This window comes from Dipodomys merriami, unplaced genomic scaffold (assembly GCF_024711535.1).
Source record: "Dipodomys merriami isolate MVZ:Mamm:240054 unplaced genomic scaffold, mDipMer1.0.p SCAF_123, whole genome shotgun sequence".
NCBI classification, from domain to species: Eukaryota; Metazoa; Chordata; class Mammalia; order Rodentia; family Heteromyidae; genus Dipodomys; species Dipodomys merriami.
This window is the reverse complement of record NW_027202527.1, coordinates 2424662-2496750: the sequence shown is the minus strand read 5'-3', so window position 1 is coordinate 2496750 and position 72089 is coordinate 2424662. Positions and strand designations below refer to the sequence as shown.

At 37.5% G+C, this 72089-nt stretch overlaps 1 protein-coding gene across 1 annotated transcript; it reads right to left on the bottom strand.

Moving 5' to 3' along the window:
- Positions 1-29332: 29332 nt before the first annotated feature.
- Positions 29333-53826, bottom strand: LOC138823781 (ubiquitin-like modifier-activating enzyme 1). The gene is made up of 26 exons (XM_070017344.1): positions 53796-53826; positions 51651-51704; positions 51425-51480; positions 51177-51345; positions 50956-51090; positions 49873-49979; positions 49538-49628; positions 49097-49229; positions 46203-46300; positions 45958-46104; positions 45647-45823; positions 45445-45549; positions 45281-45361; positions 44799-44954; positions 41512-41677; positions 41184-41380; positions 38456-38520; positions 34216-34411; positions 33519-33593; positions 33211-33400; positions 31287-31375; positions 31009-31101; positions 30704-30895; positions 29867-29968; positions 29663-29763; positions 29333-29521 (listed from the first exon to the last, which is right to left on the bottom strand). Exons 2-26 carry the CDS (start codon positions 51702-51704, stop codon positions 29386-29388), a joined length of 3111 nt encoding a protein of 1036 aa, XP_069873445.1. The 5' UTR covers positions 53796-53826; the 3' UTR covers positions 29333-29385.
- Positions 53827-72089: the final 18263 nt, after the last annotated feature.

Sequence of the window (72089 nt, the reverse complement as noted above, 5' to 3'; positions counted from 1 at the left end):
GAGATGGTGGGAGCCACCCTGGGAAGGGAGTGGAGGAATGGGAGGGTCTGGAAGCCACCTTGAGTCAGTAGGATTGGGGTGGAGAGGGAGAGGTTAGGATCCACCCCGAGAAAGGAGGGGAGGAGAGGGGAACGGAAAGGCACTCTAGAAAGGTAGGGGAAGAGAGGAGAGGCTGGGAGCCATACCAGGTCTAGTGGGGAGAGGAGGAGAGAGGAGGGAAAGACACAGAGCCCCCCTAGATCTGAAGGGAAAGAAGTGAAGGCAGGAAAGGGGAAAAGTTGGGGGGGGGAGCCACGTGGAGGGGTTAAAGGTCAGAGTGCAGTGGAGGCAGGGCTGGGATGACTGTGGCCCACGTCTCTGGTGCAGGCGATGATTTTTTTTCAATTGAGATAAAACATTACATATCCTTTTAGGTATTTTCCAGCTGGCTATAGAAATCTACTTCATTTTCCCTTCTACCTATTATGACATGCTTCCCACCTGTAATGCTCACAAGTCTTTTCCTCCTTTGTTCCGTGCAGTTTCCTGAAGATATGCCACTCTGCTGCTTCCAAAACCAATTAGCAGATCATAAATATACACTTTACCATAGTAATATTCTCATTTAATATCACTAATCAGGTAAAGGAGGGAAAAACAGGTGCAGAGGTAAGGATGGACAATGGACAAGGTAAGTATCAATTTCCTAGGTACTGATTTTAAACTTGGATTTTATTCTAAAAGGATATTCTTGAGATTTGAACTGAGGGATCTGTGCTTGACGAGGAGCACTGCACTATCTGAATCACATCCCTAGCCCTTTTTTCAGACAGGCAGGATCTTTTTTCTTTCTTTTTTTTTTTTTTTTTTTTTTTTTACTAATGATCCCCTGCTTCCTCTCTAAATTGATCATAAGGAGCAGGAGACATTTTTCTTGAGATGGAAGGAAACTTTTGTTTTATTTCTTTATTATTATTAATTTTTTTTTTACCAGTGATCCCTTCTATTGCCTCCTGTGTAATGGAGTTATAATGAGAGGCAAGCGTTTTCTTAAGATGGAAGAAGACTTGCTAATGTCTTGTCCTGGGTGGTCTCAAAACTGTAAATCTGTGAGCCTCCTGATCTCCACTTCCACCTCTTGGGTAGCTGGTTTATGGGAAAATTCCAACCACAATTAGGCATGAAACAGATATTAATCACAATTCTCAGATGTGGCCTGTTTCTGTTTTGCATTTCTTCAGTTTTCATCATCTGTAATTTTCAATATACAATGGAATTCTATGCTTTCATTAGAATGAAAGTGTCACAGAATGACACTTGCCTATATGTAAGGAAATAGAAAGAATTGAAAAAAATCATATTAAGTGCAATAAGCCTGTCCCAAACTAACATAGGTCCTGTGGTTTCCCATATTTGCAGTAATTAGTATGTGTCTAGGAAAATCTTACCAGATAAACAGAATAACTCAATAGCTATCTATATATGACCACAGAAATTTTATATAAAACTTCCTTGCTCTATTCTTCTCTCTTTCTCTGTCTCTTGATTCCTCTCTAACATTTTTCTCCTCCCTTTGTATTTTGGTAGGGCAAGCATTTGAACTCAGGGCCTATGTCTTTTTTCTGTGCATTTTTGCTCAAGACTACAACTACCATTTAAGCTACAGCTCTACTGCTGAGTTTTTGGCAGAAAATTGGAGATAAGAGTCTCAGAGATTTTTTCCTGCCAAATCTGGCTTCAAACTATGTCCTCAGCTATCATACTTCTGAGTAGCACTATCAGCTTTCTGAGTAGTTAGGATTACACGCATGAGCCACCTGCTAATTTCTTTGTAACACTGAAGTCTAGAGGATTTGTTGGTGGCATTTTAGTTTATTGCTTTGTATAGAAGAAAATGATGGATGAACATGATATAAAAGGAAATTTAGTATCAAATGCTCTGGTTTCATATCCTGTATTTAACTATTTAGTAATACTCAGTGAGCAATGTTACAGTCAGTAATCATTCAGCTTTATTTAGGAGGATTCAACCTTACTTGCTTATCAGGTGTAATGCCACATCTGAAATTCCAACAATCTGAAGGTTAAGGCAGGAGGGTTTAAAGTTCCACATCAGACTTGGTTACACTGAGATGCTATTTAAAAATTGCCAAATAAGCCAGGTGCCAGGGACTCATGCCTGTAATCTTAGCCACTCAGAACGCTGAGATCGGAGGATCACGGTTCAAAACCAGTCTAGGCAGGAATGTCAGTGAGACTCTTATCTCCAATAAACACACACACACACACACACACACACACACACACACACACACACACACACACACACACACACACACACACACACACACACACACACACACACACACACACACACACACACACACACACACACACACACACACACACACAAGCAAGCCCAGAGTTCAAGCCCTACAACTGACAAAAAAAAATAATGCCAAATAGCCGGGTGCTGGTGGCTCATGCCTGTAATCCTAGCTACTCAGGAGGCTGAGATCTGAGGATCACTGTTCAAAGCCAGCCTGGGGAGGAAAGGCCATGAAACTCTTATCTCTAATTAAAAAAGAAAACCAGAAGTTGCACTGTAGCTCAAGTGGTAGAACACTAGACTTGAGCTGAAGAGTTGAGGGACAGTGCTCGGGGCCAGAATTCAAGTCCCATGACCAACAAAAAAAATAGAAAAGGCCAAATAGGGGCTGGGAAGGTGGCGCAGTGGTAGAGTGCTTGCCTTGCATTCATGAGGCCCTGGGTTCTATTCCTCAGCACCACATAAGCAGAAAAAAGCCAGAATTGGTGCTGTGGCTCCAGTGATAGCTCATTAGCAATGAGCTGAAGAGCTGAAGGACTGAGCCCAGGCCCAGAGTTCAGGCCCCATGATCAGAAAAAAAAACAAACAAAAAAGGCCACATATATTAACTATAACAAGTGTGTTGTTTCTATGTATTTGTATGTATTCCTATTCATTTTACCTTGTTTTAAGTCTATATGATTATTTTAAATAATCTGTATTTTAAATAGTCTGTATGATTATTTTAAATTCTTATACAAATGTTAGCTCCAAATACTTTAAAAAGTGTTTCCTCGCTTATCCTAATATCACAGTGTTTCCTTTTAATAACTAAAATAGGACTATTGTAATTTAACGTTTACTATGATATCATTGTAGTAATGCTTCTATTATATATTATTATTCTTCCAAATAGGTAGTCACCTCACCCATGTATCTCTCACTAGGAGAGTTGAAATTAAACTCTTTGATTACATTTAATGTTGTAGATTATTAATACATATAATACTGACATCCACATAAGAGTTTAATTGAATTACACTAGAACAGAAGTATAACTCATAATTAAATGAAATAATTTAATGAAATATATACTCAAATTTCCTTTGGTCTTAGAACAAATTCTAATATTTATTGCAAAACTATTTACATTTCTTTGCACATTTTTTGGTAATAATGGCATATAGGAGACAATAAAATGTCCTCCATTTTTAATCATATGAATTACGTCTCTGTATCACTGAAGATTCTACTTAGCCTTTGTCTTTCTTGTTTGCATAAGATGTTGAATTTAATAGCATATTTTCTTAATTTTCTTATTTTTCCATGTTGCAAACCCTTGAATGCATGTTTGTTCACAACCTATTATAAAAGAAATTCATTGGCATGAAGCCAACCTTGTTATGTATCATTTCAGAATGACCTCTTGGTTAACTATCAAATCTTCTCTTATGATAAGTTCTGCTATTTAGTGCTACATAGGCTCTGTAACTTTCTTATTTCCCTTTCCTACTCCACTTTTATTCTTATCATTTACTTCTACCCCAGGATGGCCACGGTTTGATTTTTAACAGTATTCTTGTTAAAATTCTTGTTAAAAATGGTTATCTTGCCCATGTAATTGTAACCCCTCTGTACAGTATTTTCACAATAAAAAATAAAAATAAAAATAAATGGTTTGGGGAATATTTGAAATCAACATCAGACATTTTACATAGCAACAGTGTTACTGTTTTTGAAGAACTTCAGAGTAGTTGATAAAGTAAACAAAGGAATTATTGATAGTTAAGCTATTTGCTCTAGCTTTCTCTGAAGCAAGGGAGATCTATATGTCATAGACTGAGAGTAGTATATGTTGTATGAATGTATGTACCTGTGTATGTATTTCACTAGTCCTTGGTCTTGAAATCAGGTTGTTATACCTGTCTAGGAGCTTTCATGCTCACATTTGCATTCTACCACTTGAGCCACAGCTCCCATTTTGGCTTTTTGGTAGTTAATTGGCAGTAAGAGTCTTATGCATTTTCCTGTGAGGGCTGGCTTTGATCCTCAGATCTTAGTACACTGGGTACTTAGTATTAAATGTCTGAGCTACCAGAACCCAATAGTGTTTATTTTTAAATGAAACACTTCACTGTTTTAATGGTAAGCATAAATGTAAAGTCAGTTTATTCTCAATAAATAATTAAAATATTCATTGTAACAGGGATAGCTTGTCATAAAAAAAAGTATTTGTTCTGGGATATTACCTGACTTTGTGTTTAAATCAATGTGCTTTGATAGTGTTTCTTATATTTATACCCATGTTGTATAAACCTCTTTTTCTTCCCTCAGTATTTACACGTAGGTAACCTGACTCTTAGGAACTGAACAATTAGAAGCATTTTGACTTCTTTTTTACAATTAAAATAATGTTGAATTTTTTCCGTTCTTCAGAGTATGCACAAGTACTCAAAATGTTGGGAAATGGATGATTAGAAGCAGTATGTTTTGATGGTGTAAGGAAGTTATGCCGTATCAGAGGAAAGATTAGGAAAAAGATAAATGTATAGATTGTCTTTATTTTTGTTGATGTTATTAGTACTGGTTTTTGAACTCAGGTCCTTTAGCCCTTTGTTTTACTTTCATATAGGGATTGCTATAAAAATTTATAATTTATTTTAAAAGCTAAGTGAGGAATTACATTGTCCAAAAAGAGAAATATATTCAATACCTCACTTATGAAATGATAACCCCCTGACCTGACCTGCCAGATTCAGCTCCACCCAGGGAAAAGTCACCCAGCTCCAGCGCCAGCACCAGGAGTGGCTTTCTTCACTGTGTAATCAGAGCCAGAGGCTGCCCCTCCCTCTAGCAGCCTTGAAAATCAATTGAAATTCAATAAACATAAACCCTGAGAGTGGCTCCAGACAAAACAAGAAAGCCAAACTCCACAACCAAGTCCTACATTCCTCATAATCATAGGGTTTCTCTTTCTGTGGGTGTTTGTGGTTGAAATGTGAGGTCTGACTTCTGAAAGACAAATTTGGACATTGGCTATACTCATCAGACTTATCCTCTGGATATTTGCTATAAGGTACTGTAAGGTGTATTTCCTTAATAAAAGATTCCTCACATTCACTAAATGTACATTTTCTGATGTGTATTAAGTAGAATGGTTTTCCACATACAGTACTTTCAGGTGTTTTCCTTTCTCCCTGTAGTATATCTTAGGTAAGGAAAGCTGATGTATCATAGTCTTCTCTATGTTCATTATGACTATAGGAGGGCTCTCCCATAGAACCAAAATTATGTGTAATGTATATGGCTTCTGAGTTTAATACCTTCCTTTCTCTATCATATTCATATCATATTCTCGTACCATATTTATATCATATTCTCATATCATATTCATTTGGACTCTCATAATTTGCACTAAAATGCTCTGAATATATGGGGGATTGCTCAACTACAGACACACCAGGCTTACATGCAGCATGCATCTCATAAGGCTCACTAGAGAGAAGCATGTTCTGACACTCAATGAACTCCTCAGTCCTAAACCCTAAGAAACTCTAATTATTGCTAATTAGCTCTAGCTTACATGTTGAGCTCAAATTAAAACTCATCTCACTCTGTCCTCCACTGTGTTACTATTTGTGACTACTACTTCACACAGACATCCATGTAGATTCTCCTGGCAAGCCTTAATCACATCCTCCACTTCTTGGGCATCTAAAATGAGATTCAGAAAAAAAGACAAAAAGACAAATCCAAAGATTCCTTAATGTAAAGGTAAAGACATTTTCTCCCATCTTAACTGTTAAGATATTAAAATATCACAGTAATAATTGATTTATGAGAAAGATAAGCTTTTCTTCCTATGGAATTAAGAAAGTAATAATGGTATTTTAGCTGGGAAAACAATAGGTTTTTCTGTTTCAGCTTTTTTCTTCTTTGTATATCAGGGAAAATATTTACTCAAATTACTCAACTCCATAATAGTAGAGTTTTCAGATGTGTACGTACCCTCTACCTTTAGAATTCTTGGGGTTGTTTTTCTCAAATATTGTTTTGTTTGGTCATATACGGGAATAGCTGCTTTATTTTCTTGAAATAATTTATATATTATGCTTTGCTTCTCAACCACTAGGTGAGGAATGTGAGTGTTTTGTAGACTTGGAGACCAGAAGAATGTTTTATACATTCTTTTACTTTTCATATAGGCAGGAATGGTTCCTGACAGGATTTATACTTATATCTCTTCAATTCTATCTTCTATGAATTAAGTATCAGTGGGAATTTAAAATTTGTTACTCTTCATCTTAGACAAGTCATAAAAATTCCGTTTCTGACAGTACTGCCACTCAGAACCATTGTAGACCAAAGATTCTTCAACTCACCACCTATTCATCCTCTCTAGATTAAAATCTTTGGTTCTGAATCCCAGTCTCTGCTCACACTAATAAACTATTTTCCTTATCAGATTATGGCAAATCTGTATTTCTTATTTTCTTATACCTTCATAGTCCTAGTTTCACAGAAAATGAAATCTCATTTTCTGTATTTCTCTTTTTTTAGTTCAGAATAATTTCCATAAAGAGAATTGCTAATGTTAACTCTACTGCCACACAAAAATCAAGATGTCTCCATATGAATTCTAGATTGATAAGTCTTTGAGACAAAGGATCAACTACTTCTCTGTCATACACTACATAGGGGAACATTATTGCTTAGTGAAGCACAAGATGAACTTATCATCTTGGCTCTGGCTCCAACATTATCATGCAATATGTATTAACTCACCTGTGAAATTCTTGTCCGAAGTTCTTTTAACCATGGTCTGTACTTCACTCCAGCTTAATGATCAATTTAGGGTTAAGAACACAGTCCCCTATTAATAAGAAATAGTGGTGAAGTATTGTTCCTGCTGGGCCATCATTGCTGTAAGATCTTAGACATTTTGTTGACAAGGTTGCTCCTAAATTTTGTTTCTTAATTCTCACCAGCTCCATGGTTGACTTTCCTTGGTTGGGATTTATTTTGTGGGTTGCGTGGCCTGAACTAAGCTCTTTTGCTGAAGGTTCTCATACTACCAGTTTGAGTGCCAGTTTTATTTGAGTGACTAATTGGAGATAAGTGTCTCATGGGGACCTCCCTTCCTTTGCTGGCTTCAAATCCAAATCCTCAGATTTCAGTCACCTGAGAAGTTAGGATAACAGGCATGAACCCCTGCATCCAGTGCCAGGTTTGGATTATAAATACCAACTTTAAATTAGTGATTTCCACATCTTGTTTGCAATAGTGATATACATTCTATGCTAGATTACATATCCACCTACAATTACAATGAAATAACTACTTTATACCTGTTAGTATGGACATACCTTTAAGCAACAAAACCCCTTCCAACATCTGGTAACTTCTAGAAAGGATATGAAAACATTGTGAACCATGGTACATTTCTAGCACGAATGCAAAACAATAAAAGATGGTATGGAGAGACCTAAAAAGAACTAAAAACAGAATTACATAGGAATATGGTCTGGCACTTCTATTTCTAAACTTGAACCCAATAGAAGAGAAAGCAGTAACTAGAACAAATATTTAGAGAATGACTTCACAAGTTATTCTCACAAGAACCAAACAACAAACATAAATGTATTGAAAAGGAAGAAAATTTTACATTTTACAGCAGTAATGAACCTTGAATACAATAAGCTAAATAAAATATACAACAGTACTAAAAGAACAGCTTCTAAGGATCAACAAATTCAAAGAGCCAAAAAGTAGGAAGGCTTCAGAGACTGCGGTAGAGAGGAGCAGGAGCTTCATATTTTATGATTATATAGCTTCATACATGAAAGATGAAAAATTCCTTAGGTGGAAGAAAGGGAAAACCACACAACAATGTAGTCATATGTAATATCAGTGAACTGTACATTTAAGAATGGTTAAATTACAGGATGGAACACACGTTTACTCCCTGAACATGGGAAACTCCAGGAAATACTAACCAGCTGAGGCTATATAACAGGTTCAAGAGACTCATGGACTATATAGTAAGACCTGTCTTCAAAAGGAATATGGAAAAATAGATTGGATTTTGTGGATTTTTATCAGAGATATGGAGGTATGTTCTATTTTCCCTATTGAAATAACAAAAACAGGTTAAAATAGTTTTTAGCTGGAAACACACTACAAATAGCATTAAGAACAAATGATGGAAAAGAGATAAAATTATTGTAATTTATGCATCTTGCTTTTAGTTTTTGTGTATCTTTTCACTGACCACTTTTCAAATGTCTGACATATTCCTGAATCATTTCTCCCAGTAGATACCTAAGGATATTTTGCCAGACATATTATTTGTAAGGAAGTTCCTGAGAGATGGAAGTCTATTATTGGACCAATGTCCATTTGTGATATTTCAAATACAAAACTCCAATTCACTATATTGTTTATCAAAACGTGTTCCTATCTTGTTCTGACAGTGCAATAAAATACTCAAATGTAGCAAGAAGAATAAACAAAGCTGCAGTAGTTTGTCAAATGAGATTAGATTGAACAAAAACAATAGAATCAGGAGAAATCAATTTTTCTGTCTGTGTCTCCAGGGGAGGAAGGTGGTAGTTCTCTGTTGGGAATTCTGAAGTTAAGCTGAAGCTTGAAAAGCTTTGCAAGGTTGGAACTCCACTCCAATAGCATTCAGAACGCCAACAGTTGACCAAGGAAGGGCTAAAATACAATCCTGGAGAAGGTTAAGAGAGTCCCACACTCCTTAATGCAGAAAAGGCTGGAAACTGAACTTTGGGTGCTGTTGTCCTTGAAGGATAGGTAGGTGGTCTTCATGTCTGGACTTTCTCTGGGCTGCAGTCTCCTGTCACCAAAGAATAAGGGAACAAGTGTCTCTCACAAATTCTGTTTTGTCTCTGATTGTAATATTAATATGCATGTTTCATTTTTTGCATATAGCCATGATAACCTTCCCTTTATGAACTCAAACAAATATGCTTGCTCCTTGGGAATTGGGACCCATTATTTCCTCCTTATCTCTCTGTTTATGGCTGTGCTTTTCTAATTTCCTTGGCTTTGGAATCCCATAGAACTGCCTTGATTTAGTTAGCAACCATTTTCCTATGTAATGGGAAAAAAAAGGTCAATACTAATAGGCACATTAGCAAAGAAAATTGATCATAAAGAAATACTAGTTCCCATATAAGATGATGCTAAGCAAAATCAACCCCAAGATAAGGACACAAGAAGTTTCATCTTTTTTGCTGTTGTTTTTAATGTATGTATAATGTATGGCGTGATTCTTTTATTTCTTTTTTATGTTCTTTCCCCATGATACAACTCCTATTTTCACTGTATTTGTTTCTAATGCCCTACCTCTTATATATACATTTTTCTAATTTGGGGAGGAAAGGGGAAATAACAAAATGCTGAAATAAGGATAGAAGTTGACCCATTGTAACAATGAGATGTACAAGACAATATGTTGAAATGAACTTTACAGCTTTGGGGTTTGGGGGGAAGGATAACTTGTGGAGGTGGAGAGTGAAGGGATAGTAAGGGAAAAACAAAGGAGGTGTTATAACAATCCTCAAAAGGAAATGTACTCATTACCATACTCATATACCCCTATGTACAGTATCTTTACAATAAATATAGATATTTAAAAAAGGAAAAATGAGATCCCAGAATATTTGAAGAAAAGAAAAAAATGAGAGTGGAGTGAAGAGGGACTGAAAGAGAAAAAGAGACAGAAAAATAGATGGGAGAGAGGGAGGTGGGAATAAAGAAAGCTAATGATCAGGAAACAGAGATTGAAGAGAGAAAATTAAAAAATCTTGAGTACACCATAGGGTGAAAAAGAGGCATTTTTAGACTATGTCATCTTTAGACTACTTCATCAAATATAACCTAAGTTTCAAGTAAGACAAAGACTATGAGGCAGTCAAAGAAGTATGTATAGAGAGTAATTTAAGTACATATACTAAAATCTGTCCTCTAGACCATAAAAAGATATGAGTAACCACACTATTTCATCAACTTCAGTAAAACTTCATTTAGATACTTCACTCTTGAGGTTGTGATTGCTGACCAGTTGCTAGCAAAACTTCACCTTGCGTGTGATAGCACTGCCTTGATGTTACTGAATTACAAACTGATTGTGACTACTTTTGCTCCGTCAGAGAAACTAGAAACAAACTGAAGCAAATCTGCACTCAATTTAGAATATAAGGCTTTATAATCTGCTAAATCTACAAACCATCTTTATCTGATTTATGAACATGTTCCTGAAATTGAATCTGTTTTGCTGATTTTAAATCTTGGATACTATTAGGTTTATAAAATCAAATGTGAATTAAGTAAGAAATAAACAGCAACCCAGCTGAGATCCTTTCATTGTTTCTTGCTTTTGACAATAAACAGAAGATTCTGGAAGCATGGCTGGGAGGGAAGGCAAATGAGATAGGAAAGAATCTGTGTGATTTTGCCTCAGATATTCCTGCTCAAAACACTATACATGGGCTGGAAAAGCATAAAGCCTTTTTATGGGAGAAGAATCTTTTATGTTTCAAGTAGAGCACTCAACTCTCCACTAAAGACAAATCCACAGTTCATTAGTAGGTAGATAGTATAAAAGCAATCAATTTCTAGGCTAATATACATTCAGAATTCATAAAAAACTTTCCACAAAAACCAATAGAATAACGGAAACAAAACACATATCACTTGTTCACCAAAACTAGCTATTACTGAAATGCCCATAAGGATGTATGAACTTTTTTTTCCATTAATGCAAAAGTATACTAGGACTCAACTGAGCATTTTTTCTCTACCTCATTCATTTACATGATTAAACACCATGGAATGTATGTATACTATAGCTATATTTTACCCAAATACAGGAAAAACGTATACAATACATATTTCTTGTGTCATAATGTTTCAATAATAGTTCTAAAATGGCACATTTCCCTATATCCAAATATTCAAAGCAGCCTTGGGCAATGATTTGCAATTTGCCATTTAGCCTACTTTGGCCAAAGAGACATCAGTAAAGATGATGTAAATACAGATTTGAGAAGTCTCTAATGTTCAATTTCCTAAACAGTCATATGGTGAACTTTGACTATCCTGCTGGAGAGAAAGGGCCTAATAAAAATGCAACATTAAATACTGGTCATAGGAACAACACAATCCCAATAAACCATCCTAAGCCAAGGATTGAGAAGATTAAAATCTTACATGTCCCTTACACAATATCAACACAAAATACTAAGCCAAGGTCACCCCAAAATTTAGATCCATAAAACTTAAAACAAATAAATTACATAGTTATATGTTTATGCTTGTACTTACTAATTGGTTTATTACACAAGAAATGCTATGATCCACAGTTCTGGGGTTTTATTGTTTAACACACATACATAGAATGTAACCTCTTAAAATAAAATAATATGAACTTTATATTGACATACAAAAATGAAAATCTACTCTGTAGACTTCAGTGAGGTTGTTTTTGCTAGGGAAAACCATATGAATCATGTAAAAGTGCTTTTCACATTAGTATTGGGTTTTTCTACATCACAAGAAAATGTTCTTACTTTAATAACCATAAAATATTTTATTGTAGGGTAAATGGCCATATTAACAATGCTTGAGACTAGGAGTATTATAAATTTCAGTGCGGGGTATTTTCTTTTGGCTTTGGCATTTGGACTATCCTTATACATTAGTGACTGAACATTCTTCCTTAAAATTTAAAAATTTCTATCACAGATTATTTTATTAGGAATATAATCTGTATTCAAAAGCGGGTGTTTTAAGTGATCTCTGTAGATTCATGCCTGAATCCTATCTATTCAGAACTATGAGACCTGAGGATTGCAGATTGAAGCCAGCTGGGTTAGGAAAGTCTGAGAGACTCTGATCTCCAATAAACTACGAAAATAACTGGAGGTAGAGATGTGGCTTAAGTGGTAGGATATTATCTTGACCAATAGAAGCTCATCCTGCGTCTAGGCCTTAAGCTCAAGAACCAGAACTAACACACAAAAAGAGAGCATTTTACTATATTTAAATTAATCTTTACCAATTGTTTTGGAATAAATATTTAGATAGTCTCTCTCATTTAAAGTGATGTAAACAAGCTCATTGTTATAGGGAATAAATTTTAATTTGTAAATCACAGATAAATGAATTTGAGAATATCCATGTTAGTAACATTTTAAAGTTGCAAAAGCCATGGGAAGTGCAGAGGATAAAAATAGGATCAACAAGTTTATATAAGATATTTTAAATGAATGTTTATATTGATTAATTTCAATTCTCAAAAAGAATTTCCTAAGGTAAATAATACTTCTTTGAGCGGATTGTGACAAAATGGATAACACTAGTTAAATCTTCAGGATTTAGTTCATTACCTCAATAGTGTTTCAGGAGGAAAAGTGATTTTCAAGAAGAAACTCACTTTAGTTCTTGCAGCCAGGATAGAAATGTACCCATTTCCATTATCTCAATTTTCTTTTTGTAATTTTTCTTAGTATCCCAGCACTTCCTTCACCAACACTTCCTGAATGGCCAGGAAGAACCAACTTGTTAGAGCAAGCATCATCCAATCCATAGGATTAGTTTGAGAGACTGCATACTAGAAATGATATTGGGAAAAGTCTGAATAAATTAGTGAATAATTTTAGGGATTAGTGCATAGGCAGATACTTTCAGTTGTGTCCTATGAGAGCCCCCAAAAGCCAACCTGTGAGACCTGAAGGCTTAGGAAGTTGGAATGCATCCTCCCAACATAATCCTTCAGAGATTTAGGATTTCCTGAAAAAAAATCAATCAGCCCTGGCTTGATAGGAATTCAGATTTCTATCCTGAGAGTATGCTAATTCTACTCCAAACTTGCTGAGAGCTTGTGAATAGACAAAACCCTATGTAAATTGTAAGCCATTTACTGCTTACCTATGCTTTTTAAGGTAAAGAAGTAACATCACTTGAATAAGATTATATCACAAGCTGGGTGATTGAGATATGGAGGATATGAATTAAGATGATTGGTGCTTGTGACTTCAAGGATATTATGACCTTACCTTCTGTATATCCATCCCTGGATTTAGGGCATCTGAAGCACCCAGAAGGTTTTAGACCTCAGGTATCCCAAAATTCAATTCGATGGTACAGTTTCCCTGACTGCCTTGTCCCTAGTCACAATGGATTGACACTGTGACTGTTATCCCTCCACCTCAAACCACAGCCTTATGTCCCCTCTGATAAATAGGCAATGCCTTATTCCTCAATCCAGCTCACCTGTCTTCCGGAAATTTGGTTTAAATCTTCCAACAGCACAATGGAGTACAAATGCACGGCTCCCCGGCTCTGCTACTGTGGAGAACAACCCTACTTTCTATCAAGGCCTCAAGAGCCAGTTTCTGACACCTGGAGGAACACGTGGAGGGTAAGCTCTTGTCATCCATTCCATAGCCAGAGATTCCTTCAAGTAACAGCTCCCCAGGGTCCACCGAAAAGAGGCTGGGCGCCTGCCACAGAACTCCCACCTACAGAATGCAGAGTTCTACCTCTGAGCACTTCTATCAGAATGAAACAGAATTTGCAGACTTAGAACACTACAGTGGGTGGAGAGGCGCATGGGCAAAAGCATCTACTCTCTACCCTCCCCTCAAAAACCTGCAATTTTGAAGGATCTGTGCTCCAATGGAAACTACCATTCCCACCTGTGTTGTGCCCCCTGGAGGAAGTGGGCTTGTTACGAGAGTTAGAAGCCTTCATAGACTCTAAGTCTGAGGAGTGCTTGTATGTATGGGTATATTTCTATTCTGGCTGCAGGAACTAAAGTGAGTGTCTTCTTGAAAATCACTTTTCCTCCCAAAACACTACAATTCCAACCAGAAAATGTAAATGTATTGGGAGCATTAGATGATTAGCTTTTAAATTCTTAGTTCTAATAATGTAACGGAGGTTCTGAGACATAGTTTTTGTTGTTTTTTTTGTTTTCTTTAATATATACATTCTGCTGAATGTAAGTTATGTCTCTGTTTTGCCTCAAATTTTTGAATATCCCCCATCTCACTTTAAAAAGGTTTTATGAGCCACACAAAATTGATTTTTGGATCATTATATATATGTATTATTATATATGTATAATATATATTATATATATCATTATATATATGTATGTATATATATATATATATATATATATATATATATATTGGAATGAAATAGCAGGATTATTAGGCAGATACACAATTTCTCAAAATCTAACGATTAATTTCCCAGAAACTCCCAAATAACATCTATGAAATCTTGAGGAGTTTTGGTTGTTTCTGAATTTGCCTTTCCTTTAAGTTTTTTTTTTCTTCCTTTTACTGTGGGTCCTGTGGCTTGAACTCAGAGTTCTGGCACTGGCTGTGAGCATTTGTTGTACCCTAGTTGCCTTTCCTTTAATACTTCCTTCAGCTTACAAGTGAAATTTTTACTTAGGGTTTTTTAGAACATGGAACATCACCTCTATTACTCTTCAAAGAGATAGTAGTTTGAGGGGAACCAGGTGAATGTGGGTGGGATACAGGATTAATGTGAAGATTGATCGCTTCCCCAAACCAGTCTGTTTTTGTATTTTCATTTTGCATGCCCTAATTTGTTTTGAATTCCTATCTCTTCTCTTACTCTAAAAGTTTCTCTCAGGCTACATATCAAGGGGATCTCAGACTTTTCTTCCCAGACCGTATATATTAGAATGTGTAATAAATCCCTTGTCTCCCTCCCTTATATCTGAGATCCCATGCCTCTCTTATTGTGACTTTTTATGATCCTTTATATACAATCTGAGTGGAAAGGATTGGGTAGGAACTTTCATGCCTGATATTCAGTTCTCCAGGTAATGGATTCTCTATGCCTCTTTTGTAGACCTGAGCTACTCCTCCTGAAAATGGAGATCATAGGGCACATTTATAGGTATAAACTTCAACTTGAGAGCACCTAGAAGAAAATTATAATTTATTTCTGTAAAAGTAAATTCCTGAGAGGCAAGGAGATAAGGATGAAGTAAAAACTGGGGTGTTTCCAAGACTAGCTGTATAGTGTAGTTTTCATTGTTCCAGATTACATTTTTGATATTTATTTCTGAGTGTTGTATTTTTATAATAGTGAAAGTTGAAATGACTCTCTATATTATTTTTAATTGTTCATTGCTCACATATGTAAGCCTAATTATTTTTATGCAAATATATCCTGTTACTACTTTACTTTAGTGAATTCTTATGATTTTCTAAATAAAAAATGCTTTTAGCTTTGGGATCTAGTGGCTGCTACTCAGGTGGCTGATTTCTGAGGATCATAATTAGAAGCCATACTGGGCAGGTAAGTAAAGGAGACTCCAATTAACCATCAACAAGCCAGATCTGGAGGTATAGCTCAAGTGACAGAGCTCTAGACTTGAGTGAAAAGCTAAGGGACAGAACATAGTCCATAAGTTCAAGCCTCAGGAAGACACAATAAAAAGATAATGTTACCTGCACATAAATATAATTATACTCCTTCCTATTTACATAGATGCTTACATTTATATTATCAAATTGACCTTAGTAGCAACTGTAGTACACTGACACTTAACAGTGTGAGAACAAATATATTTACCTTGTTGCTGATCTTAGGCATAAGTACATATGCTTTCACCATTGCTATCATTTGTTCTTTTTTAAAAAAAACAAATATTTTAAACATATTTTAGTTGCACAGGGGAGTTTCATGGTAACATTTTAACACAATAACACAATTTACTTCATTAAACTGAATCTTTCTTTCTCATCCCCTCTCCTTCCTGAAATAGTCAACAGATTCCATTGCTCTGTCTTTGTAAATGCTTATAAAGTACTTTCACAGAAAGAGAATAAACATTGTCTATATAGTTTTTCTTTTTTGTTGGTCATGGGGCTTGAACTCTGGGCTTGGACACTGTCCTTGTGCTCTTCAGCTCAAGGCTAGCACTCTACCACTTGAGCCAAAGCACCACTTCTGGTTTTCTAGTGGTTTATTGGAGATAAGAGCCTTACGAACTTTCCTGCTGGGGCTGGCTTTGAACTGCAATACTCAGATCTCAGCCTCCTGTGTAGCTAGGTTACAGGTATGAGCCACCGGCACCAGCTTTTCTATATTGATTGTATATATGAGAATAAAAAAATGAAACATGTTGAAACTATTTTACAACATGATGAAAAGATAACAGCAGTGATAATGAATAGAATAAATAAAAACAATGTATGAAAACATAATAATGAAACATTAAGTACATGACTAATATATAAAATGTCTTTTTAATATATATTTTTATTGTAAAGATACTTTACAGAGAGGTTACAGTAACATGAGTAAGGTAATGAATTTCCTATTGAGCATTGTTAATTCCTCTTTTTTTCTCCCCTACCACACCACTTTGCCCCATCTCCCCAACTCCTCTCTACCCAAGTTATAAAGTTTGATTTCAACATAGTGTTTTGTGCATTTCATTGTTACAATGGGTCAACCTGTATCCTTTTTAAAAATATTTTTTACTATAAAGATACTTTACAGAGGAGTTACAGTTACATGAGCAACATAATGAGTCCATTTCCCATCCAGCATTTTTACCCACTCCTTTGCTTTCCCCTCCCATCCCATTCCTTCCCACTTCCCCACATCCCCATGTCCTACCTTGTAAATTCTTTTCAACATAGTGTCTCACACATCTCGTTGTTACAATGACTCATCGTGTATCCTTATTTCAGCATTTGTTATTTGCCTTCCCATCCCCAAATTAGAAGATGTGGGGAACCAAAATCAAATACAGCGATTATGCCAAGGAGGAAGAATATACAAAAGAAACAAAAAAATCACATAGTACATTATATATACTTTAAAAATAACAGCAAGAAAGATAAAAACCACTTTTGTCCCTATCTTGTAGTTCATTTTGCTTTGAATCATCTTATATGGTAATATTTACATAGCTTTTGACTTTTACTGCTTGTCCTAGACATATACTAGTTATTGAAAATTGGACCTATGTTTCTGTGGGCCTGGTTTACTTCAGTTAGTATAATTTTTTTCAAGTCTTTTCATTTCCTAACAAATGGGTAGTTTCATTCTTTCTAATGGAGGTATAGAAAGCCATTGTGCAGATAGATAGATAGATAGACAGACAGACAGACAGACAGACAGACAGAGACAGACAGACAGACAGACAGACAGACAGACAGACAGACAGATAGATAGATAGATAGATAGATAGATAGATAGATAGATAGATAGATAGATAGATAGATATCATATTTTCTTGATCTATTATTCATTAAACTTTCTTTTGTTCATGTCCTGCCACTGTCCTGGAACTTTATTTTCTCCTGAAGACTTGCTCACTACCACGTTAACCACATCTTCATTTCCAGTATTTTGATGAGTTTATTAGAAATTAGGGTGTCATGAATTTTCCTGTCCAGGCTGGCTTTAATACTTGATCCTTAGATAGCTACCTGGGGAGGTAGAATTACAGGCATGAGCAACCAGCATATGAGTATATATGAACTTTTTTAACTTGTCCAGAGCTGGGTCTTCGTATAGAGGGGTTACAATTACATGGGTAAGGCAATGAGTACATTTCTTATCAAGCACTGTTGCCTTCTCCATTATTTCCCCTTCCCATCCCTTACCATTTCCCCTTCTACCCCCCAGCCAAAGTTGTAAAGTTTGTTTTTCGACATAATGTCTTGTACATTTCATTGTTGCAATAGGTCCAACTGTATCTCTTTTTAAACAATTTGTTTTTTCCCTTCTACTCTCATCTCTGAGTTTATTTATTTGGGTGTGTTCTCTTCGTTTTCTGATAAGATTTGCTGAGGGTTTGTCAATTTTGTTAATTTGTTGGAAGAACCAACTCTTTGTTTTGTTGATTCTTTACATGGTGTTTTTGGATTCTAATTCATTTAAAATTCTAATTTAATTTGAATGACTTCTTTCTGGCTGCTGGATTGGGGTCTATCTTGCTGCTCTTTTTAAGGAGATTCAGATGTCTCATTAAATACTTGGATTCAGATCTCTCCAATTTGTTGATGTAGGAACTCAGAGTACTGCCTTTGCTGTGTCCCAGAGGAGCTGGTAATTTGTGAGTTCATTTTTGTTGAATATCATTTGCATTTCCTTTCTAATCTCTTCTATGAACCATTGGTGATTCAACAGTGTGTTGCAGAGCCTCCATGTATTACAGGACTTTCTTTGTTGGCTTTTGATGTTGAGTTATAATTTTATTCCCCTTGTAGTCTGAGAGAATGCAAGGTATAACTTCAGTGTTTCTGAATTTGGACATTTGCTTTGTGAACTACAATGTGGTCTATTTGGAAAATGTTCCATGTGCTGCTGAGAAAAACACATATTCTGAAGCTGCGAGGTGAATATTCAGTAGGTGACTGTTAAATCTAGTTGATCTATGCAGTTGTTTAGATCTGTGGTTTCTCTGTTATGTTTTTGCCAAGTTGATCTATCTAGTGAGGATAGTATTGTGTTAAAGTCCCCAACAATTAATGTCTTTGGATCTATGTTAGGTTGAAGGGAAAGTGGTGTTTTTTTGATAAATCTGGGTGCTCCATTGTTTGTTAAATAGATATTTAGAATTGTAATAACCTTCTGAAGGAGAGATCCCTTAATTAATAGGTAGCGACCTTCTTTATCTCTTCTCACTAATTTTAATTTGAAGTCTATTTTATCTGATAATAGGATTGTAACTCCCACCTGCTTATGGGGGCCATTTGCTTGGTAGATTTTGTTCCAGCCTTTCACTTTCAAAATATGTTTGTTTTTATTGGAAAAATGTGACTTCTGAAGGAAGCAGATAGATGAATCTTGCTTTTTAATCCAATCAGTCTGTTACTTTATTGGAAAGTTAAGTCCATTAATCTTGAGAGTTAGGAGTGAGAGGTATTTGGGAATTTCTGCCATGTTATCCATCTTCTTGGGGGCTGTGGCAACTGGGTTCTTCCTATGGTTCTTGTATTCTCAGTTTGGGTGCAGTTTCTTGGCCATTATTGTGGTCTTGTTGGTATTCTATATGTAGGACATCTTTTTTAGGGCTCGTTTGGTGGAGATGTATTGTTTCAGTTTTTCTCTGCTATGGAAGTTTTTTATTTGGCCTTTGGTTGTGAAGGAGGGTTTAGCTGGGTACATTATTCTTGGTTGGTAGTTGTTTGTTTTTAGGGCATGGCATACATCATTCCAGTCCCTTCTTGCTTTAATTGTCTCTGCTGAGAAATCTGAGGTGATTCTAATTGGCTTTCCTTTATAGGTGATTGATCTTTTCTCCTTGACAGCTTTAAGGATCTTTTCCTTGGTCTTAATTGATCCTGGGTGGATTATAATGTGACGGTGGGATATCCTCTTCTGGTTTGGTCTATTTGGGGTTCTAAAAGCTTCTTGTATCTGAATAGACCTATCTTTTTGCATGTTTGGGTAGTTCTCTGCTAGGATCCTGTTAAACAAATTGCCTAGACCATTAACTTCTGTCTCTAAGTGCTCCTTTGCATCCATTATTCTCAGATTAAGCCTTCTGATGGTGTCTTCCAAATGTTGAATAGATCTATCATACTTCTGGATTTGTTTTGGATAGTTGTATGTTCTTTCTCTATAATACATAGGCTATCTCCAGTCCTCGAGATTCAATCTTCTGCATGGTCTAACCTATTGTCAAGACTTTCTGCTTTGTTTTTTATTTCTTTTCCTTCTAATTGGTCAGCTTTGAGGGCTCCAAATTCTTTGCTGGAGCTTTGTTTTAGATCTTGTATGAGCTTCTTTACTTCCTTAATTTGGTATTCAGTATTTATTCTCAAATCACTTAGTTGATTGGTTATGATTTCCTTGGACTCCCATTCCTTCTGTCTGGGTCCATTCAGCATTCCCTTTGTGGTCTCCCTGAATTCTTTCAGCTGCCTGTTTATGGATTCCATGAATGCCTCAATTGATCTTTGTCTATTCTCATCCCACTCTTGCAATTCCTGTATTACTCTTTGATTAGCTTCCTCACTTTCATGCAATTCCTATAGTTCTCTTTGACCATTCTCAGTCTGCTCATGCCATTCCTGACTTTCTCTTTGTCTGTTCTCAGCCTGCTCATGCAATTCCTCTATTTCTTTTTGACTGATCTCAACTTGCTCATATAATTCCTGTATCAATCATTAGCTTTCTCACACTCATGAGATTCTGCTATTAATGTTTGGTTTACTTCCTCTTTCTCCCTATCATGCTCACACTGAATCCTTTGCAGGTTTTCAATCTTTTCATTCACCATGTTTATCAGTAGTGATTGTAGAGCTTTTGGGGAACTCCTCTCTGGATTATTCATTAACTGTTCTGTCACCTGATTATCATGAGTGGGAGCTGAGATACCCAGACTTGCCATTTTTCTTGTGTTTTTCCATCCTGTTCTGCCCATTTGGTATGAATTAACATTTTTGTGCTAGAACACTATATTAAGGCAAGCATCAACCAAAGTCGTGTAGTTGCACAGCCCAAGTGGCTGAAGATACAATCTAGTTCAGCAGATACAACCTTTTCAACATCAAACCAATGTGGATTCATGGGCTAAGAACAGCAAAGAAGAACTTGGCAAACCAGAAACTATTAGGTTTTGGGGGAAAAGGATTAGAGGGATGTGGAAAGGTAAAAGGAGAGTGAATTTAACCAAGTCCTAATCTCAGAGAGGGAAATGGATTGTACAGAATGATATGAGATAGATTTTTTAAAAAAACAAGAAAAAATGGAAAAACAAAAATTTAAATTTAAAAAGTGAAACACAAAAATTATGTAAATTTAAAAATTGATATTGAGAGAAGAAGGATAGGATGAGAGGAGGGGAAGGACAGAAAGGAGACATGAAAACCTAAAAAATAAAAATTCTTAAAATTAGTTACTTGAAATTATATAGGTATAAAGCCATAATACTGCTATTAAAGATGTTAAGCCTATGAGTAGGTATATATCTGGGGATGAGCAGAACAGCAATTTAGTCATGCAAAAAAGAAAGGGGAAAAATGGAAAGAATAAAAAAAGACCAAAAGATCAGAAGAGATTTTTGTTAAAAAGCACACAGTCATATATACACCTAAAATAAAAATTATGAGAGGAAAAAAAGATTAATAGAAAACATTTTTTAAAAAATTAAAAATTAAAAAAGTTACAGAACAAGTTCTTTTTTTTTTTTTTTTTTGGTGGGGGAGGGAGTGAAATGGAAGATCCTGTATCTCCCTTGTGTCTATAACCAGTCTCTTTGTAGAATCTCTGATCTGCTTGTGGAGTTTGGTTTTCCTTTGGCTTGATTGGTTTCTTAAGTCAGTTTCTTTTAGCAGGCAGAACAATTCTCTGCTTTACCCAGGATTTTGTGAAACCTCCTCCCAGGTTAGTTCAGTGGGAAGATCTGCTTTGAGTATCACAAAAGGGGGAGATGGCTGTTTTCTCTAGTTTGGAGATGCTGTGATAAGGGTGATTTCGGGGTAGGGTTGAGGCCTTTCAGCAAACAGTAGCTTTTCCCTGAGAGGCTAGCTTCTGAGACACTCACAGAGCCCAGCTTGGAGCCATTTTCAGAGCTTAAGTTACTAAATTTTTATTGATTGTCTAGGCTGCTGTAGGGAGGGGCAGCCTCTGGCTCTGTTTACCCAGTTGGGTAAACCCAGTGGGGGTGGACAGTCTTTCTCTGCCTAGGCAGAGTGAGTTTCCCTGGGTGGAGCCTCGCCTCGCAGGTCAGTTCAGGTTCCTGTGACCTGCTAAAAGCCTCTTTTGTTTTCTTCCAAGGCCTGAGGTGGAGCTAGCTGCTCAGCTGGACCTTTGTCAGTATCAAAGATGGAAATCTCTGGTGGTGGGGTAGGGGTGGCCTTCCCTCCTCTGCTCCCTGAGAAGGAGTGAGGATGTCAGGGTTCTACTCAAGCCAAAGTCTTGGTTCCTGGGCCATCTCTGGTCTGTGATCTGCAGGATGAATATATCTGCTCCTTGTCAGTTCTTGCTGGTGTTGAGTAGAATCTGCTTACCCACTGTGTCTGGCACCTTTGTCCCAGACTTTCTATGTTGTAGTTATGGCAGCTACAGATGCTGCCGCTGCAGCCGCCACTACCAGCAAGTGCTCAGATCTGTCTCCTTGTCTGGATTTTCCCTCTCTGGCCAAACTCTCTGTACTGTAATGGCACACTTGGTGTGATTCTCTAGCCTAGGACTGTTCACTGGAGCACTAAAACTGCTTTCTATGCAAGAGCTTGTTTAGCCTCTAGCTTCTCCTCCACCATCTTCCTCCGAACCTTAGCCTGTTACCTTTTTAACGAGAGAGAAGTAAAAATACAGAAAATATAAAGGTCTAAATTCAATCAGTACTGTCTTTATAGAAGTTTGCCATTCACTCCTCCCTTATCCTCTCCTCCCATCCACCTAAGTCTTGTTTTAAAAATTCTCTGCACTCCTAGTCTGAGAATTCACTCTGTGAACTGCCTTATATAGGTTAAAGAAACTGCTGTGGTGCTAGCAGTTTTCTTGTCTTTTTCTCTGCAGCCTCTGAGAGCAGACTGTTTATCCTCAGCTCAGTCTGCCAATGCCCTGAACACCAGCTAAGGGTAAGGACCTGTTGCATGTGTAGAGTTGAGTGATAGGCCATCTCTCACTGTCTGTTCAGGATGCAGGTGTCCTGTGTGTGGGGCATTGAGTGTGATATAGTATCATTTTCTTTCTGGGAATCAGAGATCATACGTCTTCCACACATGTCCTAAGGTTGTAGCAAAGTTTGTCAAATTTCTCCCAACTTGGAATACCTATCCCTGGTGGTGGTAAGGTTCAGCATCATCTCCTTCCTGGAGTCTTCTTGGGCCTCTAGGTGGTTTTTCTTCTGGCGAATGAAGGTACAAAATAATCTTTGTTAGCTACCTGTCTGGGGGGAGAATTGTGGACATTTATGTCAGAAGCTGTAAGCTCCTGCTTTGCAGTAGCTATTGTTTTCCAAGGCTTCAGTCCTCCAAATCTGGAATTGTTGGTCTCTATCTTTTGGCTTTTTTTTAAAAGAAAGAAAAAATGAGGAAGAGAAGAAGCAGCTGGCTAGAGATTTCTGCCAAATTGCAGTCCAACAGGTTCAAAGTATGTTTATTGTTTTATTTATTTTTGCCTTTTCCCTCCTTAGAAGCTTTATATCTAATACCTGTTGGTTGCAGCCAAATTCTGTCCATGAATAATTCTCTCCTGGGCTGGATTTCTTTGCCAATTCCAGTACCTGTATTTAATCTGACCTTTTTCTGACTTATTTTCCCAGAGGGATAATAAGTATCTCTAATGACAAGGATGAAATGAAGTAAGAACTAGTAGCTAATAATATGTCAACTAATCTACCAAACTTAATCAACCACTGGGCAAAGGTAGGAATCAGGAAATGAAACTAAAACTTCTCATCAGAGAAAGGAAAGTAAAGATATATCATACCAAACCCTTTGGGATACAGCAAAAGTAGCTAATGCCAATTAGGGAAGTTAAAAGCAATTGATACATGCCTCAAAATACAATAAAAATATTTCAAATAAACAATGTACAAGTGAATCTAAAGGAACATGACAAAGCAAACCCAAACTCATACAAGAAAAGATATTAAAGGTCAGATCACAGAGCAAGGAAAATAGCAAATTACAGTTACCCAATAATTTCCTACAGTACCACAACTAAGAACGAAAATTATTACCTGCATCATGTCACAACACAGAGATAAGTATATCTTTAAGACACAGAGCATAACATTGAACAGGAAGCACATATAGACTAGGTGCTATCTAGAACTTTACAGATTTGAAAGAAAAACAATGTGGGGTAATAAGTTGACAGAGAAAAGTATAATAAGTGGGAATTTTCCCACCAAGTACTTTAAAGCCAAGAAAAAGCCTCCATGTGCTCTGCAGATTCAAAACCTAGCACTCTGGGGGAGAAAAAGATCACCTTATGCTTGCTACCAGAACACCGGTAAGCAAGCAGGAAGCTCTTTCACATATACCAGAAAGATACATAGGCCCTTTGATAATTGCCTTTCTGGGTCTGTTGCACAGTTGCATCTGTCTTCATGTTCAAGCAATCAAACAAGGAAGAAGCAATGAAGGTTCAAGACCAGGATGAAGAGCTGGGGACTTGGGACTACCTGGTGATATGGGGAAGGACCCTTCTGCCTCGGGATGTGCTCAATCTCTAGTAAGAAAAGTGAACTCTTGCCAGGCACCAGTGGCTCATGAAAATAATCCTAGCTACTCAGAAGGAGATTTGAGGATCATGGTTCAAAGCTAGCCAGAGTAGGAACATTTGTGAGATCCTTATTTCTGATTAACCACCAGAAAACCGGAAGTGCACTGTGGCTCAAATGGTAGAGTGAACTGAAGAGCTGAGGGACAGTAGCCCAGAGTTCAAGCTCCACGACAGAGGTGGGGGGGAGGGAGGGAGAGAGAAAGAAATGAAGAAAGGAAGGAAGGAAGAGAGAAAGAAAGAAAAGTGAACTCTCTGTATGTGAATTTCGATGGCAGCTGAGACAGTGATGGTATGGCCACAATAGTTGAGATCACACATTGACTATATCTGTAGATCACTTACTGTGGCTGGACTGCTTTCCACACTCCCAGGGTCTTTTGGTGGAAATGCAGCTAATTGTCAGGCATTTACCACATTCATAATACAATAGTATGTTTCCAATACAGGAACATGAATACAACTCCAACATTTTCTGGATTGCCAGACCTGCATACACAGATCCTAGAGGACATTCTTTTAGCAATCATAGTAGATCACAATGATAAAGGCAAGAGTGATGTGCCCAAAGCGTATCAGTTACCTACAAAAAATGTAGCTTAGAGAAAGGTGACACATCATGTAAGTCAGTAAAGAAATTATGGTGTCCTTTCTTCTCTATTGTTATAATTAACTTCTTTTTCATTCCTCAACTTTCACATTTCTTACTCTATATTAGTTATTATGCTACACTTACCAGATTTTCAAATACTACTTTATCCTGGAAGCTCTTCTCTCCATTGTTCTGTGAGTTACTCTCTTTCTTATCCTTTCTCCATAAAGAGATGTTACTTAGAAAGGAATAATTTTAGTATCTGGTAGTTAGTGACTTTAAAAATCATTTAATAAAGTATTTTATGAATAGAAAGTTTTTTGACCAATGTCATGTTAGTGATTTTTTTTTGTAACTTTGATGTGCTTTCTCTTCTCTTCTTGTTTGGTAGTGTAGATGGAGACTCAGGAAAGCTGCTCACTGAAGACACTCCATATAAAAAGGAAAAGCTGTAAGCATCCTAAATATCATACTAATGACATCAAACACAGGAAGTATACAAAGAAAAACACTATGAATCCTCTAAAAGATCATAAGTAAATTTGAAAATACCTAAATGGTATTTAAATGGGAAAGCTCCCATTAAGTTCTAAATCTTTTTGTTTGATATTCTCCTTTCTTTCAACACATAATCTTTGAATTTTTGGTTGAAAATTGGACAGTTAAATCCAATAATATACTAACACTCAAACCATAATCTCCCTATTTGTGTTCAGTTGTTGGCCCGTTATGTTTTTCTTGCAGTAAAACTTAGTACTAAGGTCTTCTTAGTACTAAGTTCTTTACATGTGCTATGAGAAATTGTTTCCTAATTTTCTGAAATATACAGTTGTGACTTCAATGTCCAGTTCCTCAGTATGGAAAGTAAAAAAAAAAAAGACAATGGAGAAAAAATATTAGTATTTTACAATTCCCAGAAGTGACTAACATTGCATTAAGCATTGGGAGAATTGCTGCTACTACCTCTTTGTCTTTCTGTAGTCAAAAAAGGCAATCTTGAACCAGATCTCTCATAATTAAGAGAACAGAGTCTTCCTTGCCCATCCTTGTTCTTGCAAGCCAGCAATTTATTCTAAAAAGAGACCTAGAACTATCAGGGGAGGGAAAGATAATGAATAGCTACCACTTATTGAAGAGATGCAATGGAGTGAAATAAACTAGAGATTCCCAGCTAAGTCTTCTGTTACTTGTACCCTTTAAAAATTCCAACTCTACTAGGTCCTTGTTATCCAGAATTGTACCATTCTCAAAGAGAAAGAAGATTATCTGTAATAATCAAGCTGTGCAGAGTTCAGTACTGAATGAATTAATTCATTTCTTCTGCAAAACCACCAGACTTATACTAAGAACATGCTACTTTTCAGCAAGCCTTGTATTTTCACTTTATCTCCTTTAATTTGTCTTAGGAACTCCATTTTCTTATGGGAAGGATTATTTTCACAAAATTAAGGACAGACATAAAATTAGAAACCATTTTAAACACAACTCAAAAGTAGGGAATTAGAGTTTTTAACAACTAAGATTGGTAATATGCCAATCAAAATCTAAGATTTTGTCTCCAAAGTTTTTTTTTTGTGTGTGTATGTGTGTATAATTTAATTATACCTGGTGAAACACAGGCTGGTGGTGAGTTTTCAGCAATCATATAATAGGCTATGCCACTGCAAATGTTTTCTAGGTGGCTAGAAAAAAATCATGCTTTTTACGCATCATCCTGAATTCCTGAGGAGTCTTCAAACTATTTATATTGCCTGTATGTTCAAAAATATAATCTCAATATATAGAACTGTAAACTTTGATCAAATTTTAATATAAGCCCAGAAGCCTTCTGTCATTTCTGGTTCTTGGTTTAAAAAGTTTCATTTTACATTATAATTTCTATTCTCATTTGATTTCTGCATGCCTGATACATTTTAATCATGTAAGTGCTCAGCAGTACAGCTTGACATGAGTGCAGCCATTTTGTTCCCCAAGAGATCCTGTCATAAACTACAAGAACTGTAAGTTGTTGTTTAGATTCCCAAGATTGGAGTGCCAGCCAGTCACAGGTAGTGAGAAATGATGGGGACATAGTGGTTGATTATGGCCCTCATTTGCCTAGATTGGCATATAAACCCATCTTATCTTAGATGCAGGGAGCCATCTATTGTGCTATAGATATATTATGTGAAATACATTTATTTCCACATAAATTGAATTGTGTGCAACCCTGGAACCATCTTGCTTTTGGTCTCAAAACACCTGTGTTCAATTCTCAGCGATTGCTGAAGTCAGAATTTGTAAATTTGCTTTAACAGATATTGAACATACCAGGATTAGATATTCTGGGCATCAAGGCTAGAGGCAGAGATTTGTTGGACATTTGTCAAGAACTTCATGATATGCTTAGAGAAGTTTCTTGCTCATATAGGTTTGTTTATTGTTTAAATGTATATTGTTTAAATGTATAAAAGATACATCCTCTAAAACTTATGTAGCCTGCCAACATAGGAGCTGTGAGATGAAATTTAATCCTTAGAACTGCCCTTCATACCTTCAGGATTTTGCAGGGCAATCACCAACAGGACAGGTACAATGAAATATTTTTTCAATTACTTCATACAATGCTTACAATTTGGAGGTTTCCACACTTGTCAATAGACAAAAGTATTCCCAGACCTTTGTGTCAGAAATGGACCCTTTAGAATCTATCCTGTAACCTGATGCAGTTAGTTCACACTAAATGTACTGATCAGACCCCAGCTAGACTGGATGCATTGTCTTCAGACTTCTCATTCCCAGGTCTCCTTCTCCAATGCCTTGTGCTGTGAATTCTAGATGCCTTCCAGATTCATAGTTGTATTTCTCCAAGGGCTCCATTTAGGTTACCTTGTCCTGCCACAGTCTTAAAATTCAGCTGGGTACCAATGTCTCATGCCTGTAATATCAGCTATACAAGAGCTTGACCTCTAAAGATCATGGTTCAAAGAAAGTTGGGCAGTTAAGTCCTTATGATTCATCTCCAATTATATGCCAGAAAAGCTCAGAGACAGTGCAATAGCCTAATTACAAGCCTGAGGCTTGTAAAAATTTTGACACAGTGAGATAGACACAGGCGGTTCTCAATTTTCCAATGTTTCTTCTAGAAACCTTCCTAATGTCTGAAAACCAAATTTAGGTTGCTTTTCCCTTTAAATATTCTATCTGTTTGAGATGTAAAGAAAATTTAATCTCCTATTACTGATACACTTCAAAACATTCTTTAAATCAAGGCTTTATTGTTTTGCTGAAGGCTATGGTACTCCTTATGACCTTCCTTAGGCTGATGCTCTCCAAGTAGGAGGTATGGCTATTCTTTAACAAGAGGGAAGAATACGGTTGAAGGAGGTGATTGGAACTTGACAGGACCTGAAAAAATGTATGCTTACCATTATATAATATATGTGGACAGTGATACCTCTCATTCTATTGAAGAGTTAAAGTCCTATATATAGAAACTCTGTCCAAGTTCCATGGACAAAATGTCGTGAGGTGGGCAAGCCTGCATAGGTAGGGAGATATGAAGAGACTATATATTAATAGCAAATGTATTTGTAAACATATACTATGTATCAATTGCTAAGTAAGATTTTCACAGATATACTCATTATCCTTTCTCTGAGACCTTATATTCCTTCCCTTCTTATTCATGTGGGAGTTTAAAAAAGAATATAACAAATCCACTGTCTTGTCTCTACAAGGAAGTTAACTCAAATTCAGGTAAGCAAACTATAGAATCTCTACTTGTCCCCTGTTATCATCATGGTTGAAGCTGGAAGTAGAAAAGCCAGAGGGTCAAATGGATTGAGGTTGGGAATGCTCAATGATCTTATAATATAGATTTCTTGACAAAATGTGCAAAAAGAGCTGTCATTGTATCCCACATTTGTAGGTACAGTCACATTTACTCTTCTTTGTCTTGGATTTGGGACAATGTCCATGCCATTTATGTGGGATCAGAACTTTGACGTCAACTGTCAACCTATCTTAGTTGTACTAAGTATTGCCAATATGCCCTCCTATGAATGGCAAGGCTCTCACTTAGCAAAAAAAGGACACGCCACAGGTAGGCAAACTCTTTATTATGTATTCCAATTCTAAACAAACAGAAAACTCTATTGTACAGAGCTCTTAGAAAGAAGACACATGGGCTTGGCTGGAATCACATGTAGGAGGGACTTGGAAATAGACTGATAGGATTCAAGGTGTATCAGCGTATGATGTATCGTACATAAGGGACTTCGATGTCCTCTCCACTTTGGTTGTTGCAACATAGTTCAAGTACCAAGGTCCGTACATGATGGCCTAGGCTTTGCTTTGAAACACAGCTCACAATCTCAGTCATTCTAAATCAAACAGCAGAATGTCAGGAAGCAGAAATCAAAAAGGGAAAGTCAGATGGAACAGTGAAGATAATGAACTTTGAGTGGTACTACAGGGAGTTCAAAGTATCATACAAAGCCTCCTCCTCCCTGCCCAGAACTCACCGCTGATTCAATCTTTCCTTAAGCTTGGTGGCTGGCATAAACATGGAATACAGCATAGACACACCCTGAGATAGCATGGTGATCTCTAATCTGTGCTCCCTCTGGAGAGAAGAGGAAGAAAGGGAACAGTGGTTTCAGTGAGCTGGGACAGTACACAAGTATTAGCCCAGAGTTAGTGATAAGTAAAGGTGAATAGAGCCTTACCTTAAAATACTCTAGGAATTGCTTCAGGGTCATCTCTTCACCATCAGGCTGCATGCCTTGTACCTCAAAGCGATCCCACAAAGTCCACTCATGCTCATAATACTGAGGGACAAACAGATATGACAAAGCATTACCTGAAATGGCTCTCACATCACATCTCCAAAACCTTATTGTTCCCCACATCTTATTGCAACCAAATCCAAACAGAAATTAGTATAATGACCAGCAAGGTATAACATTGGAGTCCCTGTGATCTCTTTCACTCACAGACCATATCCATTATATTTCACAGTTTTCCCCAACTACAATGACATTCCTTCTTTTACAAATGCAGTAGTCAAGAGACTTATTTTCCATAAGCATATCTATGGCACAGAATGATAATGAAGTAGGCTATACAAGTTTAAGTATATACATCCCATGTTTTGTAGGTACCATGTTTTATAATGTCTCAGATCCTATTCTGAGACCTAGAACTGGTTAACTGAAGTCATTTCCCTTTTTCTTTTCTTTTTTTTTTGGAGGGTGTCCGGTCCTGGGGCCTGAACTCTGGGCCTGGGTGCTGTCCCTCAGCTCTTCAGCTCAAGGCTAGCACTCTACCACTTGAGCCACAGAGCCACTTCTGGCTTTTTTTCATTTTGCTTATGTGGTGCTGAGGAATCGAACCCAGGGCCTATGGCATGCAAGGCAAGCACTCTACCACTACTGAGCCACCTTCCCAGCCCCATCCCTTTTTCTTTTTGTCTTTCACTTTTCTCTTTTTGTCTCTCTGAACCACTAATAGAATTCTAGAATAAGGGGTAACATGGAAAATTTCTAGCCAGACAGCACCCCTACCTGGTGATGTGTTGGAGGAATGGGTGCAGAGAAGCTGAAGAAGGGCAGGGCCAAGTTGATGAAACTGTTTTTATATGACTCAAGCTGCTGGTGTCCCTGGACCACCTTGTACAACTCCAGACACACAAGGCCAACTATAGCTGCTGTGGTGGTTGCAATCGCAGGGATGATCTTCCCTGCAATCAGCTTGCTCTGTTATAACAGGCCCAGAAGATATCATGGTTCAGAGAGAGCAGGTTCAATGGGAGGCAAGAAATGTAAGAAACCCAAGTTTGGCAGGAGGGGATCTTAATTTAAGCCTTCACCTTATGCCGGTCTGCAGGGGAAATGTCATAGTTCTCTGCCCGGAGGTTGGATGCAGCCAAAATGAAATCCATATGGAAGTTACTGTCATCATCCTGTTGGCAGTTGGAGAATCAGATGAGAAAAAGACTTCTGTAGCCATTTGGGAAGACAAATAACTTCTAGACCCAATTATGTGGAAACACATGGAACAACTGAGCTACCCCAAGAGGCTAATAATCTTGAAACAAGCCCAGCAGTGAACAACCCTCCTGTGCATTCCAAGACCCCTGTCCAGCACCTTTTCAAAGTCAATAGGGTACATCTTGAATCCAGGGAGCATAACTGGACTTGGAAGGGTTGCAATGATTTTTTCTAGTTGGACATCATCTGTGGAGTGGAATGGAAGATGAATACCATCAGCCCTGTCAAAACCAAGCAAGTATCTGAGGTAGAAGCGAAAGTTCACAGTATAGGTATTCAAGCAGGTAAAAAGCTTGAAAAAGACAGAAATTCTTGAAAATAATAAAGGAGAAGAGAAAAAGAAAACAACCCAACCATAGTATGTCAAGAGGTAATTGAGTTGTCAGAAACAAAAACAGATGCTAACTCTGGAGGCTCAAAGCACCAGAAATGATAGAAGTATGTAAATGTTATTTTGTAAGTGCCAAGAGGAGAGAACCATTAAAAAGAAGACTATTCAGCCTTACTGGAAAATGAACTTCTTACATAAAGAATGACATTAACAAAGTCAGTAGGGAGTATGTATCTTGGAATCTGAGACTACTTTCCTTCATGAAATAAGCAATTTCTTATTTCATGATTTCACTTACATATATGATTTCACTTACATGACATAAAATTTCTATTGTAATGTAATTGAGAGAAACAGAAAGCAGAAGCAAGTTGCTAGGGTCTGTGAGAAGGGAAAGATGGCATAAACTGTTTAATGGACATACACTTTCAATTCTATAAGATGATAAAAAGTCAGAGACATGTTGCACAGAAAATGTTAATCCATTTAACACCGGTGAATACAAACCCTTAAGAGTTAAGATTTAAATCTTGTAGGTGTTTTGACTGCATTAAGAATATAGAATAAGAAAAGTATCAGAAAGCATGCAAAGGAAAAATAACATGATGGGGACCCTGAAGGAGAAGATTAGAATGAAACAAGACATCGTAGGTGAAAACAAAGAGAACAATAGGAAATTTACTTATTTTCTTGCTCATGTAACTGTATCCCCTTTGTACAGAATTTTTTACAATAAAAAGTGTACCAAAAAAACAAGACATGGGAGCTTAAGACAGAAATGAGATGTAATAGGGCAAATAGGAAGAGAATTTCAAGGAAATTCACAGAAAATGTATGTAAAATTTTGGCATGGAATAATGGGGAACAGAGACGTAGAACAGAGAGAACAGTAGCGCTAAGGGAATGAATGATCATTTGTTTACTCAGCAAAATATATAGACAAGGACACAGCTGAAAAATACGTGTATTATAGAAGCACAGGAAGAAATATCAGAAGACAAAATACTTGTAAAAGGAAATGGGGAAAATATGAAAGTCAGATAAGCACAAGAGATAAAGATAAGAAGAAAAGGAAGAAATAGCATGATACATAATGATACATAAAGAGGGATAGAGAGCTGAACACTGAAATAAGAGGTTAGTACCAGGTGCATAGTATACACAGAGTCAAATTTGAAGTAGATATGCAGCCTGGAAGGCAGGAATCATCTCTAAGGACATATATCATGTAAAGAATCAAGGGAGGAAAACAGTTAGAAAACATGTTCCTTTCCTTTTCAGAAAAAAAATTCAAGGACAAACTCAGTAGGAGACAAATGCACATATGAAAAAGAAAGAATATGCTAAATGGGTATATTCATAACTTTAATTCCAGAACTTGGGACTCTAAGGCTGTAGAATTCTAGGTTTGAGTCAGCATGGAACTCAAAAATGAATGGTGGCATTACAGTTCTGAAATCTTGCAGAGGAAGAAAATAGTGAATTTGCCTCATCCAACTTTAATCCTTGTTTTAAATACTTTATATATCCCCACAATATATAGAAGATGGAGGTGCATGAGAAAGGTGTATGAGTAAATCTTGGCCACAGGGTCACACTGTACCACCAATGGCAGAGGTTACTGAGGAGGCATACACAGATAAGCAAGGAACAGGCAGCGACTTGTTGACACAAGTCTAAATACTCTCACCAATAGAAGCACTGGCATTCTGTAGCTCCTGGTCAGAAACATGAATCTTGATGCCAGACTTGGGAGTAAACTTGGGGACCTGAAGGGATTGTAGGAAGCTTGCTACAGCAGTGCGATCCTGAGACCCTGTCAGTCCATACGTCTGGGCAAATAGATTGGCAGCAGCCATCACATAGTCCAGATGCAAGGCCTGGGGAAAAAGGAGAGCATAAAAGAGGGACTATATGAGACTAGGGTAAACAGTCTCTGCCAACTTCTCACACATCCAACTGCCACTAGATGCTTGTGAACCCTCTGAGAAGACTTACGTTGTTCACATCAAAGATGAGTGGATGAGGGCAGCGTTTGGGCCCAGACCAGAACAACACTCCTGAGCTTGAAAGCTATGAGAAAACAAAGTTGTAATGTTTTTGCTGTTGCTGGGTTTTGTTTCATATAGGATATGCAATAAAAGACTAGGAATTCTAATTTTGGTCCTTGAAGTCCAAACTCAATTTTTATGCAATTTATATTGGTTCAGACACACACTTTGTTAACAAACTTGTAAATATGTTAATATTAACAGATGAAAATTAATCTTCACAAGTCTCCTATGCGATAAACAGACATCATGGGACATATCTGGATATGTTGGTAGAGAGAGAAAATGTGTGCATTCCCTTAGGCTTGCTGAGACTTGAGTCTACAAACCTATCTATTTTGTGTAACTCCAAAATGTCTCACTATTAACATGTACAGTTCTCAGTATTAATTAGATATGATCCAGTTCCCCTAAATGTGCACTAGTAAATGGAAGATTAGCCCCTATTTGAGTGACAAGGCAGGCACGCCTGTATTTGAGCAAACAGGACAAAACTGAATGTTTGCAGAAAGCACTGGCATAAACAGTCAGTGACTTGGGAAGGGTGTCAATATGATAGCCTGGAATAAGCTATACTGAAAATCTAGGTTAAATTTCTGTTATCCAGAAATGGTTGTCACAGAGACCCAAGAAACGGGCCGTACCTGGTTAGGAGGGAAGTTGTACAGCAACTGCTGGATGTTGTCAGAGTACTGGGTATGCCAATGGTGGTAAGCCCATGTCACACAGTCACTCCAGCTATGGGGCAGCTGTAGCACCAAGCTACGCTGCACAACCTCCAATACTTCCAAAGGCTGGTTCCCTGCCAGACGTAGTGTTTGTTCCACAAACTTGGAATCTCTATTAGGAATTTGAGAAAGAAAGCAAATAAAGTATTACTTGACAGATCCAGTAGTTCTTTGTGGAAGAAAACTTTTCCAAAGAATCCACTCTTGAGTCCCATGAAATGAGACGAAGACTTTAATTAATTCATTCAGAAAATCTGTCTAATAAAGTCAATTCTTTTATGCCAATGTTCCTCTAATTATTCCATGAGGTACAAAAAGAAGGAAAGCTAGCAAACTGACTAGATGAAGCTAGTATTTTTTTTATATCAAAACCAGACAAGAATACAACAAACACACACAAACTTACATAGTAGGGTCTTGACAAAAACAGCCATAAAAGTATTTCCAATAAAATATTTGCAATAGAAACAAATTGAGACAACCATAAGCCAATACCTATTTGGGACATCAGTCTGTGGATGCAAGGATGGTTCTCATTCACAAATCAACATAATACATTACTTAATTCATAATACACAAATACACATAAAACAACAAATAAACAGAAGAGGAAAATCAAATGATCATATCCAGTCCTTCCAGACAAAAAGCCTTTGACAGGATGGGCACAGAAAGCTAAGATATGAGGACCGAGGTTGGACAAGGGCAGAGAAATCCCATCAGACTCTTATCTACAATCTACTACACACAAACTAGAAATGGGATTGTGGCTCCAAGAGGTAGAGTGGTAGTCTTGAGCAAAAGAGCTCAGGAAAAGCACTTAAGCCCTAAGTTTAAACTCCTTTTCCAAACAAAACAAGAAAAAAACTTCAAAATATTTAACACTATTTCACAATAAGCTTTCTAGGAAAGTAGTAGCAGAAGATATATAGCTGCATATCACTATCTGATAAACATACAGCCAACCACATTCTTCACAAGAAGCCATTGAAACCAATTCCTTTAAATGGACGAATAGGCCTAGGTATATATGCCCTCCACTCTTCTAGTAATTAGCTTGAATTCTTAGCCAGTACAGTAAGGCAATAGAAACATATGAAGGACACAGAAATAGAAACAGAAGAAGTCAAGTCATCCCTATGGTCAGATTGTCTGATACTACATATTAGTAGTTCTATAGCAGCCACCAAAACAAAACTACATCTCATCAACACTTTCAGCATGTTTGTAGCACACAAAATTAACATAAAAAGTCAGAAATGATTATATGTACAAACTAGGCCGAGAAAGCAATCAGGACAACAGTTCTTACAACAGGCTCAGAGAAAAGAAACAGACATCAGGAATCAACTTGAGTAGGAGATTAAAAGCATTCAAAAGAAAAATGGGCTGGGAAGGTGGCTCACTGGTACAGTGCTTGCCTTACATTCCTGAAGCCCTGGGTTCGATTCCCCAGCACCTCATAAGAAAAAAGAAAAAAGCCGGAAGTGGCACTACGGCTCACTGGTAGAGCGCTAGCCTTGAGCTGAAGAGTGGAGAGACAGCGCCCAGGCCCAGAGTTCAGGCCCCACAACCGCCCCCCCCCCACCAAAAAAAGCATTCAAAAGAAAAACTGAAAAACACCAAACGAAAGGAACTGAAGTCACAGGAAGATAGTAAAGACCTGGTATGTTCATCAATTGGCAGAATTTAAGAAATTCCAACCAGAATCCAAATGTTATTCTTCACAAAAACAGAAAAATGCTATGGACACAGGAAAGAACCCAATAGTAGAAGAAATGCTGGTGGAAGACTACAATCCTGGATGTATATTAAAAAAATACATACACACAAAAACTGGCCCCAAATTTTACTCCAGAGCAGGAGTAATGAAGTATTTTTGTCTGGCACTGTCACAAGAACAAACACACATACAAACCAGCGGAACACTGGTCCCAAATTTTATAGCCATCTGATTTTTAATGAGAGTCAAAACACATCAGACAGAGAAAACAATGTCAGTAACAAAAGAAAACAGAACACTAAAAATTAAAACCCTACTTGTCACCTTATACAAATGCTAACTGAAAATGGATCCAAGGCCTCAATGTAAATTATGGGAGAAAACATTAATAAATACAGGTAAAGGTAAAGCTCTTTCCAAATAAGAATTCAATACCCCATGAAATAAAGAGCAAGAAGTAACTTTTGGGAGGGCATTACATTGAAAGCCTTCAGCATAACAAGGGAAAGTGTTACTAAAAAGAAGAGAAAATCATAGGAGTAGTCAGAAAAAACTTCTGTCAGCTATTAGCTCACAAAATTAACAAAAGCCCATATCCATTCTCAGGGTGGTAGTGGCACATGCCTGTCACCCCAACTATATCATAGAATATATAAGATTAATTTGTCTCAGAAATCAAAACAATAATTAGAACATAAAGAGGACTTGGGAGCATGGGTCAAGTGGTAGAGTGCCTGCCTAATTAACAGAAGGTTGGTTATCAAAGGTATCACCAAAACCAAAACTCAAAAAAAGAACAAAGGAAATTGAAGGATACAGAAAACACACAAAACTCAAAAGATGTACAAACAGCCAATACACACATGAAGAAGTAGTCTACATCCCTACCCATAAAACATGCATACCCAAAAGACACTGAAATTCCTGTCTCCCCAGTGAGATGGCTAACATCCAGTAAACAAACAAAACAAATAATGGTATCCATCATGTGGAGTAAAGCAAACTCTCATATGCTACTGGTAGGCATGTAAATTAGTGCAGTTCATCTGGAAATAAGTATCAAGGTTATTCATAAAACTAAAAATAGAACAGGTGATGATGGCTTAGCAACAGGTGAGATACCCATGGGAAAAAACCTGCAAGTTTCTAACTCCAATTCACCAGGAAAAATGATTAACTTGAAGAGAAAATGCCAGCCATTGAGTATAAAAACAGGCCTTGAGTTAAAACCCTAGTACCAGTTCACACAGATAAACACACACAAACATAAAACATAGAACTACCATATTTCCCCACCTGACATAGAATTCTTGGGCATATGAGTTTTAGTCTAACTCAAATTACCATACATGAGATCCATGCAAATTACTGTTTGGCAAACTACTGTACACAAAAGACAAACTTTATTATTACCCTATGTGCAGCATTGATAAGCAAAGAAAATGGGCTATATTTACAATGGAGTATTATCTGGACCTAAAGAAGAATGAAAAGAACAGAAGAATGAAAAGAAAAAAGCCTAAAATAATACTACTGCTGCTGTCACTGTAACTACTATTACTATACTACTAATAATGAGACCTGAATGTACAAGTGGAAGTGACAGGGGAACAAGGAGGCAGAAGGAGAGAAAAGAAGGGGTGAAACAGCATTCATGTATGTACATACATTAAAACACCACAAAACCAACCATTTATCAATAAATACATATATATATATATGTGTAAAGGTATTTGTTTATATTCACGTTTATATACAAATATATAAACATACACACACATGCAGATATATACACACAAATATGATGTGTGTAGATGTGTCTGTATATATGTATAGAAGTATTAGTGATTAAGAATGGGTACCGAAAGTTTGTTATTACATTGTTTGCAGTATTTCCCCCCCTTGATTTCCTTTGTTACTGTTTTTGATTTCTGTACCATTGGTCTTCTATATAAGTTTATCTGATTTGGAGACAGAAAGGGGAACCACAGAAACAGTGGGACAAAAGTGAACCAATTCAGTAGTGAAACTCACTCGACATGATGTTGGGAATGAACTTTACAATCTGGAGGACAGGTGACTGGGAGGGGAAAAAGTGGGAGAAAATGAAAGAGGGGAAAACATTGTTCAAAAAGAAATGTACTCATTATTTAACTTATGTAACTGTAACTCTCTCTCCCCATTAACTTCATAATAAAATATAATTACAAAAAATAAAGGCAGGGAGGCAATAGGAGATAGGAGAGTACAATGGGGAGGAATGAATTTGATCAAAGAATATTGTATGTGTATATGGTTGTGATGCAACCCCTTTGTGCAATTAACATTAATGATAAGGAAAATAGAAAACTCCCTAGTGCCTGAGTGTGTATGTTAGGGAACAAGGGAAGTGCTATAATGCCTGGTTTGATAGGCAGAGTGAATTAGACATACATGAGGTAATGGTTGACGATTTCTGCCGGCTTCTTGAAGAGTCCTTCAAACTCATCCCGAGCCCACTGTGGACAGAGCAAATGGAATTATGTAGTACACTGGCTGATAACATAAGTCTCCTTAGATATTGGAAAGTCAATCAGTGAACAGGTCCAGAGGAAACACACACAGTGCTTCTAGGTGGGAATTCATTGAAGCTTTCAAACTGAAGCTCCTAAACAGTCTCCAAACTTTCTTGTATTTCACCTAAACTTTAAAAACTAATCAACCTGACTAGCACAAGTATTTACATGTGAAAACTTCTGTAAGGGTTTTATGTCAAGTATCTCAATAAAAAAGGAAAAAGATAAAAATTAAAATAAAGACATGATCCACTTTTGCAGTTCCTGGGTTCTATGCATTAGACATGATGTATATCTTCATGGAGCTTGGCTTAGGATGTCTCTGAGATTACATGATCACTTACTCTGGTAGCCTCTATCTAGACTCTGGATATTCAGGCTCAATTTTAATTCCCCTTACTACCTACCTTTCTGACTTCAGCAGGTACACAAAGAAACACCCAGGTCTTGGTCTTTTGTTTAAGTAACATATTTAGAATAGAAACATTTATGCCTCATGAACTGCTATGAAGAAATGAGTAATCACATCTAGACTTAAAGCTCACCAGTAGTACCAAGTACATGGAACATGCCAAGTGCTTTGCATATGAGAAATACTCATGACATACACCTTTTGGAGACAGGCATTTGTAATCCCTGATAGCAGGCACAATCTGTTTTAAAACCTCCTTTGAAGCATTCCATCATACTGGGCAGACTGTAAGAGAACCAGAGTCTACTAGAGATCTCGATGCGAACAGATAGACACTGATAAATGCAGCACACATATTCTGTAAAGATTAAGGTATCAATAGGACTGGATTTTTATCTCTATGTCTTCCATCTTACACTCCTAACATGCCTCAAAACCTGAACTAAAAACCTTCTGAAAACAGAATCTTTATTCAGGGGTTGAAAGAAAAATGGAATTACGATTTGGTTCTTATAGAGTTTCTTAAATGTATTATGTTCAGCTATATAATACATACTGTTATATGTGTAATACATGACAGAAACTGAGATGACCAAAGAGCTGCTGAGTACATTTTTCCCAACAGTTAGGAAAGCCTAAATATATAGGACATTCTAGAAAGAGTAAGAGTGATTCAGGGACTACAATATATTAGCTATTTGTGAGAACAAGATCTAGAGCTAACATAAGCACATTTTTATGCTCCCATGTTAACAAATATTGGGAAGTTATAGCACATTGTGTCCATCCATCTACAGAAAGTAGAAAATAGAATGATGCAACTCATGCCCAGGCTAATGCTGGGCAAGAAATTGAGACCTTGCCTCAAAAATTAGCAGGTAAAATGGACTTGGGAATCATAGCTCAACACATACCTCATAACTACAAAGTTCAAATACAAGTAGTATAAAAGGAGTAAACATTCAGATATTTTGGCCAGTCATGTGGCTTGAACTCTGAGCCGGTGGACTGTTCCTCAGCTCTTCAGCTCAATGCTACCACTCTACCACTTGAGCCACAGCACCATTTCTGATTTTCTAGTGGTTAATTGGAAATAAAGAGTCTCACAAACCTTCCTGCCTGGGATGGGTTTTAACTGCATCCTAGGATCTCAGCCTCCTGAGTAGCTAGAATTATAAGCATGAGCTACTGGAGCCCAGCTTTCAAAAGTTTATAAAACTTAAAAACATTCTCAGTTGTCTAGATATGCAAGAACTTTATATAACCCTTATATTTTTTTCAAGATTAAAAAAATGGATAAAAGTGGTAGATTAGAGGTGTGGCTTAAATAGAAGATAAAATGCTAATTTGTCAATAGCAAAAAGACCTGAAATCAAACCCCAGTACTACTCAAAAACAAACACACAAAATCAAGTAAATAATTTCTGATAAACATAGTTGTGCTGGTAGCTTTAGTATAGCCTTGCTTGTGATCATTGCGGTAAATGCCTAAAAGTGGGATTGCTGGGTGGGTCATAGGGGAGCTCTATGTGGAGTCTTTTGAGGAACCTCCATACTACTTTCCAAAGTGGTTGAACAAGTTCACACTTCTACCAACAATACAGTAGGGTTTACGATATCAAAGATATGGAACCAATCCAGATGCCCCTCAGTAGATGAATGGATCAAGAAAATGGGAAATATATATATATATATATATATATATATATATATATATATATATATATATATAATGGACTTCTCTGCCTTCATCAGAAAGAATGACATTGACCCATTTGTTAGAAAATGGAAAGACTTGGAAAAAATTATATTAAGTGAAGTAAGCCAGGCCTAACAAAACATAGGACCCATGGTTTCCCTTATTTACATTAACTAATATATGTCTAGGACAAGCAGAAAATGTCAAAAGCTATGTACATATGACCATATAGGAGGTGGGAGGAAAGGAATGGTAGGGGGAAAACAGGAGAAGGTAACAATGCTGGATAGGAAATGTAATCATTACCTTACTCATGTAACCCCTCTGTACATTATTTTTACAATACAAAACACAAAAATAATTTCTGAAAAGTTATGCTGCTTGTGCAATCTCAGAAAAAGTTGAGATAATAAAATTTGGTTCGCTACACTTAAAGGGTGATAAGACATCATCCACCTGTCTATCAATACCACTTCTACTCCTAAGATTGCTTACCTGCAAGGTGTGCTCGATAGCGTTAGGGAAGTTTTTCAGTGTGCAAAGAGGAATAGATTTCTCAGGTGGGTCCTGGCTAGAGCTGTAAGACTCAGTCAGGTAGGGGATGACCACCTGCACATTCCCTTTGGTCCCCAGAGTACCAGATTCCAACAGAGGCTTACGATAGTACACACAGCGGCGGTCCATGTATAAGCCTTCAGGGAAGAGACAGAGAATGGCATACAAACAGGAGGAATATTGGGTGAGACAGGAAGAGAACCATTCCCCAATACCCTCTTTCACACCTCTGCTCCCCGCATCCTTATCCACCAACCACCAAACTTACGTGCATCCACACTGTCCAAAGCATTGGCCACACCGTCCAAGTTCTGGAAAAAGTCATCATCATAGACGTGCTCTGTATCAGGGCCCACACGGTTCTGGTGACTCATCACCCTTATGTGGGGATTAATTTGGCGTACTGCTGTGGCAGCTGTGTCAGACTTTAGTTTCTGGGTGGCAATAGGGAACAGAGATATTTCTCATGTATCCACTTACATGTTTACCCTGAATACAAAGTTACCTACACGGTTCTGGTGGTTTATCACCCTGACATGAAGATTAAAATTTGGTGTACTCCAGAAAACCAGAAATTGCACTGTGGCTCAAGTTCTAGCCTTGAGCTGAAAAGCGGAGGGATAGCACTCAGGCCCAGAATTCAAGCCACATGACCAACAACAACAAAATTTGGTACACTGCTTCAGCAATCATGTCAGACTTTAGCTTCTGGGTGGCAACAAGGGAACACACATATTTCCCATGTAACCACTTACATACTTAACCTAAGGATGGATTTATGAATGATGGTTCCAAGTTTAGCAGGGGCCCTGATTAACAAATGGTACTACCTATGACAATGTCACAAGACTTTAACTATGAAAAAGGTGAGAAGAGGGGAGATAAAAAAGAAACAACTCAAACAATTAAGAACCAATGGATTAGAGACACCACACCAACATTATATTTTACCCAAAGATAATCAAAGTGGAAATGTTTGGGATAAGTAAAATCTGTTCAGAACCCAAGTCATCTTCCCCCTATCAAAAACAATCTCCATTAGGTCCCACAATTTCTTGGGATAATTTCTTTCCTCAATGTTCTCTTATTCTCCTATGTTCAGGTCTTTGAGCAGATGAGTTTTTCCAAGTATTCTTTTCCTTCTTCACACTGCAAAGTAGCACACTCTATGGCACCTCCAATTTACTCTGTTTCTCACTGAGCTTTTGTACTTATTGGAATCTTTTAACAATGACTTTGTAACTTGTAATTGTATTTTTCTTTTGCAGTAGTGAAGAATCATAAAGGAAGGTTGGCTTTGAATTGTGATCCTGAGAACTCAGCATCCTGTGCAGCTAGGGTTACAAGAATGAACCATCAGTACTGGGCTCAGAATTTTATTTTGTTAAAATCTTTCTAATGCTTGTTTTTGCCCAAATAAGATATTTAAAGATAAGAGAATGAATCATTTAAAATTGCACATAAAATATATAGGAACACAGCCAGACACCAGTGACTCATGCCTGTAATCCTAGCTACTCAGGAAGCTGAGAACTGAGGATCAGGTTCAAAGCCAGCCCGGGCAGGAAAGTCCATCAGACTCTTATCTCTAATAAACTACTAGAAAACCAGAAGTGGCGTTGTGGCTCAAGTGGTAGAAGAGCACAGATATAAGGTCCAAGCCCCATGACACACACACACACACACACACACACACACACACACGAACACATACCCCTGTACAAAAGACAAGGTGGTTCTAACACAGGGACTGTTTAGTGGGAAAAGAAAAATAAGCAGGGAACTGGAAGGCATAAAGAAGTGTGGAGGTGAGTCAATTTCAATATGCAACTTATTATGGACATGGTACAAAAAATCTTAATGAAAGAGGCTGCTGACAACAGGGATGGGTATGCAGGGAATGAGAAAGCAAGGAAGAGAATTATTCTGGTAAAAAGTAACATATGGGCCATATGCCATGGCTCATGCCTGTAATACTAGCTAATCAGGAGGCTGAGATCTGAGGGTCATGGCTCAAAGCCAGCTGGGCAGGAATATCTGAGAGCCTCATTTCCAATTAACCACCAGAAAACTGGAAGTGGTTCTATGGCTCAGGTGGTAGAGCATAAGCCTTGAGCTGAAGAGCTGAGTGACAGTGCATAGCTCTAGAATTCAAGCACCATGACCGACAAAAATAAAATAAAACAAAAATAAAACAAAAATAAAACAAAAAATCATGGAAATAGGATGATGAGAACCTTGGTACAACAATGAATACACTTAGAAAGGGGGAACAAACCTCAAACTTTCTTTTGTTGTAGGTATATACCACTGGAAGGTAGGAGGATTAATGGACATGATAAATGAGGATGAATGGATCAAAGAAGTTCATGTGTACTTATAAAAATAGAACACTGAGGATTGAGAAGGTGGCTCAGTGGTAAAGTGCCTTCCTTCATGCATGCGGCCATGTATTTGCTATCCCAGCACCACATAAGCAAAAAAAAGCTGGAAGTGGTACTGTGGCAAATACAGGGTGCAGGCCCAGAGTTCAGGCCACATGACCAACAAAAAATATTAGAACACTAAAATCTGTTGAAACATTTTAGGAGGGGTTGAGAATACAATGGAGGGTGATGAGGAAATCAGTCTGGAGAAAATTCATTGCATTCGTGTAAGCAAGAACACTATGGAACTGTGTTGTTAAACTAAATTTTGCTAATAGAAATTATCTCATATTCATTTTGAAAATAACATTTCACTGAATTACAGGAGGCTTTCTTGAAGTAGGGCCAACTTTTCCTCCAATTGGATGAAAGGAATTTGAGTGAGAAAGTACTTTCTGCTGTTGTGTCTTGGGGGTACTGGGGTACCTGCACAAGCACGTTCACTACAAGGCACTTTCTTCCTTTAGTTATATTTCACAAAAGGGCCTGAGTCCAGGCCTGGACCATCATGCTACTATCCCTGTAAACTCAAACTTTTAAGTCCCCACTAGTTTAGGTTTATTCTGAAGTTCACACTCTAACTTCTTCCCAGAGCTGGCCTCAAACCAAGATCCAATCTCTGCATCTCACTAGTTGGAATGACATGCATGAGCCACTGTATTGGCAAACCCACATGGCATCACTATCATGTGGACTCATGGAGAAATAACCACCACAAGGGGACTCAAGATACAGTCACTTTGAGAACTTCTCAATTACCGTGCTATCTTCCTGTGAAAAGAAAGCCTTTCAAGAAACTTCTTTTTGGCTCTGTTACCTATTCTAAATGTCTACAGCCTAGAATGTGGAATAAAGACAAATCAAGGGCAGGTAAAAGTAATACTTCCTTTGACACTTAACAATTCCTTAGATACTTTCTCCCTACTACATCTGCAGTGGCTAAGAATGCAAGAAAACAGAGAGGAAAACAGTTGTAAAAACTGACAAAAGCATACAAACTGACAAGAACATACAAAAACTTTAAAGAAATACCTAAGACTGAAAGGCTGTAGAAAAGAAATAGGAGAAATAGGAGAAATCTGCAAAAGAATAACCTTTTAAATTTTTATTCCATCATACTGGCACTTACTGCAACATCCCAGGGACGGAAGAGAAACTGTCGATTCAGATTAGACTTCTCAATGGTGTCCATGTCTGTTACTGTGATTTGGCCATCTTCCCCACAACCTAGCCCAATCATGGCAAAGTTCTTGAGCAGTTCACAACCAAGAGCACCTGCACCCACCTGAAAGGAGTAAAGCAAAGGTCTAGTTAGAATGACTAAATGAAACATAAGGTCTTCTCTTGCACTGCACATGTCCCCAGAAGGTAAGAGGATGGAGTGCCACATTTGTTGGTCCCAGGATCATAAAAGCCTATGGTTACCCAAGAGAAGAGGAATCAGATAGGGGAAATTAAAAGTTGTGTGAAGCTTTTTCTCAATGTATAGAAAAATAACACATGATCAGACATTCTATAATGATACCCCAAGAATCAGAACCAAAGCCCACAAAGAATGGATGATCAGGGATCAGAACATGAAGGCAATGAGGGCCCATCAGTATCATTCACCAGGAAATATTTCTGCTTGCCAAGCTTCTCTTGCAGGTCTGACCCAAATACAGCCACTTGTCCATCATAACGGTTCTGGTGCTGGTTCATGTGAAAACAGGCAAGTTAGTTAGAATCTTCCCCAGAGATCTTTCCTCAAATTATAGTACTTCTCACTAACTTACCGGCAGACACCTGTCTTCCATAAAGGCTACTTTGTCCTCAGGGAGACATTCAAGGGCATCAAAATATAGCCACTGCCTGATGGGCATGAACTTTCCAGAACAGGCCTATGGAAAGAAGGACAAATACAGGCAGACCACAAGTGGTGGAGTCAGTGGGGCTCATGCATAACATAAAGCCATGCCCTTTCCTACCCGTACTGACCTTCATGACTTCCTGAGCAGCCAGGCCTCCAATGAAGGCGTTCATTGGTGCCAAATCCCCAGCAGCTACATAGGACAACTTCTGGATGAGATCTTCATCCAGATTTTCCTGCTGGACTGCAGGTGGAGCTTGAGCATTCACAGCTTGCGCTAGGGCTACCAGTTCTACTGCATCTTCCTGGTAGGCCAGAATGCCAAGAGAGAACCCAGCATTACCATGACAGCAAGAGTAGGGAGGATATAGAGAGAAGCATGGGCATGATAAAGCTTCAAGCCAAGAACCCTGGCTGGCTCACTCACCCATCCACTTACCTCGTTGTGGGGCCGAGGTGCCCTGCTATGCTGAGCACAGAATTGATGAAGAGCCTGGAAGCCAACATGCAGCTGAGCAGGGCGAGAATACTTAGCAAAGTCTGTTATTACAAAGTCTGGTTCTGCCAAAGAAGCTCCTAAGGACTTCTGTGGAAAGTGAGATACCAAGACCACTGCATAAACAAAACAAACTAGAAATGCCTAAAATACCAGCTTGCCTTCTAACCCTCCCTTCCCATACTCACAAAACCAATCTTCTGAGATACTTTGACTTGACTGACAATGCCTCCACGAATATAGTCAGAGAAGTTAGAAGTATCACATATACTAAAAGTGTAAGGACCTGGAGAGTAACATAAATTGGACAGAAACTGGTCAGACCATGTAGCATCTCTGCCCTTGTAAAATCAGTGTCAAAATCAAGACAAGAATTAAACAAGCCATTTTAAACTACGTAACAGTGCATTTTTTTTTTTGGCCAACCTCTGAATGCGCAAACAATCTCCCTTCTGAAAATATGCCTGTATAATATCAGTGCTAGCATTCAGCAGGCTGAGGCAAGGGTATAATTAATTCAAGGCTAGCTGGCCTATTCAATGGGATGCTATAATATCAAACCAAATGCCCAACAAAAAAGACAGAAAGAGACTAGAGTCATAGTTCAAATGCTAGACAGGTAATAAGGTCAGATACTGAATCAAAACAAAATTAAGGAAAGAAACCAGTAATTACTTTGCCTTCTGCCCTGAATCTAGGCCCAAACCCCTCCACACTGTGAAGTTAGTGCTAGAGAGGGGACTTTCTGGGTTCATGTTTCTTTCCACTCCATTGTGACTTTGTCAGCCCAAAAGACTAGCTCAAACCCAAAGGTGCTTTTCATTAAGCCTCCATGGCCCAGCTACTCACACTTCAGAAATGACAGCAGTATCTCTTCTGTATTTCAAACTGTCCAAATACAACTCAAAAGCTGGACTTGCAGAAACTCTCTTTTCTAGCCCTCATCTCAGATCTTATCTCTGTTTCCCCTCAGGTCAGATTCTATAGATATGTCTCCTTACCCAAAATCTGATGTTCAACTTAAAATCCCAGGATCTTGATTCCCTTTAGTTCTTAGCCTCATCTAACTTGGTCCTCAGCATAGCCCCTCTATTCCCAAGGCTTAGATCAAACCCAGACACAATGTTTATTAGGAAAGACCAACTACAACAAAACCTCATTGGTTTTCAGGCATCTTCTTATTTCAAACAACAGGGACAAAAAGGATCAGAAATTTTCACGTTTGGCCATCAGTTATCTTTCAACCTTACCAACCCCCCAAAAAACAAACAAACAAAAGAAAACCTCATCTCAACATAGAAACATAAGCCCAAGTAACTAGATCCTGAGATGGAAAAAAAAGGATGAAATCCCAATATTACTCTTGATGAACAGAAAGCAGGCAGGAGGGGAAAGCCAAGTGAACTCCCTTGGGTTGAGACAGAACCAAGAGTTCAAAGGCTAACAGAGATCAGAGTTTATAGGATTCAGCACAAGAAAACAAAACTCAGGAAAGGAAACAGAATGAAGCAAGACCCTAGCTAAGAGAGAGCCAGCCCACAAAAGAGGTTGAGGCATGGCTGGGTAGGTGAGCCTAGCCAAGTGTGAAACTCAAAACTCCATTACTACACCAAGAAAAATAGAGCTCAAAAATAGTAAAGAAAAATACTAATCCAGCACCAGCCAATTCACAATAATCTTCTACTCTTATTTGTGTTGAGATTTCAGAAAACTGTTGTCTCTAAAAAGCTTTCTTTGGCTTCAAACATTCTCCTAAAATTCTTTGCATTTGACTTATTACATTCCTTGTATCTGGTAATAGATGAATATGTCTAGTTCCTACATTAACATGCCCATGATTTTCTATAATGTCTTTAAATGGAATATTTTTGTAATACCTATTTTCAGTCTTCTCCACTGAATTTCACATACTGAATGGGATTAGAACATTGAAAACATTACAATATTAATTTTGACAAAGTAAAACAAAGTATGCTAAACATAAACAAAAAGGAAAAAATGAAAAGTGATCGAAATCTCAGAGAAATTATGTTTTGAAAACAAATCATGTCCCATCTCCTGACAAAAGAAAAATTTATCCAAACTGGATAACAATGTAAATACACAGATAATTAAACTGAGCCTAAATGAAAACAAATGAAAAAAGGAAACATACAGAGAACACCAAAATCACAACACCTGGAAGAAGGGATACAAAAAGTAACCATCAACACTACAGAAGAACAAAAATAAGAAAGAAAACAAAAGCAATGAAGGAATACATTGTCAATCTGGAATTCTATTCCCACAATAAAGTTCCTCCAGAAACAGGTATAACAGGTCTGGAGGGAAATGAATCATGAACTGATAGCTCACATCAAACAAAGGATGAAAAAAATTAAATTAAATTAAAAAACTCCAGGATGACTAAAAATGATAAAGAAAAAAGAAAAGAGGAGAGAAAGAGAGAAAATAAATCTCATACAATTAAATCTAAAAGAATTATCAATAAGCCAAAAATAGGACAATGTTAAAAGGAACATTTTTTCAGATGTAAAGGTAAACAAACAGCAAACAATGAAATTGAAGGATGGGTGAAATTACTTGTTTTGAGAAGCTTAGAAGTTTAAAATACAAATATATGGCACCAAATTAACAAGTAAATAATGGTACTCTGTTGTAAGGTGTTTTCACAATACTCAGATTTTGTTTGCTCAGTCTGCTTCCATGAAACACTTGTGCAATACTAGATATGTATCAGCCTCACTTAAAAAATGCAAATGACAAGTGAATATGACAAGAACACTGAGTAGTGAATATGACAAGAACACTATTTCAATGACTTTGAAGCAAATACTCAAAGAATATAGCTATTAAAATTAAAACAAAAACCCAAAAAATAGAAAATGAAAACAGGAGTGGCCATAAATTCTACATGAGCTTTTTATTTTTTTCCTTGGTCATTTTCCATGATCCATCTCTATGTCCTACCTCAGATTCCAGAAACACACATTTCTCCTTATCCTCTGGGAGTGCCCAAAACCAAGGACAAGGTTTCCCTTGTTTTGGCCAACCAATTCTCACAACTACAGTTTTGGCATACCCAGCACTGTGATCTCAGTGGGATGGAGGCCATTAAGTTCACTCATTCCCTGGACTTCTGTGAATGATACAAAGTCACCACTCTCAAATCCATGCCGAGATTCATCTAGGCAGGTGACAACTCCAGGGTTATCCTAGTTGGAAAAGAAGTAACATTTAGAGGCAGCAATTTCAGGGTGCTTGCAGAAGAATAACTGTCATGTACCTGTCTACAAGAACAACTCCCGGGGGCTGGGAAGGTGGCTCAGTGGTAGAGTGCTTGCCTTGCCTGCATGAGGCACCACAGAAAGCAGAAAAAGCCAGAAGTGGTGCTATAGCTCAAGTGGTAGAGCACTAGCTTTGAGCTGAAGAGCTGAGGGACAGTGCCCACGCCCAGAGTGCAGGCCCATGACCACCAAAAAAAAAAAAAAAAAGGAACAACTCTCGGGACTGGCCTCCTTACCTTGGTGACCATAGAAACCATTGCACTGAGTGGTTGCTCTCCAGTGGAATCTACAAGTATCATTTCCTCACCAAAATCACAAAAGAGTTGCCTGCAGAGGTAAGGAATGTGATTGGAGCATGAGATCCTGCACAAGGCACTCACTGGTCCATCAAGGTGCAGTGTGCTTGCCAAAAAAAACTTAGGATATTACTAGTGAGAAATAGATGGCTCCAGGGCCACATGGAAATGAACAAGCAGAAAACATGGCAGGCAAAATACAACAAGAAGGGAGTGGGAGCCTTTTGGCCTGAGGGGGAGGCAGGGGATTAAAAGGAAGAAGAACAGACACTAACCCAAACAGGCCCCGGGTGTCTGCAACCACCAGCTTGATCCTATGGTTATGGCAAATCTCACCCACCTGCAGCTGATACTCTAGAGGAGTGTCTGTGAGAACCACTACCTGTAAAGACAAGAGATACAGGCTGAGGACCTGACACTTGGGCAATGGGAAGTTAAAGAATAAAGAAAAAGGCTAACAAAGGAAGTGTGATGGAAATCAATACAAATATGTGTCAACATAAGTAAAAAAGAAAAAACAAATGAGTCATCCACAAAATAAATGAAGAAGAGAGTCTGAACAAATTTTTGACAAATATGAACTTCTACCCACCTACACCCTATTGTTCTAAAAGAGATTAAAGTTCTAAAAACCTGGGTTTCCTCCTAATACACATGATGTATATCAGTTCTCAAAAAATAACTGCAGGCATGAGCTGTAAAATTTGTCTCCATACCTCTCCTGATTCAACAGAGTAAGAGATTATATGTCTATTTTAGAAGCTTTGGAGGATTAGTCTTCTCACACATCACAGGGCAGAAGACAAACACACACAACTCCTCTGTGCATTCCATTTATTGAATAAACGTTTATAAGATACCCTCACAAAAGCTCTACAATACAAAGTAGATAGTTCATTTTTCCTGTTTTTACAGGAAATTCAGGCAGAAGAATTTAAGTGACTTTTCCATACCCATAAAGTCACAAAAACTCAAGGCTACACATTAAGGCAGTTTTGCTCCAGGGCTCATTTCACAATACTACAACCAATACTACACAATACTACAATGTGTGGACACATACATTCAGCTCCTGAAAATCCCAAGAAAAAATAATCCAAAGTTGAATTTCATCCTATGTGTCCTAACCAAGATGCACAGGACTGCTAGTGTGACAAATCTTCGCAAGTCTGACATAATGGGATGGGATATAGCTTAAGAAGTAGGGAGCCTATTGAATAGCAAGGGGAGACATACAATTCAGGAAGAGCTGGAGAGAAACAGAGAAAACCAAATCTGAGATAGCGGATGAGAATGGGAAAATTAGAGAACACAAGAAAGATTTATAAAACTTTAATCAGTGTGATGCTAGTTAGTACCTGGAAACCACTAAGGAAGTCTTCCACCAGGGGCCCAGTATAGACGCTGACAGGCACATAGCTGTTCAGTTCAGCAAGATGGGGCTGAGATACTTCAGCTCGGTTTTTGCCAATGTCTTCTTCCCGAAGGTAGAACTAAAGGTAGCCAAAGCCAGAACTGAGATGAAACTGTTCTCAAGACAGGCTGAAACTTTAGCAAGGGGAAGGGAGTCAGAAAGTACCTGTGAGGACAGGTCAATCCACTGGGCAGTGCCCTGGTCATGCAGGGTGACAGCCTTGACCCCTGCAAGGATGATATTCTTGGCAATTTCCACACCAAGGCCCCGCAGGCCAGATATCAGTACACTGGATGTCTGGAGATGCTTCATTGCCTCATGACCCAGGACATACCTGGCAAAACAGCATCTCTAGGTCAGGATTTACCCTATGTCTCCTCCCACCATTCATTCCAATTCTAGGCAACACTTACAGCTGCCTAGAGTAAAGACCTTCATCTATGTCTGTTTCACCAGCTTTTGGCATTGCCTAGGGATACAGAGAAGCAGTTTCAGGGGTTTAGAAAGATACAGACAAGGTTACATCAGCACCTCCCCCTTGAACATCCCAAATGCCAGAATTCAAGTATAAGACACTTTGTTTGTTCCAGAGGGAAATCCAAACATTGGAGAGTCTATAGTAGAACAGTCAGAACCCACCTTGGAATCAGGTCCAGACAGTCGACGTTTCTTACAAAGCAGTTTGCTGGACATCTGTAGAGTAAGGGAGCGTCAGAATTGAAGCACACATGAGTAGACCCTTTCTGTTGGAAGAAATTCTGGGAAAGGTGATGACATTGGCTAATGCTAGGAAAAAGTTTCCTTACAAAAGTAGAAGAGGATGTAAGTCTGAACATTCCAGACCCCAAAGTTCAGTAAGTAAATATTGGCTAAATGCTTAAAAGGGATTTTATGTCTCTAACCACTCATACAGAACCTCTTGTAAAAGCTACCATTAAAAGTAGAGACAGGTATTGCAAATAAGTTAAACCATGGGACCTATATTTCTTTGGGCCTGGCTTACTTCACTATATGTATGAGTCAAGCGGAAAAGGTCAGATAATGTGATGCTAGGAAAATGAACCCTTAGATATGTATTTTAATGTATTTTCTTTCATGCATTTGTTTCTAACACATTTATAAGATTATCTCTTTGTTTCTTTGTATGTCCCTCCCCCACAGTATAACCCCTGCTTTCACTATATTTGATGTCAGTATAACTTGTGGAGGAGATGGGGAAAAACAAGTCGTTTAAGGATACAGGTGGACCTGTTGCAACAATGAGAAGTACAAGTTGTCATGTCAAAAACGAGCTTTACAACGTTGGTGGGGGGGAAGAATGGGGGGGGAGGCTGAGAAGGGATGTGAAGGTAAACAAAGGAGGAGGCCGCAATGCTTGATAAGAAATGTACGCATTATCCTGCCCATGTAATTGTAACCCCTCTGTACAGTATGCTCACAAAAAAATTAAATTAAAATAAATAAATAAATAAAAGTAGAGACAGGTGAGATAAGTTTCAAAAGTGAACCTATTAAGGTGGGTTGGGACCAGAACTGGTAGGCTAGGGAATGATATCTTGGGAACTGGATGAAGAAGCAGTAATTACATGCTCAAACAACTTCTGCCTCATGTCTGGTTGTTAGAGATGTTTGGGCCACAGGGAGACTTTAAGGGTTATCTCAGGACCATGAGTATTAGAGTAATGCTCAGTGTTTGTCCCTAGAAAACCAAGATGGCCTTCTAAGAGCTGGAATTGGAGAGGCAGAACAACTCTCTGGTATCAAGGTTTTTGGTATTTCCTACTGAAATTACTCCTCTGAGGAGTAGAAAGTTGAAAAAGCATATTTCCAGGGAGTCATCTGAATAGAAAACATGGACCCATTAAAGGCCTCTTAAGAAAAATGTTTAAGAGCAATGCTTAAGAGCATTTTCTGAGTGAAGAGGCCACTAACAAAGATGGTCCATGTCCACACAGTCCTTTCTTCTTTAGTTCTCTACACTGGCTAGAAAGGCAGGGGATGGAGTAATATCAGAGCTGAACAATCAAAAAGAGTTTGTTGTTTTTACCAAAAGGCAAATGAGGCTAAGTAGATCAGGCTCCCCTAGGTACCTGACAGGCTGGGAAAGAGGAATCAAGCCCTGGGGGGGGGGGGTGCTCATTTGTGTTCTTAATTCGCTAACTGTATGCATCCATGTAAGGACACTTTAAAACGCCTCAATTGAAAAAGTTAATGGTGTGATCTGGGATATTTCAATTAACGTGTCTGCATTGTGCCCACCTTCCCCTATTCGCAGAAGTATCTTTAAAGGCACAAAATGAGGATCCCATATTTGTGGTGGTAATCCGATGCTCACGAAAACATACTGACCACTAATGAGAGTTGTACATAAGTCCAAAAGTGAGTGGAAGTTCCAAGTGTTCATGTTGTGCCTGGCAATACAAGCTGACCCTGGGCCAGGAATGCACATGGCTCCTAGCATGGCCTTTAAGCAAGGAAACCACAACCCTTGGGCTTCAACTACAGGTTGGTGATGTGAAATCCACGTCCGGGTTGTTGTCCACCTCCTTTCCCCTCCCTTCTGCCCCAGCAGCATAGGAACCCCCACAGTGCACTTGGTGCAGACTCAGGCCCCTCCCTCGACCGCCTCCCATGGCCTCTCACTATGGTGTGCGCGCAGAGAAAGGCCCTTGGTTACAGAGGTCGCCGCGCTGAGGTAGCTCACACCCAACTTGGCTGCCACCCTCTCCCTAATTTTCTCCCCGCACACTGCGCCACCCCACCTACAGCTGTGCCTAAGCCTACCCCTCCGCGACCAACTTGCGGCTGTGCTCGACCCTTCCTCAGAGGACACCTCCTGCGCCCTCACCCTGAGGCTCCGCCTGCGACAAGATGGCGGCCTCAACTTCCGTTTACACAGGAAGCCTGAAGCAGGAGCGGAAGTGCCATTTCCACGCCTGAATCACTTATGACGTCAACCTGCCTCACATGACTCGGTATGTAAGGGCGAGGCTGGTAGAAATGAAGGGACTTGGTGCGGCACCCTTGTGCTCTCCTGTAAGTATTGTTGACATGACAAGGTTATTGGAAAGCTGACAAATTTTGGGCAAAAGTGACGCATGACTAAAAACATAGTGAGATTTCATGCAGGAAATAGTATCTGTGGTTGGGCTGGCATGGTTGCCCTTGTTTCCCTGGCTATTTGGGAGGTTGTGGTCAGAAGAATTCCGATAGGACTTCGCAAAATTTACTAAGGCTGCACGTTTTCCTTCTCATTCAACATGCTGTCGAACATGGTATGATCACAGCTACCTGGAGGCAGAGGTTAGAGGATTGCTGTCCTCAGCCAGCACTTGGCAAAAACACTAAACTATTGGACAAACACTGAAGACACCACCACCCATCATGATAAATGACAATTTTGTTTTAAAGAAACATAAGAGAAAAATGATGGCATGTGTCTTTGGCATTAGAAGAACTTAGGAGGAAACAAAAAAAAAGGAAGAAAGTATGGGAAAAAAACAAAAATGCATCTAACAGGACGGATACTAGTATGTAATTGACGATGCTGCTTATGTTGAAAGGACACTAAGAGTTTAGTCAGTTCCCATGTCCTGCTGTTAGTATTTTGCTTTTTTCTCAGCTAAATAATAGACAACTTTGTTTTCCATGGCCGTGAAGCACTATGAAACACAAAAGAGTAGCTTTTTGGGAAAACAACAAAATGAAATCCCATCAAATTGTGAAATTTGGATGGATTCCAGTAAACACCAGATAGCACATTTTAAATTAAAATTTTACCCAATTCACAATTCACCTGATATGTTTCTGACTTATGGTCTTCAGGTCAAAAGGAATAAAGGGAACAGTAACAATTACCACATATTTAAGCAGGAAGCTCAAAAGAGGATGGAAGACACAGTCACATACAGGATATAGTTTATTTGCCAGTCAAATCTGATCAGGCCATTCTCCCTATGAGACAATAAGAAATGGAGCCTGTCCTTTGTTCAGGTTCAAATATGTAGTCAGGGACTAGGTGGGGCAAGTAAGGTAAGTCCTCATACAATGAGCAGCTGAACAATAAAGATGACACAGGATAGTTTGTAACAGTTATGGATAAATAACATTCCCCTGACACCTGACCAGATCAATTGGTTTTATGGGAGTGGCTGAGGACCTGAGATACAGGGAACATTAAAAATAAATATGCAGAAACAAGAAAGGAAAAGTTTTGCATGAACAGGGTTTTATCACTCTTCACAGTTTTCACCTCTTCTCACAGGAACAAATGAAGTTTGTCCCCATTTGCTCTTTTACTTGAACCCATATAGTTTCAGTGAAGAAGGAAATGCCACATGCCAGCCAAATTATCTTGGATTTTCAGGACTCAGACCTGTGAGACATTGTTTGTTTACCAGTGTTGATTTGTCCTTACAGCCAGACAAAAATAGACCAAGATATTAATTCTTTCCTGCTTTTTGGCAACCTACATTGTTTAATTCCGTCCTCCTTCCATTTTCAAAAATATCACTCCATGTTCTGTTTTTATATTGACTGTTCCTTGGACTTTGTCTCTTCCTGCCACCTATATATAAGCGCCAATTTAAGGCCAATTTTTCAAACCATATTGCATCTCTATTAAAAACAATATTTTTCTATATGAGGCAATTCACATAGTTTAAATTTGCTAAGTGGAGCATTTCAGGTAGTTATTTAGCCCTCTACCATCACAGATAAAATACACAGTGAAAATGTCTTCAGTATTTACCTAGGCTTTTACTTCTTCTCTTGCCTTTTTCCTTCATCCAGTAAATTGCTATCATTTGTGCTTTCATTTTCCCACCACAATCTCTCCTTCTTGTCAATAAAATCTTGTTTTTGCATTCATTTCCTTCCTAAATTCCTTTTTACTTTTTTCTTCTTTTCTTTCTTCTGTCCTCCTTTACTTCTTTATTTTTGTGTGTGTGTATGTCCTATGTCAATCCCTGGGTACTATCCCTGAGTGTTTATGCTCAAGGCTAGTGCTCTACTACTTAATCCACAGCTCCACTGCTGACTATTTTCATGATTAATATTGAGGGCTATTACCTTAGGAATAATGACACCATGAGAGCCCATAATTGGCATTATAAGTAAACCAGTAACAGAGGCTATGCATAATCTTATATTACAGATGCAGAAATGTGAGACAAAAGCAAGGAAGATTTTCGTTGTTTTTTTTTCCCAACCAAAAAAAACCCCCACCAAATCGTTGTATTTACTTAATTACTTGTATTGGTCCTGGGATTCAATCTCAGGGCCTGAGTTCTGTCCTGTGCTTATTTGCTCAAGCTAATACTCTACCACTTGAGCCAAAGACACATTTCCATTTTCATTTGAGAGTAGTTAATTAGAGAGAATAATCTCCAGGTCTAGCTGGAAACCGCAATCCTCAATCCTCAGGTCTCAGCCCATTGAGTATCTAAGATTACAGATGGGATATGTAGATATTTGTCTGATGTGTAGCTGTCTTTTAGCTTAGTAACTCCTTTATTTTTCATAAACTATTTGGCTTAATATAATAACATGTTCTCTCTAGAACTTAGAAAGTGTCTGCCTATGCTGATAAATTCTAATGTATAATCAAGTACTTCTAGTAGTGGGTCCAAGCTTTCAGATCTTACGCTGAAATTTTTGATCCATTTTGAGTTGGTATAATTACAAAATTAACAGACACAGATTAAGTTTCAGTCTTCTGAGTATAGCCGTGAAGTTACTTTTAGCATCCTTTACTAAAGACCCAGTTGTTTTTACAATGTTTTTCTGCTTTTTGGTATATCAGATGACTACACATACATACAAAAACACAGACACACACAAACACATATACAGTACATTTTGTTGGTCTTCAGGATTATTATATGTCAATACCAATAGGTTCTTGTTAACTTCAGGTCTACTAAAATTTGATATTTGGAATTGTAATCCCTCCAACATGGATTTTTTTCCCTTTCTCTAGGATTATTTTGGCTCTCAGAGGCTTTTTGTAACTCTACATAAATAATTTATATTGTCTTTTCTATTTCTATCAAGAAGGACATTGAGGTTTTGATAGCTATTGCATTGAAATTGTATGGCCATTTCATAGCATTAATTCTGCCTATATATGGTATCACTTCTTTATTAAAAGTTTTGTAGTTTTCATTGAAGAGATACTTTATTTCTTTGGAATTTGATACATTATTGAACTATAGTAAATGGATATATTATCCTATCTGGTTATTGTTTATATGCAGTGCATCTATAGATTTTGTTGATTGTGTAGCCTGTTACTTTAACAAAATTAAGTCCAATTGTAGGAGCTTGTGGATGAAGTCTCTAGGGTCTTGAAGATAGTGGACATAACATTGGCAAATAAGGGAGAGTTTTTCTTTCTTCTCATTTGGATTCCTTTCATGTCTTTCTCTTGCCTTAGTACTCTGGTTAGAATTTTCAGTGATATATTGAAAAGTAGAGGAAGTGGACATTCTTATTGTTTTCTTGATTTTAGAGAAAAATATTTTTAGTAATATATTGGCTGTTAGTTGTTTATACATAGCCTTTGTTCTTTTGAGTTATCTTGCATTTTTAGCTTCTGTAGAGTTTTTAAGGGATATTGGATTTTTGTCACAGACTTTTTCTATTGTGATAATTATGTAATTCATGCCAAAGGGTTTGTTAATAAGCTGTGTTACACATAATGCTTTATATATCTGTGGTAGCCCTACATCTCTGAGATGAAACCAACTTGATCACAGAATGTCTTGATTAGTTGACTAGATGATCAATTTAGCTAGCAAGTTTTTTATTTAGGAATTGGCCTATAGTTCTCTTTTTTTCGGTTGAGTCACTGTCAGATTTGGAGGTATTTGGGACTCATCCATTCTGTTTTATGAAAGAGTTTAGGAGTTATTGATGTTAGTTCTTATTCAAATGTCTCATACAATAAATAATTATCAGGATCTAAAATTTTCTTTGTTGGGAGTTTTTTTGTTTTACTTACTTTTTAATTTTTTTTCTTGTTGCTGATCTGTTTAAATGATTTATAGCTCTTAGCTACTTTTGGTATATTGGTGTTATATAGAAATGCATCCATTTTCATATTGTGAAGTATTATCTTACAAAGTTATGAGCTTCACTGACATATGTGTGATAGCCCCTTTTAAATCCTTAATTTTATTTGAATTTTTCATTAGTTTTTTTTCTAGTACTAAACAATCTTAGTTTCAAAGAGATGGAGTATATGAGGGCAACAAAATATTCTCTAAACTGAAGAAAAATTTAGGCTTCAAAAGTTTTACAAGTTGTGGAGAAAGGAAGAAACCCATATTGTAGTCCAATTCAAAGTGCATTCGTTTCTCCTGTTGTCACCACAGATGGAACATGAATTCTGTTGGCTGTGGGACAAACTTAGGTCTACTTACTGCTCTTGGGCTACTGATATTCAATAGTTACTTTGTCAACCCTGTGAGGTAAGATCTTCCCTGTTTCTCTGACACCTTTATTTCTTCAACTTCCTTTCCTTTTCTTCTAATACTTTTTCTTTCTATGTCTTTTTTTTTCAATCTTCACTTATTCTCTGACTCTCAATGACTATAACAGGCTTTCTTGTCATCTATCATGTACTCTCACACTCAGAAACTTCATATGGAATTTCAGGCATGTCCTCTTCTGGCTGTTATTTTTACTATTCTGGTAGAGATATAAAGTGATATTAGAGTGTATATGCCAACCACACAGGACTGCTAATTCAGTTAGTTAAGTTACCTAGAAATTTGTCATCCTCAGTCCTTGCATTTAGAGTTGACTTTCTCCACACCCAATACACTAAAATGTGATTTAGTGAATGTAAAAGGCATAGCGAGTAAAACTTAGGTTCTTGTGGTCAAATCTTACAAGGATTTTGTACTATCGCAATCCATTTACTACAGAGATACTACTTAACCCTTATTCTTTTTTTTACTATGAAGGTATATAGAGATGCATAGGGGCCATCACAGATTACATTCTACTTAAAAATGGTGGAAGCCCATTCTTCCCTCTGAAATAAATTATCATTGTCAAATACAATGATTCTATTTTTTAGACCTATAGCTGTCTTGATCCAACTAGTCCTACTATTGATGCCATGAAATAAGCAAATGGATACCTTCCTGTCCCCTATCCTATGTGGTCCTGAGAATAATGCTTTCAGTCTATTTTTTGAGCTAAAAATCACAGGGACGCTTTTATTTAGTAATATGTTACCAAGTCAATATAAAAACCATCCCTTGTAGCACAAAAAGAATAGCAGAAGGCTTATTCCAGTATAATGTAGTATATTAGGGAATGTGTACTCTCTGTTAGCAACTGCTATCATTCCTCTGCAATTCTCACTTATTTCAAGTAGTAAAGTGATAATAATACTCTGGATTCCATTATGGCTGCAGTCATTTTTCCTTTTATATTCCATCATCAATGACCTTTGCAAGTTACAATTATCCGTGAACAAAGAGAACTGGATTCCTTTTCACCTTTCTTTTCTGCATCTATATTGATAGCCTGTTTCCTGGAGTTCAATCCTGAAGGATTTTTCTCATGATTCTTATTACATACTTTCCTATACCTATACCTCAGGCACATAAAAGTAGAAGAGACCCCATTATTTTTACATCCCTCAACAAATAGTTGCCTTGTAAATTGGTCAGGAGTCTATGTGCTTTTAAATTATAGAATAAGGAAATCTTCTCTAGTGTCACAATGATGAGATGGTTTATGTTCTTTTAATGCTCAATGAAATACTATCATCAGTCCCACTGGAAAAGTTTCTCTGTGACAAAGAATCAGATGTGCAGGTCAAAAGTATAAAAAATGGCTGGGTGCCAGTGGCTCACACCTATAATCCTTGCTACCCAGGAGGCTGAGATCTGAGGATTTCAGTTCAATGCCAGCCCCAGTAAGAAAGTCTGTGAGACCCTTATCTCCAGTTAACTGGAAGTGATGCTGTGGCTTAAGTGGTAAAATGCTCACTTGACATGAAGAGCTAAGGCCCTGGCCCAGAGTTCAAGCCCCATGACCAACCAAAAATTAAAAAAAAAACAATAATAAATGGATGTACCCAGCTCCCGAGTCTTACTATTATAGCAGGAAATTGAGAGTGAGAACATGAATGGTCAATTTCCAGAGACCATGAAAGTATTCGAGATATTTTCACTTTACCTCTGTGAATAGATTTGGCTTTCACCTGGGAGTAGATGAATCTTTAAAGGATTATTGGTTTCCCCAAACATGACCACTTAATCACATTATTGTCAGGGTTTGCCATTCTACATATACTATGGGGACAATACAGCATATGAACAATACATTAGCATGGGTACTCAAGTGAAAATCCTTTGGGATATTTCACCAACATAAATGCCTTGTCAGTTGGTACTTTCTCTGGAAAGTATGGTCCCATATCTATATTGGATCATGCCTGATTCAATTTTGTTAAAACTGAAAAAAGACTAAGTTTGGGAACAACTTCCTCCTCATTTTAGTTCATTTCAAGCCAAATAATCTGCAACAGATTCCCATGAAAATAGGAATAGCCAAAGTCTGAATATCTTGGCAAAAGAGTAGAACAGCTGACTAAACTAAATGTGAAAACTTATTCCATTCATGCAGTGCAGCCATACTTTACTCCTATTTTGTAGTATACGACTGTAAACATCAGTAATAGCATTTCCTCAAGATTAGTAGAGCCTGAAGTTTGTACAGATTTCTTGTGTAAAAATCTCTGGGATGCACATTTAATATATTTATGCTCACCTCAATTCTCACAATATAGGACTAGAGCTTTTAATTAATCATGGATGGAAAACCCTACAGTCTTGTAGCGTCTTTACCCCAGAAAGGAAGATTTAAATGGTATGTCCTTCACCCCCATACCCTAAAATAATATTACTCAAAGTAGACAATAAGCATTTACTTGGAGTCTTTTTGATAATACATCTTCTAAACTGAAGTTACACTGATGATTATGAATTGGTACTGGTATAATAACATAACTGCTTGCCTGTCATTTTTCTATTGTGTGTTGTTGAAAACTATGATTACATTCATATGCCACTGAAACTATTGTGTATTTCTTGTGAGTAATATACAAGAAAATCAAGCAAGTCATATTTTGACAGGTACCAGTGTCATTCTTGGTGAGATGGAGATACTACTCTACCATCCTGTCTTCCAGAAAGTCGTACATGACCTATTCCTATGGTTTTCAGAGATGGTAAGTGCTTCTTGAAATCGAAGGACTACTGGAAACAATTGGAATAGTCATTAAAGAATTAGGAATACAATACTGGTGCACACTACTTTTAAGCATGTTGTTCAAAAATTACCCATAAATTTTCTGTTTGTAGTGTATGTATTGGGTACACACAATATCTACATTTGTCACTGGTTTCCTGCATATTTTACTAAATCTCTTGTGTTAAAGGAACTGTCTTTTCTAGTCTGGCCTCTTATATATCTGGTTTCTATTTAATTGTTAGATGCTCAAGAAACCTCCAATAACAAATGTTTTATCCAGAAAAATCTTTGTACCAGAATTGTAGAAAAGATTTCCCTATAGCCCTAGGATCAATAATTTGAGTATTGTCATTATGACAAAACAATAGCAGGTACAGTAAATGATGGAATATCTCATATAGTACAAATTAGTATAGAAGGAAGTTTCGGTAATTTGGATTAATGATACCTTTATCTTTCAATATGATAGATCTATTTAAAAATTCTTCAATAATCTTTATTCAGTACTGCATTGAATTAATGTAACAAAACCAAAGAAATACAACAAGTTGAAATGCAGGTAAATACTCTGCATTTAAGCAACAAATTATACCCCAAGCTATGGGATGTGAGGTAGAGAGAACAGAACACATCAGTGAGATTTTAAACTGAATTCATTTAAACTATTATCACCACAGATCTCACATGCAGTGTACTCACTGTCAGATGAGACTAATTTTATCTAATTTACAAGTAAAATAATCAACAATATTCTGCTTCTTTCATTTCTTCTTACCCTTCTTTTTTATTTAATCTCTGCATATGTTGCTCAATCACAATTGTATAAAAGTTAATTCCCAGGATGCCCTTCCTGAATGTCAGTATAGCTGCCCTGATGGAGGTAGAGCAAAATATTTATGTGTATCTAGGTCACCAAGCAGGAAGGCTTATTCAGTGAATGTATACAACATGATGCTTTATAATCTGAGTCTTTGTGTACTCTCATTCTGAGATGACTTTCCAAATTCCTTTTACATGAATATGTATAGTATTATATATGTTTTTTTAATTTATTTTTTATTGTGAAACTACTGTAAAGAGGGGTTACAATTACATGGGCTAGATAATGAGTATATTTCTTATCAAGCATTGTAGCCTCCTCCTTTGTTTCCCTTCCCATCCTCCCCCCGCCCTTCCGCCTAATCCTCCCCCCCACCACCAAAGTTGTAAACTATGTTTTCGACATGACAACGTGTACTTCTCATTGTTGAAACAGGTCCACCTGTATCCTTATTTAAACGACTTGTTTTTCCCCTTCCCTTCCACAAATTATACCGACATCAAATACAGTGAAAGCAGGGGTTATACTGTGGGGGAGGGACATACAAAGCAACTAAGAAATAATCTTATAAATGTGTTAGAAACAAATGCATGAAAGAAAAAAACATTTAAATACATATCTTAGGGTTTATTTTCTTAACATCACCTTATCTGACCTTTTCTGCTTGACTCATACATATACTAGATATTGCAAATAAGGGAAACCATGGGACCTATGTTTCTTTGGGCCTGGCTTACTTCACTTAATATAATTTTTTCCAAGTCTTTCCATTTCCTAACAAATGGGGCAATGTCATTCTTTCTGACGGAGGCATAGAATTCCATTGTGTATATATTCCACATTTTATAGTATTATATTTGTAAGTTTAACATGGTTTAAGTTAATTGGACAAGCCTAGTGAAAGATATTCCCAATAACCTGTCAATGTCTATTTTGTACACAATACCAGATTTCCTTCTTTCTTTCCAGTGAATTTTCTATATGGGTATATTGAGTCAGTTAGAAATTCAATTGTATGGGAAATCCTTTGAGTGGAAAAAATGTGGGGCTCTTCCTCAAACTTTTCACTGTTTCTACCCCAAAAACTCTTCAGAGTGAATGCCACTTCTGTTTCATTAAAGAATGTTGTTGGAATATTGATGGGTATAGCATTGACTTTGTAGATAGCTTTGGGCAATATTGACCTTTTCATGATATTTATCCTCTCAATCCAGGAGCATGGGAGGGTTTTCCACTTTATTGAATCTGCTTTAATTTCCTTTTTTGGTTTTTTATTATTGTCATCAAAGAAATCCTTCAACTCTTTGCTTAATTGCTAAATATTATGTTTTTAGGCTATTACAAAGGAGTTGCTTTTCTTCTCTTCAGCCTCACTATTTTCATTGTTGGCATATAGTAAAGCTATACCCTGCTACTTTGCCAAGGTTTTGGATCAGCTTGAGCAAGTTGGGAGAGAAGCCTTTAAATAGAGGATCTTTAAATACAGATTTTTTAAAAACAGGATCATGTTATCTGCACGTAGAGAGTTTTACTTATTCTTTTCCTGCTTGGATCCCGTTGATGTTTGTCTCTGGCTTTATTCCTCTGGCTAGGCATTCAAATAGAGTATTGGAATACTATATAATATTGGAATACTATATTGAAGATTCCTGATTTTAAAGAAATGGGCTTAACCTTTAACCATTAAGTATAATGCTGGCTGCAGGTTTGTCACATGCATCCTTTATTATATTGAGAAATATTCTTCCATTCATAAGGAAATAGAATAACTTAGAAAAAATCATATTAAGTAAAGTAAGCCAGACTCAAACAAACATAAGCTCCATCATTTCCCTCATTTGTAATAGATAGTGTATGTCTATAATAGTCATAGCCGAGGATCATAATAGCTCAATAGTGATGTAAATATACAGTGAAGATAATCAAAATGAAATACAGCTATACAAAGATGAGGATTTTTCTTTTTATTGGACTGTGTGAAGTTAATTTTTTTTCATTGCCCTCATTTGTTTTTTCCCCTGTTGTCACTGTTTTTTGATTTTGGTACCCTGTGTCTTGTATATATGTTTATATGACTTGGGGATGGGAAAGAGAATAACAAAATGGTGAGACAAAGGACAAAAGATGAAACAATGCAACAGAAATATTCACATGACACTATTTGGAAATGCATTATACAACTGGAGAGGGAGAAGTGGAGGATGGAAGTGGGAGAGAAGGAGGGATGGGTAACAATGTTCAAAAAGAAATGTACTCGTTACCTTACTTATGTAACTGTAACCATTCTGTACATCACCCTTAAAAAAATTAAAAGCCAGGTGCTACTGTCTCATGCCTGTAATCCTGGCTACTCAGGAAGCTGAGATCTGAGGATTGCATTCCAAAGCCAGCCTGGGTACAGAAATCCAATTGACTACCAGAAAAGTGGAAATGGTGCTGGTGCTCAAGTTGTAGAACTCTAGCCTTGAACTGAAGAGCTCAGGGACAGAACCCCATCCCAGAGTTCATGCCTCTTGACCTCCGAGAGAGAGAAAAAGAGAATTTAAAAGAAGAAAGAATGCATATAGTGAGCAATGAATTGAACCATCATTTGCTGAAGGATGATGGTCTTTATTAAGCCACAACTGACTATGTCTCTATGCATACCACTTAATAACAATAATGTTATTCTGTTCTGGGATGTGACACAAGGCTGACACTCTACCAATTTAGTTAACTCCTTTTCTGTCTTTCTGCTGGTTATAAATAAGAGTCTCACAGAATTTCTTTCCAAGGCTGACTGAAATGTGATCCCCAGATCTCATTATCCAAATACAAAGGATTACAGATGTAACCCACTGGACCCTTATTTTTTTCATGTCATGCTGAGTCATGAAGCACACATTGGTTGAGGCAGAGAAAGATCCACAAATGTGGAATATTGTGGAAGAAAGTGGAGAGAAACAAAGGATATCACATATTGAAATCATGTCCTTTCATGATAACCATTGCATATGACTTTGTCTCTCATATGGACACTGACTATACTATTCTGTGTGTGTTTGTGTGCATATCTGTGCACTCACTCTCATCAGGCAAAAGACCACTCTCTTGAATGAAGAATGGGAATATAATATGTATGGGAATATAACACATTTTACTTCCAGCAAAGAATACTGTGATCCCTAAAGTGATCATTTTCGAGTAATCAGTAACCTTCTCAGGTAGTAGACAATGAGTAGGTAATATTCCATGGAGCAAGATTGACAATAAGGTTTCTTTATTTCAAATCCATGCTTCATGAAATAAATATACTTTAGTAATGTTGGCTTTTTAATGATATAAATAGAAATCAGACCATCAATCAAATATATTAATCTATTTATGTACAGACACTAATCTCTCTGTTAGCATCCATCTCTCTTAATGGAAAATCATGAAAGATGTTCATGTACAAATCAAGATTCTAACCTATATAGCAGGAAATTAAGATTCTATCTTTCAAAATTGACATCATCAAGTCATGAGAAACTCTATGAATCTATGAATATCTGGGGGCTATTTTTTGTTGCTATGTGATGAATATTACCACACATTCCAATGAGTGAGCACATACATTTGTACTACACTGTGGATACTATGCAGGGATATAACATGATATACAAGCTTCTTTCACCTTGATACTTTTTTGCACTAGTAAACCAATTATTTAATTGTTTTTCTTGGTATTTTGCAAGCTCACTTTCACAAAGCCAGAGACATAGCATGTTAATAGGCAAGAAAATAATTCTGTAAAATGAAGACTAAATCAGACTTGTGCAACAAAGGGAAAAAATTTTCCTTGTTGCAAATTTGTATCTCCTGTTTTCACCATAGAAGGCTCATGCAGATTGATAGCTGTGGTGAACATAATTATATCTATGTATCTTTTTGTTGTTGCCAGTCCTGGGGTTTGAATTCAAGGCCTGGATACTGTCTCTGAACTGCTTTTGCTCAAAGCTAGCACTTGAGCCACAGCAACACTCCTGTCTTTTTCTGTTTATGTGGTTACTGAAGGATCAAACCAGAGCTTTATGCATGATAGGCAAGCACTCCACCACTAAGCGACATTCTCTGTCCCAGCTATGTTATCTGTCTTATATTTAGATACAAATTATAAACAGTGATTTTACCACCCTACAGTAAGAAACCCTCCTATATCTGGCTTTCTGGCATGTACTTGTCTCCTGGCCCAATTTCAATCCTCTTTTCATATTTCCTGTGTCTTTTGCTCCTTAACTCTTCTGATGATCTGGTCTCACTCCTGGTTCCTGTCACTAGGATGGCAGTGGTATTCAGCTGTTATTATTACATGCTTTGTGGCATATATGTGTCTCCAGGCTTATTTCAATCCCACTATATGGCCTCTTTTCATATTTCTTGTGTCTTTTGCTCTTTAACTCTTTTTTTTAAAGTTTATTGTGAAAATACCGCACAGAGGGGTTACAATTACATGGGCAAGGTAATAAGTACATTTCTTATCAAGCATTATTGCCTACTCCTTTGTTTCCCCTTCCCATACCTTCCATCTCCCCCAACCCACGTTCCCCTCCTCCCTCTCCCTAACCCACCCCCCTACCCCCCACCCCCACCAAAGTTGTAAAGTTCGTTTTTCAACATAACATCTTGTACATCTCATTGTTGCAATGGGCCACCTGTATCCCTATTTAAACAATTTGTTTTTTCCCTTCCCCTCCACATAGTATATCAACATCAAATACGTGAAAACAGAGGTTATACTGGGGGAAGGACATACAAAGCAACAAAGAAGCCATCTTATAAATATGTTAGAAACAATCACAAGAAAGAAAAATCATTTGAGTCCTTATCTTGGGTGGGGTTCATTTCACCTAACATCAATTTTATCTGACCATTTCTGCTTGTCTCAGATATATACTAGTTATTGAAAATAAGGGAAAGCATGGGACCTATGTTTCTTTGGGCCTGGCTTGCTTCACCTAATATAATTTTTTCCAAGTCTTTCCATTTCCTAACAAATGGGGCAATGTCATTCATTGTGATGGAGGCATAGAATTCCATTGTGTATATATACCACATTTTCTTGATCCATTCACCTACTGAGGGGCATCTGGGTTGGTTCCATATCTTAGCTATGGTAAATAATGCTGCAGTAAACATAGTTGTGCTGGAGGCTTTAGTATGGTCTTGTTTGTGATCATTTGGGTAAATGCCCAAAAGTGGGATGGGAGAAGATCTACACTAGCCATACAATGGACAAGGGTCTCATATCTAAAACATACCTGGAACTCAAACAATTAAATCCGCCAACAACAAATCCTCAAAGAAACAACTGCCCAATAAATAAGTGGGCTAAAGACTTAAAGATAAACTTCTCTGAAGAGGAAAGAATGATGGCCAAGAGACACATGAAGAAATGTGCAACCTCCCTAGCCATAGAAGAAATGCAAACCAAAACAACACTGAGATACCACCTCATCCCAGTTAGAATGGCTATAATCAAGAACTCTAATAACAACAGTTGCTCCTTAACTCTTATGATGATCTTGTTCTGACTCCCAGTTCCTGTCACTAGGATGATGGTGTTATTCAGCTGTTATTATTACATGCAGAAACTTCAGAGGAAATTTCTAGGATATCTTCATCTAGATTCCAATTTACTGATAGAGGATGTTATTTTTTCTTTGTTTTATTATGAAGGTGATGCACGGGATGCGGGGAGAGAAAGAAGGTTGTCAGGTTATAAATATGTAAATAAGGAAATGAATACATTTCTTGTTGACCAGTGTTACCCCCTCATTTTCTACCACTTTTCCATTCCCTGACTCTCCTTTCCCTCAAGTTGTTAAATTCATTTCCAACATAGTGTGTCTGTGTCTGTGTCTGTGTGTATTTCATTTTTATAATGCCAGTTCTAGGGCTTGAATTTATTGCCTGGAAACTGTACCTGAACTTTTGTCCTTAAGACTAGAGTTCGTTTCTCTGAGTCCAGGGGTCATTTTCAGCTTCAGTTAGTTGATTGTAGATTTAAGTCTCACAGATTTTTCTGTCTGGGCCAACTTTGAGCTGGGATTCTCAGATCTCAGCCTCCTTAGTAACTAAGATGATAGGCATAAACCACCAGTATCTGGCTTCATGGAGGCTTAAAATGTATGTAATTGTGTCTAAGGACACAACCAGGACTACTCCTGATTTAGTGAATTTACATAAAACTATTCTCTAACCTCAATCTTTCTCTTCCCCCATTCAGAGTTGACTTTTTCCAGTTCAAAGACACTAACATGTGAAATACAATACATATAAGATTAATCATGATTTTGGAATGTCTTTCTATTCCATGTGTTCAAACTTTATGAGGACTTATTCCAAACCCTGCATTTTTCACTAATTATAGAAAACAGTTATGAAATGAGTCTCAGGAGAGTCATGCTAAGAATAATTGGAGATTCCATTTGTATTTCAAAAGATGGGGCAAGCTCTGTGAAAAAGATTTGTTTTATGAATGAAAAAAATAAGAGTAAAACATGTTAATACTATTTCTCAGGGCTAAAACTGTTCCTACAGTTGATATAAGCTTAGACTTTACTAAATGTGCAAGTTAATTGGAAAGCTGCAATCTTAAGGAAAATAATCTTTTTTATTCCATAATACATCATATCTTTCTGCAGTATCTCTGGCCAAGGATTGTCATCAGGTACTAAAAGTATTTTTCTAGTTGGGTGCTGGTGGTTTATACATGGAATATAGAGGAGACTAAGGATCATGATTCAAAGACACCAAACAAAAAAGTACATAGATTCTTATCTCCAATAAGCCACCAATTAATCCAGAAGTGGAGCTGTGGCTCAACTGGTAAAGTTCTAGACTTAAGCAAAATTAAAATTTTCAGGGACAGCCCCTATGCCTGGCTTGAATAAGCTCACACATGTCCTTATAGCCCAGGGCTAAGACCATCAGTTTAGTTCCAGTGTAATGTGTTGCATTGGAGTATGTGTATGTGAACCATGAGCTACTGATCATCCACTCTAGTCTCATAGAATGACTCATAAAAGATCTGTATCTGGAGAAACTCCAAAGGGACAATGGTGTATCACCTTTAGACTACAGCTTTGCTGACTTTCTTTGGATACTTTTGTTCTGGAATTAGGTGATGAAACCCTTACCCATAGCTTCCTGATTTTCTTTCCCCATTAATACTGATTTCATGTTACTGGGAGACAATCCCAATGATTCTACTACTCTAGGGATGATATCCCACTATAGATACTAATGTACATTGAAGCTAGCAGTTGCCTTACTGATTCCTGGGTCCCTTGTAAACAAGCTGATATTGCCAGTTGCTCGTATTTTCCAGTGGTAGGAGGACTGTTATGAAGGTTATCATTCAGGCTAGTGCCTAGGATAGAATATTGCTAGATGAAGAAGAAAGTTATCAAGAAGCCAGATGATTTCCTTTCTATTTTCATCAGTACTTTTTTTTCTATCTCAGGCACTTCAAATGCATTCATATACACATATCTGCAGACTCCGATCACCATTTACTTCTCTATCTGGCTATCCAGAAACAGTCTCCTGATTCTTCCACTTAGTCATGGATGTCACACTCTTCTCTGTGTATATACATGATCCTTGAGTGATAGCCACACATACATTGCACCTTACAGGATTCACTAGTATTGGCATTAGCATCTAAAAAATGTGGACACTCATACGACAGTATGTTGGAAATGATCTGTGCAACTTGGGGAGACTGGAGAGAGGGGAAATGGGAGAAGAATGAGGGAGGGAGTAACAAGTTTGTCAAGAAATGTACTCACTACCTTATGTTGTAACTGTGCATCACTTTAATAATAAAATTAAAGTTAAAATTGGGACAACAGGAAATAACAGAATGGTATTGCTTAATTCTTTCAAATTAATTATCTTATACATAACTCTCATATGTATGAGTGTGTTGTTATGAGGAGTTAAAAAAGAAACAACTTCTGTTCTCTGAATACTCATGTACAGGATATTTTGTAACAAGCTTGATCTCTAATCCCTTGGCAAGTACAAGGCAAGAATTAGGAGAATTTTTTTTAACAACTGCACTAGCAGGGAATGTTCAGAATATATTAGTAGAAGAGTTTTATCTTTCATTCCCAAATTCCAAATAATACTAATCAAGCAGCAGGGTATAAAATCAATCCACAAATATCAGTAGCCAACAATGAGAAGAGAGAGGCTGAAATTAGGAAAGCAACTCCATTTGAAATATCCCCTCCAAAAAAAACCCACCTAGGAATCACCCAAAGAAGAGAAGGACATCTCTAATAAAAATTCAAAAATCTGAAAAAGGAAATTAAAATGGACCTCAGGAAATAGAATAACCTTCAATGTTCCTGGATTGGAAGGATTAACGTTGTGAAAATGGCAATATTGCCAAAGGCTATAAACAAGTTCAAAGCAATCCCTATCAATATCCCAAATTTGTTCTTTAATGAAGTAGAAGAAGCAATCCAAAAAGTCATATGGAACAATCAAAGACCCCGAATAGCAAAACCAATCCTTCGCAGGAAGAACAATCCTGGAGTATTCAATACTGAACCCCTCAAACTCTATTACAAAGACATAGTACTCAAAACAGCTTGATTCTGGTACAAGAATAGGCTTGGGGACCAGTGGAATAGATTCAAAGACCCAGAAATGAACCCATGGACCTATGGCCACGGATCTTTGAAAGGGAGGCAAATAATATAATGGAAGATAAATAATCAATAAATGGTGCTGGCAGAAATGGCTAATCACATGTAGAAAACTAAAGTTAGATCCTTCCCTATATAACACTCTGCACCAGAATCAACACCAAATGGATAAAAGACCTTGAGGTAAAAGCAAACACCTTGAAAATACTACAAGAAGCAATAGGAGAAATACCAGGGCTCTTTGGCACAGGACAAAACTTTCTTAATAAAGACCCAGTAACACAACAAATCAAGGAAAGGCTGGATAAATCATACTGCATTAAACTGCAGAGATTCTGCATGGCAAAGAACATAGCTAGCATGATATATATATTCCATAAACTTGGAGTAGATCTTCACCATCCAACAGACAAGGGCCTCAAATCTAAAATACCAACAATTCAAAAAATTAAATTCCCCCAAAACACTAAAAGAAACTACCACCCCATTAAAATGTGGGCTAAAGACCTTAAGAGAGACCTCTCTGAAGAGAAAATACAAATGGCCAAGAGATACTTGAAGAATTGCTTAACATCTCTGACTATAAAAGAAATAAAAATCAAAATAACATTGTGATTCCGTTAAAATGCCCATAATCAAAAGTCTAACAACAACACATGATGCAGGGATGTGAACAACACTACTACATTGTTGGTGGTCATGCAGACTTGTTCATCCACTCTGGAAAGCAGATTGGAGGTTCTTCAAAAGAGTACACATAGATCTTGCCCCATTTGTTAGGAAATGGAAAGACTTGGAAAAAATTATATTAAGTGAAGTAAACCAGGCCCAAAGAAACATAGGTCCCATGTAACTAGTATATGTCTGAGTCAAGCAGAAAAGGTCAGATAAGTTGATGTTAGGGAAATAAACCCTAAGATGTGTATTCAAATGCTTTTTTTCTTTCATGAGATTGTTTCTAACACATTTATAAGGTTATTTTTGTTACTTTGTATGTCCCTCCCCTACGGTATAACCCCTGCTTTCTGTACTTGATGTCGGTATAATTTGTGGAAGAGAAAGGAAAAACAAATCGTTTAAATATGGATACAGGTGGAACCATTGCAACAATGAGATGTACAACAAGTTCTTATGTCAAAAATGAACTTTACAACTTTGGTGGGGAGGGAGGAGGATTGGGTAGGGAGGCGGGTGGAGGATGGGAAGGAGAAACAAAGGAGGAGGCTACAATGCTTGATAAGAAATGTGCTCATTATCTTGCCCATGTAATTGTAACCCCTCTGTACAGTATTTTCACAATAA

Excerpts from the sequence above, each read along its gene's own strand:
- LOC138823781 (XM_070017344.1), bottom strand. The coding sequence starts at position 51,704 with ATGTCCAGCAAACTGCTTTGTAAGAAACGTCGACTGTCTGGACCTGAT. Across the intron at positions 41,381-41,511 it reads TTTGGACAGTGTGGATGCAC|GCTTATACATGGACCGCCGC; the intron begins GTAAGTTTGGTG and ends TCTTCCCTGAAG. Across the intron at positions 29,522-29,662 it reads AAGGAAAGATTGAATCAGCG|AATGACTGAGATTGTGAGCT; the intron begins GTGAGTTCTGGG and ends TGTTTGATTTAG.